Source organism: Tympanuchus pallidicinctus, unplaced genomic scaffold, assembly GCF_026119805.1.
Source record: "Tympanuchus pallidicinctus isolate F22 unplaced genomic scaffold, pur_lepc_1.0 scaffold9, whole genome shotgun sequence".
Taxonomy (NCBI): Eukaryota; Metazoa; Chordata; class Aves; order Galliformes; family Phasianidae; genus Tympanuchus; species Tympanuchus pallidicinctus.
The window spans coordinates 12,678,662-12,739,609 of NW_026294813.1; the positions used below are offsets into that span (position 1 = coordinate 12,678,662).

A 60,948-nucleotide genomic window follows, 5' to 3' on the forward strand; every position below is an offset into this window, starting at 1 on the left:
GGATATGTTAAGGGCATTCCCTATAATCATGGCCCCAGAAAAAGAGCCACAGTGGGAGGCTATATCGTATAGTATCCTGCGAGCTGTACAGTGTGCAGTCGCAGACCATGGCATCAGCACCCTGTATACTGTCAATTTGATTCAATACGTATGTGATAGCATGATTTTAAAATGATGTGTCGTCTTATCATGACTTGCATGGCAGTGCTCTCAATCAGACGGTCTTTTGCTACTTGGATGGTCTTATTTTTTGCCTGGTGTTATTGACACAGATTACACTGGGGAAATTAAGATAATACTGTAGACACCAACCCTCCCTTGCACTGTTCCTGCGGGAAGTCACATAGCACAACTGATTTACTTTCAGCCTAATCTGCCCCAACAAATCAACATCTCACATGGTGATAGCAGTTTCAGATCAACCAGTGAACCCCAGGTTTGCTTGGCCTCAGAAGGTGTCACAGGGGAGACCAAATCTGACTTACGTGCTGCGACAAGGAGAACAAGAGCTCAAAGTGGCAGGTATGATTGACAGCAGTTACAGTCATCCCTGTGACGCTCTGGCCACAGCAGTGGCTGCTTACAAATCCCCGTGTGGCACTAACAGGCACAGGGGGGCACACTGTGCCAAAACAAAGCACGACAGTTACATTGCCAATGTTCTTTGAAAATGAGAATGTTGAAGCTTTTTATGCAGAAATAAGCAGTTAACGTGATGTTTTTTTATCATTATCATACTGCATGGCTGCCTATATTATTACAACAACGTTGTAAGTATTACGGTCTCCTGTGAGTGTAACAAGGACTTCAGATCCTTCCTTAGTACAAAATGAGATAAAGAGAGTAAAGGTTAAATTTTAATCCACATACTAATATTTTAAATATATATGTTATAGACTTTTTTAATCTGTATCACAGACATCCTCTCCGTTTATTTCTCCACTACAGAAACCTTTGTGAAAACACTGTTTGCAAGTGCAAGTATAATTCTCAGGCCTCTTACAGTCGTGTCCCTGTTTTCGTAGCTCTAAAGACAGATTGTAGAATCATGGAATGACTTGGGTTGGAATTAACCTCAAAGATCATCTTGATCCAACCCCCTGATGTGGACAGGTTTGCCAACTTTAAATCCAGCACAAGATCACCTAGACTACATTTAGGAGTGACAAGGACTCAGAACCCGCTATGTTCTGAGCGGGTGTATGCTCAGCATGGTATGCAGGTAGGGCAGTGATCAGGACATAAGAAATGTGCAAATTAGATCAGGTTAGGTAAAGCTGGTGTAGTTTTACATTTTAGTAGCTTTTGCAAACAACATTAAATAACTCCTGATTTGCAGCTGTGAACTCAGTAAGTTGAGTATTTATTTAGCTGCTGTAATGGCTGTACTACTATTTGGTATGTGTTGAATTCACCAGTGTCCCTGAATAAAATAATAGCTGGCAACTTGTGACCTCACCAGTTAGGAAGACAAGCAATTATCTAATCAGTTCAAATATCTATTGCTCTTTGCTGCCTAGCTGTTCTCAGTCATATATTCCTGCACACTTCTGACTATGGAAGGATTTTTTTGTCAACACAATCAGACACACCTGTGTGAATTAAAGTTAACTGTCTCCACATACAATATTTGTCTTACTTGACAGAATTACTACCTTCACATAAAAAGGCACTCGTGTTACGTGATTTTACATGATTCTGATTACACTTTAGGACATCTGTTGTAAAATGAGATTAACAACCAGAATTATTTTCGTAAAATTTGTTTTATGAAAAACTGTCTTGTACGTTACAGAATTACATCTGAAAATGGAGATCTTAGCATTTTGGAGTGTCAGATCCTTCAGCATAGCGTCATTGCAATGAAATACAATTTTTCCTTTGTATGAAGGTGATCCTCCTCATTTCCTAGCTTTAATATATGACAGCTGCTCCAAACGTAATGCCTCCTATTTTATTATGTTGTATATGGCCCATTATGCCACAGGCAGATATCAAGATATGGCATAGGGGTTGAACCTTTCTGCCGATATTCTGTTACATTTTGCTGTCAAATGGCAATTTTTGGCAGGCAATTTTGACAAAACTGCATCTGACATGGAAGTGCATATGAAACAAACTTGTATCACTGAATTCTTCTATGTGAAAAAAATGGTACCTACTGACATTCATCAATGCTTGATGAATGTTTATGGTGACCAACGAGTGGATATTGTCCACTGTCCAACCTGTCCAGAGAAGGGCAATGAAACTGTTGAGGGGTCTGGAGGACAAGTCTTATGAGGAGCGGCTGAGGGAGCTGGAATTGTTTAGTCTGGGGAAGAGGAGGCTCAGGGGAGACCTCATTGCACTCTGCAACTTCCTGAAGGGAGGCTGTGATGAGGAGGGGTTTGGCCTCTTCTCCTAGGCAACAAACAGGACCTGAAGAAATAGCCACAAGTTGTACCAGAAGAGGTTTAGGTTAGACATGAGGAAGAACTTTTTCTCTCAGAGTGGTCAGGTACTGCAATGGCTGCTCAGGGAGGTGGTGGAGTCGCCGTCCCTGGCAGTGCTCAAGAGGTGTCTGGATGAGGAGCTATGAGATGTGGTTTAGTTTGTGGTAGCAATGGTAATGGGAGGATGGTTGGACTAGATGATCTTGCAGGTCATTTCCAACCTTGCAATTCTGTGATTCTATGATTTGCTTTTGTGTCTCTCATTTGAAAAAACAAAATGTTACTAAATGAAAACATGGTGTTAGAATTACCTGGGCCCCCTCTCTATGCAGTAAAGGAACCATAAAATTAATCCAGTAGCATCTAGAAAGTGAACTGAGACTACAGATTCCTGGTTCTTAGCAACAGAAAAGTAGTAAAAAGAATTTTATTTTAAAAGATTGTTTTTCAGTTAAATATATAGAGATATCGTGTACCCAAAGTTATGCAATAATCACCTGCTTATTGTGAAACAGTGGATCATCCTGAATTCAGAGAATACTTAAAAGAAGCAGAAGAAAGTAAGTCTGGTATCAATTACCCTCTGTCAGACAGGCATTTATATTTAAAAAATGAGCAGTAGCACAGAAGGAAACAGAGAAATATTGAAGAACATGTTGTGATTCTCTGTATGACTGGAATTTTTTTGATATTCAAAAGGAATGAAAAAACTGATTTAATTAGTTCATGTGTATTATTCACATTTATAAAGAACTCCAGAAATGAATTCTATTTCACTGGAAAAGCATGATAAATTTCTGATAAATTCACGTTTGACATAGAGGCTGTACATTCAGAGAAGGAGATGGGGGAGAGGAATTTTACCTTGTCAACTTTTGTCAAGATAAAATAACTGTTAGGTTAAATGAAAACACAGACTACACATAGGCTTAATGCAGAGGGGAATATGTGATCCTATAACACATAGTAGTTATCAGTAAGTGTATACCTCACTTGTTCTGCGGTTTCCATTCAGCTTTATTAATTATCCTTTGCGAGAAAATGTAAGGAACTGTTTTCATTACCCTAGAAAGTCCCTTTTTGGCAATGGAAAGCTGTACGAAGAGAAACATTGCCGAAAACTGCTCATATCATTATATAGAAACAAGATCATGATTTCATTCCTCATCCTTGGAGGCAACAAAGCAATAATCTGGGTAGAGTAAGTTTGAAGCAGTACTTGGAAAAGCTATGAAGGAGAAAAAGAGATTAGCTAAATTCTGGCAAGCAAAAATAGTGTGAATGACCAAAAGTATGATTCTACAGTTTCTGATCATCATTTAAACGTCACATTCTGGCAAGTACTCAATCCACAATTCTTGAAACTCTTCTATCCTATTGTAAAAGAACTGGGATATCTTTGGCTACGTTTAAACTGATTTTCAGACCACTTCCAAGGACTGTCCCAGGAGATGAATCCTCTTCAAATTGCCTTAGTCACACAAACAAAACACACTACCTTTAATGTTCCTGTGGGCCCTTATTTCACCCAAAAGTTATTGCAGCATCTCAGAAAGGCTCTTGCAGTGCTTATCTTGATCCTACTTCATGTGTACCATTTGAAAGGTGATCCACCTTGTCATCATATCTAGAGCATGATGCCTCACTCTGTGAGATTGATAGAGCACTAAAGCAGAAGGTTGGGCTCATCTAAGAAACCAGTCTTCAACGTTCTGCTGCCAATCTTATCTGTCCTGGCAGTCTAAGTAGGGTAGGGCACAGCACCAGGAGAAAAAATGTGTGTCTCTTAAGAATGCAGATCTTGATAGTAAGACCCAAAAAGTGTCACTGTCCTTAACGGAGAAAGGAAGCCATCAGAGTCTGAAAGCAAGACAAAGCCAGGCCAAGTCAGAGCCCAGAGACTTGTAAAACATGATTATGAGTGTGCATAGTTCTTTTATACTCCACTAATTCCACCAATATATTTATATTATATTATTTATGTAAATAGAAAAGTGTCTGAAAAGCCTTTTCAGATTTAGAGGGTATATAACACATGCAGCTCTGGATCACTGAGGTCTTTTTTTTTTTTTTTTTTTAGAACTGTATCCTACAGACATAACATATTAGCTGGATTTTTTGTTTGTTTGTTTCATGCACTTATCAGTCTGTTGTCCAGATAAAAAAAATCCTTCACAAATTTCTGAAGCCTCTGTCTAATTTAACTCATCTTTTATCGTTTTTTGAGGTAAACTCCCAGTAAAAATCTGCTTGATGTGCAGCAGAAGTTCATATTGTTTACTTAGGTAATTGATTTAGATTTAGGATTGAGACGTCAAGAAATGTCTTTTAGATTTGATTTTATGAAGCTTAAATGGAAATAAACAACTCTCTGCAGAGTTTGAGAAGATAGAAGAGTAGCAATGGCTACAAAAACTCAAGAGATCTTTCCTCTTATACATGACTGGGACAAGCATAATCTCACTGCCCCTTCCTGAAAGTGAAGTACAAGCCAAATATAAAGCAAGTTATTTTAAGACCAAGTAAGTGCGTCTGAATTCAATACAGAGGAACTCCTGAGAAGAATAAAACTCATGAGTACACCATGTCAAGTACTAGTATGTATCTTTTCCTCTTAAACCTATGTTAGGCTTCCTGTAACAGCCCACTATAAACAACAAACTCAGAAAGAGATGTATTAGTCAAATGTTTCTGCAAAGAGCAGTTCTAATCAGTGTCTCAGAATGCGAGACAGGGATTTCAAAGGAGCCCAGCAGATAGTAAAAACAAACAAACAAAGTAAAACACAAAAATCAAATAAATCCTTCCTGGCTTTTCAGCAGCAAAGCCAAAAGGGAATGTAATTACAAGAAAAAAAAATTCACAATTTTTTTTTCTCTGCTTATCAAAGCTCTTAAACTGAGGCAGTGGCCCCTAATAACTGGATTTTCATCATTGCCCTGGATCTGGCTTCTTTTCTCATAAACCTCTTTTTTTCATTATTTTTTCATGTCCTGTTTTGTTTCTTTCTTCATCCAAATTTTTTTTTCACCACTTTCTTTTCTTCTTTCCTTATGGGTGAATCACTTTTTAGGATGTTTGTGTAAATGGTTTTGTCAGTTGTTTTGTCTCCCCCACTTATTCCCAATCTTCCTTATTATTTTGTCCTTAGACTCAAGTATTTTCAGAGTGTGCTCAGGTTTTCAGTTAGTTACAGGATAAATAAAATCAGAAACTAAACCAATAGTAGAATCAGAGAATAATAGAATTCATGCTTTGCTAGAAGATAGGAATGGTTTATGAGGAAAGATGTGTGACTAACATATTTCAGTTCTTAAAAGCCTGTTGAGAAAATCGTGTAGTATTACAAATAAAAATAAATTCAAAGTTTCATAAAATGTTTACATAAGTCAAAGTACGGAACTTTAAAGAAAATACATTTTAATTGAAGGCTGTTATTTTTAAACAAATACGAGATTAGTGCTTTGTTACTCTTATCCATGGAATTAGCTTGAGTGAATTTCAGAGGAAGGTGTAGTCTCACAACATCACAGGGGCAAGTTTCTTCCCATCTCTCTATGGGCAGTGTATGCATTGGGTCAGGAGAATTTATTCCTTAACTCTTTCGTCAACCTATATAGTTTGTCTCTCCTATATTCCCTTCTTTTTAAAAATCTTCAAGTTTTCTTTCTAGGACTATATTTTGTGCATTGAATTTGTTCATTACCTAAAGAATTATTTTTCTGTTTAAAGATTTTTCTTGTGCATTCTCAGAATGAGCAGCTATTACCAGTGCTGTGGCCTGGTGCAGGATCATTCAGCTCTCTATTACGTATTATGATAGCTTTCTGCTTGACTTAGAAGATCTTCTCACTTGGTTAAGTAGTCTTGCGGTTGATTGAACTGCTTTAATGCAGGTGCACAATAGGCTATAACACTGGCTAGATCTCATTCATGAACAGTTTTACAAAAGCAGGTTATCTTAATCATTGTTTTCAATTAAGTTATGTACTGAAGCAGAGACACACCATGACTCGTGCTTTGACACTATGAGAATAGGTTTAATTTTATGTGCCATACACAAAAGGTAGATGTGTGACATCACATTTCCTGCCTGGCAGAAAAAGAACAAACATTTATGTATTTAATAATGTTGTTTTTTACATTTGCTCTTAACCCTCATTAACTCTGCTTTTACTCATTTGTGCTTTCCTGGAAACTGGTTGTACTGAGGAGTTCGGTGACAATCAATAATTAATTCAGCATTTCTAGAAACCTGTCATTTTCTACTTTAATGGCTATGCCCTCCAAGAAAACAGGAAGTTGATGAAGCATTTGTGATTAGCAGAGACAAAAATACTTGTCTGTCTATGCCCAAATTATTCTGCCTCATTTCCTTTCAAAAGAACATAAATGCTTCTCTTTTTCTTACTCATTTCCTTCTATGTGCTAGTGCCTTGCACAAAATCCCCAACTGTGTCTTACTCTTGTGTTTGCCATCAATCCCAGTCACTCACTTTACGCTTTCTGAATTTATTTTTATTATAACCTTGAACCATAGTTTTTGTTTCAAGCTCTTGCTTGGTATACTAGGATGGATGGCCTTCTGATTTTCCTTGAGTCAAGGGTAATAAATACCCATTGTAACTTGTTTTGTATTTTCTGTAAGAAAAAATCAATTAATAATTTTCACTACAGCAATGTTAATGATGGTAATTTGAATACACTGTATGACTAGCTATCACAAAAGAATGTAAGCATGCAAAGCTACATCTTTTATTGGCCTTGTTATAAAATACTGAAACTGGCAATTGTGGATAGTTAACTACTTGTTAAACTGTGTAATAGTACAAAAGAAGATAAAGCAAAATGAAGACATTAACACTAATCAAACTCAATTACTCATTGACTAGGAGATTCTGTGGAGCTTGAAGAAGCTTCTCTGTCAGAACAAAAACCCGAACTATTTATCGTAAGGAAGCCCAGAGCAGCAAAACGAGGCTTTGAGATGTGTCTGTGTCAGAAGGCCCATCAGTCACTCTCGGCAGTGGAAATGACCTGCTTCCTCTTCTCTGCATTGGACATCAGAAGACATTCACAGATAGGTAAAGGAGATGGGCCTAAACTTGCCAGGCCTGCAGCATGCATCATGCACTTGCCTAATGGGGACCATAACGGAAGCAAGTCTTCTCAATGTTTGTTGCCTGTCAGTGTGGTATGGCAGTGGCTAAAATTTAGACTCCTGCTCTGAAACCTGCTCATTCATTCACTCTATACACACTATCTTAGCATAAAATACATTCTCAAAATCACCTGAAAACAGAAAGCAAACAGAAAGCAAATGGGGAGCAATGTCAGCATTTATCAGAGATGTATGAAATATTACAGTTGCATTGCACAGGGCTTTTTCAGGCTCTTTTTAAGATTAAACTTGATGTAGGCATAAATAGCCCAAGTTTTGCTTTGAATATCAGCTTCAAATCAATTCCAAAGGATTCAGATTCCAAAGGATATGGAAACTTGAATTCAATGTAATTAAATTCAGACCGTAGGACAAGCCTGAGAAATTTACTGCTGTAGGAAGTCATCAAAAAAACAGAGTCTGGATTGTGCATATGTGCTTTGTTTTCAAAGGAATAGATAATTAGAAAGGTAATTCCCTGACTTTACTAGAGCTGATGTGGTTCTGCCTCTCAGATGCCTCTGATCTGAGTCTAAGTCCTATGAAGCATCAGCTGTTGGCCATGGGTAGTTAAGCTGTTTTCATGTGCTATGTTAGTGATAGAGAGATTTCTTTCCCTTGAAAAAATAACTAAGGGAAGACTTATGAAGTGGAAAGTGTTTTCTCTCCCCCCTAGAGAAATACTGTTTCTTTTACAGCCCACAGTATAATACATTTGTCAGAGATGTACAAGAAGCATGGAGATATGGCACTGAGAGGTGTAGGTTAGTGGCCTTCATAGTGATGAGTTGACAATTAGACTTGATGATCTTAGAGATTTTTTCCAACCTTAATGAATCTATGATTCTATGAATTAAAGTTTTTACTATACCCAGCTTTTGAAATGTAACATCAGGTTTGGTCAAGGGTACTGCTTATTGTTGGTTTTATTGTATCTAAGTTTGACTTAATTACATGAGTAGAATGGGATTTTATGTCTTGTTCCTACTCCTGCATATGAGAAAATGAGGACTAAGTTGAAAGATGCTGCCTTGCCACCAGAAGAACAAAACTCCTTACATCATATTCAAGTAGCTGAAGTTCTAGGGAAAGAAATAAGTAATTCTGCTCCGAATGTTTCCAGAAGTGAAATGGAATTTTTCTGCATGTGCTAAAATCTAAGAAGTTCTGACAGACGGAACGGTTTTGCTATTCATTTATGTACTGATAAATAGGTTATATTGCTAAAAGGGATCTTTCTGACCATTTCATGTCTTCCTACATAGTGAAGGCAGTTATTTCTGCCCCGTGATCCAGGAAGTTACTTTGTACTTGCAAAGAACCATAAGAGAGTGTGTGAAAATGCAGTTCCACAGCACCAAGGAACACTGAATAATTCTCATACTTCAGTCATTCAATCTGCAAATGTTAGAAAAATTAACCAGTTGATGATAAAACCTAGTTTTGCCTAAAGTCTGAAATAATCATCAAAAGCCTCTGTTCTAGTGGGTGATAAATTGCTGAAGGCTCTTGGTAGCAGAGCTGACAATGGAAACCCTTCCACGTACACAGACCACAGACGGTTCTTGCCTTTCTTGCTTCAGAAAATATGAAGGCTGTAATTGTCTCTCAATTAGTGGGTGTGGTTCTCTTGGGAAGTTTCTCCACTAACATAAACAAATGATGAAATAAAAAACATATTTTCTATCAGTTCATCCATTTGTTCTTGTCCTAACACAAAGATGAGGTAGTAGAGCTCCTACTTGGTGCATTCAAGCCTCAATGCCTCAATTTTCAAGCTATTATGATAGTAACACCATATCAATATCTGCTGTTAGTCAGCAGTAGTTTGAAGATAAACTAAATCTTTTTGTCTCATAGTATTTACTGAAACAGGCAAAAAGAGTTCTAAGACACTGATAGAAGATAGTCAGACATCCAGATGCCTTTCAGCAATCAGCTGAATTCTTAATATAATCTCTAGAAGTGTTGCATTTTTCTAGAGTTAAGAGATATAAATAGCAATACAACCATTCAGTGAAGCTTTAAGGAAACATCTTACATTATTGTGATGTGTACAATAATACCCAAAGTAGCTTTAACCAATCTATGCAGAAGTATGTACATGTTCTTGCAATTTGTAAGATTTTCCAACACCTCAACTATTAATAAGTATTTCTGTTGTTTTGCACTGTACTAAAGCATTCAATACATGGAATACTCATCCTCAGTATCAAAATTTCTGCAGTACAGAGGATCTCACTGTGCTCCAGACGTAGTAAACCTTAGTATATGTACTGCATTTTATTCAAATAGGAAACAGAACATTAATACTGGTTATTAGAAGCCGTAGTTATTAGACAGGAATTAACAGTGAAATTCTCCAAGTGCGGAAAAAGGTGGAACTAACATTCTTCTTTGAAGAGCACAGTTTCTTGAGAAGCTGAATGATAATGATAGATATGTTTGATTTTGCGTGCTCATTTTCAAGTGTCAGTATCTCATTACCGCTGTCATCCATGCATCAGTTCGTCAAACTGCCATTGTAGGCACACACAGACAGGAAGTGTCTGATGGAATCTTGATGGGATGTGGGAACTGCAAGGCAGTGGTACATTCCTTTGGTGATCCAGGGCTGTTTGCGGAGACAAAACCTTGTAGAGCAGAAACATTTCTGATCAAAGACAAAAGTTGCAGAGTTTAAATTACAAATTCAGGAAGTGACAACATTATGTTTCTAATAACAAGACCCCTGCAAATGAACTGAACTTAATATTCCTATTTCCTTGATTAAGTTCATAGATTAGTATTTTGGCATATCTTATTTAATAAATGCCTCCAAAAAACTAATAACCACCAGTTTCACTTACTGATCAAATACAGAAGTTGATATTTTTCTGACATGAACTGTGCAAAATTAAGGCTATGATAAGACAACTTCTACATTTAATATCAACACAATTTTGAAAGAAAAAGCTGCTTAGGGAAAAGTGTTTGAAACTATGGGGTTAATAATAACAATACTTAAGAACTTCAAATCATGTAGGACAGTGTCTAGCATATTAAGTGCAGTGCAGCAGAAGCTATAGGAGTTTTCACTCTGAAGTAGTTTTACAGATTTTCTCAGCTAGAATAAAGGGACAGAAGTGATTTATTTTTCATAGGGCAAAATTCCTTTTACATAAAATAATTATTTTTTTAAAAAGCATAGCTTTTCCAAAGACTTCAGAGTTCCTCTCTTGGCCTTCAGTATTTTTTTATTTGTAAATCTTCTGCAAGAGCCTCCAAAATTATTATTTAGACAAAAGGAGAAGACACAAACCTACTGTAACATTATGTGGCTTCACATTTGGACACATTATTCATAATATTCACTATTACACAGAAGATGTGTAATAAATCTGTGAATGGCCTCAAAAAGCAACTTTACACAGAGCTTTCTAGAGATCTCAAAAATTATGCATAGTACATAAATAAGACTTACATGTGGGTCTCATTGCTTGTTGTGCTGCTGTATTTAATTAGAGGTCTGATGGTAATGAGCCTATTTCCTATCCCAGATGGAGAGAGAATGAAAGCTGAGTAAAAGAAATGAGCGTTATGTAGAGTCTCAGATATCAACAGAGAGAACTGAGCTGTTAGCAGCACGGTGAAATAACAGAGAGCACAGTCTTCTTATAATCAACTCAAAAACTTCACCTCCTGTTCATTTCTAGTCTTAAGACTTGTTCATTAATTTCTGTTTTTATAAATGTTTAGTTTTTCATTGCTTTTCATTCTTTTAGTCCTATCTCTGGACTACTCCAGAAATCATTGTAGTGTCTGTTAATATAGTCTAAGTCAGATAATGGAGCAGGTAGAGGACCTTTTCAAATCTTCTCTTGATTAGACATACTGTGCTCTGTTCAATTCTTACTGAGCACAGCAGATTTTTCTCTTGCATTCCTCCTTCAATTCTCTTTCAATAACTACCGGAGGCAGGTTAATTAAAACCAAGCCTGTTGTACATAGCATTAAGTAGTGTAACATTGTTCTAGAATATCTATTACAGAACCAGTGGAAGGTTGCCAAGGAATTGAATGTAGCTAATATTGTCATGTGCCCTAGAACAAAATGTACAGTATTGTGGTAGTGGCCAGACACCATGCTGTCAGGCAGTGTGATGTTACACTTTGTAATGTCATCATGATGTTAATAGTTTGTAAAATAAATCAGTTAAACTAGACAGATAAGAAGAATGGAACAGATAAAAAGAATAACATGAAACGAATCTTCATATTTCTGCATATGATGTTTCAGTTTAAGTAACAAGCAGTAACAAATACTTTAGTTCAAGTAACTAATGAAGACTTCAAAGAATGTCTACCCCTTGTAATTTATCTCATATTAAGAAGTGTTGCTCTGCATTTCTGAGCACATAAAAAGTAGGTAGATATGATTCTACAAATACATAAAACTCTTGGATTTTCATTTATTTATGTTTATACATAAACTAAAGCAAAAAGTTGTGCAGACTTCAGAGGGAGATTTCCTCAGTGTGATCAACTAATGATAGCAGTGATTTCTGGGATTTATTTAGTTTACTTAATATCTGCAAAGAGGACAAGACAATATTTACAGAGAAAGTCATCCTGTTAGATACAGAACTATTTTAAAAGAAACCTGATGCACACATTCGAGTTGCATGAGTAATAAAACAATTTCCCAAGTGAGCAGATTGGTTTTGTGACTCAATGATGGAATGTGACATAACAATGAAACTTTCTGAAGTTTTGATGTTGTTGTTTTGAAGAAGTTTGGCCTGAGTTTCAGTAAGTGGCAATACTGATGGTAAACAATTTCATAAACTGGCTTTGAAATATGTTCCACAAAGTGAAACTTCATGCTGAGGGTGGAATGCATTCAACCTAACTGCAGATATGGGGCATTGAAATCTTCAGTTACTGCAGTCAAATTTACAATTACAGAGTATGGGTAATCTGACTTTTTTCAAATCTCTGTCACTAAACCACCATACATATGGAGTCTTTTTTCCTTATTTTTGAAGTGAGAAATACAAATTTGCATCTTCTTTGAGTCTTATTTTTAGGACTTAAGATTGTTACTGATTCTGCAGGATACTTGTGTCTTCACTCATTACAATTCAGTCTGGGATTAAATTGTCACCATCATAGCCTAACCTATATGTTGGCATGCAAGTACACATTGCCTTTTGCTACAGGACAGTAAACTGCTGTGTGAATAACTGTAGCAAAACCCAAAACAAGATAAATTCTTTTTTAAAAAAATATATAAGTCAAAGTGCTAGCTAGCAAACCAACTACCAGCACAATAATGTCCACTTCTACAAAAAGTGACACTTTCTTTATCTCTATTGTTCTTATGTACAAGAAGAAAAAGTCTTCTTCCATAAGCCATGCAAATACTCTGCAGTCAACACGTTAAATTTGACTCACAGGAAAGATGCTCCCACGAGAGTTCTCACAGAAGGTTTGTTAGAGAAAAGGAGAGGAAAGAGGAGGAAAAATAGCAAAGCTTCCCTTTTCCTACTTTGCAGGCTATGTCTACTGGTTTGCGTTCAGCTCAGCTTCATCTTACATTCTATCTTCTTACATATCACAGAATCACAGAATCACTGGAGTTAGAAGGGACCTCAAGAGATCACTGAGTTCAAACCCCCTGCTAAAGCAGTACTCTACTTGTCTCGTAGGCATCCAAAGGGTCTTGAATATTCCATAGGAGACTCCACAACCTCCCTGGGCAGCCTGTTTCAGTGCTCCACCACCCTTACTGTAAAAAAGTCTTTCACACGTTTGGAAGTTCTACAGAACTTTGTATGTACAAGTTTTATAACATTACTCCCTAGACTATCACTACACACCACTCAGAAGAGCCTGGCCTCATCCATTTGCCTTCTGCCTCCCTGTAAATATTTATAAACATTTATCAGATTCCTTCTCAGATCTATTTTCCCCAGGTTGAACAGGCCCAGGTCACTCAGCCTTTCCACATACAGGAGATGCTCCAGGCCTTCTATCATCTTTGTAGCCTTCTATCATCTTTGTGGCCCTCTGCTGGACAACTTCTAAGAGATACCTGTCTTTTTTGAACAGGGGAGCCCAGAACTGAACACAGTATTCTAAATGTGGCCTTATCAAGGCAGAGTAGAGAGTGAGGATCACCCCCCTTGACCTGCTGGTCACACTTTTTTTAAAGCATCCCTGGGTACCATTGGCCTTCTTGGACATCATGGCGTGCTGCTGGCTCATGGACAACCTGATGTGACTTCACTTATTTCACTTTGCAGATCTAAAGAGGGTGTCTAAAGTTAGGAGCCCTAAGAGTTTAAACTCCCCCTACAGTCCCCAGTTGGTCAAAATCCATCTGGAGGCAGTTCAGATCACAGGAGTAAATTACTCTCTCTGAGTTACAATGGAGAAATAATAAGGAGGCTTTTAATTGGATTAATTATTTAAGGGCCTAAAATTAGAAGGGGGTAACTTTGGGCAATATTGCTATGGGTACAGATAACTTGAGCCCTGTTTTTCTTGAGAAGTTAAAAGGCATTAACAACTCTCACAGTAATTGTTAACAATTTATTCCTGTTTGAAACAGAGATATCAGGAGTTTTGCGCTAAATTATCTACTACATTGAAATGGATACTTTGTAGGGTACTTACTCATGATGTACTCTAAAATGTTAGATCAAAGTAAATATCATCTTGCAAACTGTCATGAGAGATTTAAAATGAATGTCCAAGTATTCAGACTTTAATCATAACATTAGGCCTTAGACTGAAAATGGATTAGCACATCTGTGCTTGGATTAATAATATGACCTAAATATATTTTGAAATAAAGTTTTGCAAGACTTTTGACTTAGTACTGCATAATGTACTGATTAAAAAGATGTACTCTACAGTATAAATAGTAGTACATGTAGAATGTATTAAAAATTGGCTGGTGTTGCTCAAAAAGTAGGTGTCTTTGGGGAATGACCAGGGAACATGTGTGGGTGTTTCCAGAGGCTGGAAGTCTGCAGCTGTTCCACATTTACATCAACAGTAGTAGCACAATTGTTTTGGAGGGGTAGTGTGTATATATGGCCTTGTAACTTAGGCTAGTTCAAGGAATGTTTAATACGACAAAGTACAATGCTAAATGAAGAATGCATGCATATGAACAGTGAGAATATATTTCGTGGACAGCCCCAACTCTAGAAAGACCAGAGAACATACATGGTGCATTTGTAATTTGGTGGTCAAGTAGTTCTGCTCCCTGACCCTGCATGTTCAGAGGATGTGCTGGAATGAGCTAGAGGTCTGCATCTGCTGAGATTTCTACTGAAAGTAGAGCCTACTGGGGAGTAGGGAGTGGGAAGACTTAAGGGAGGAAAAAAATGGAAAATTGTGCTTTTCCAGGTTATAACAGAATGGTTATGAATAGCCAATGTGGGTGATGATCCCCTTTTACTCAGCACCTGTTGGGCAGCACACAGAATACTGCGTTCAGCTCAGGACCAACCTGTCTAAGAAGGACTGACAAACTGAAGCAAATTCTGCACAGAACCATAAAAGTGGCCAGGGTTCTACTTCACATGCCTTGGAGGGAGGGGCTGAGGGAGCTGTGTTGGCTGATCCTGGAGAGACAGTTCCAGAAGTATCATGCAGAGCCTTCCAAAACATGGGAGCAGACCAAGCCAGACTTCACTGCAGTGCACAGCAGAAGCACAAGACAGAGCAGTCATAAAATCAAATAGAGGATCTCAATGAATATTAAAGCATATTAAAACAGAAACAAATCGGATTATTCAGAGAGGTCACGAAATCTCTTCAAGGAGGTTTTCAGAGTTTGGCTGGAGCAATCTAATCAGATTTTAGTGCCCACTCCGCTCTGAGCAGGGTGTTGAACTACATGATCTCCTGAGGTCCCATCTAAATGGAACCACTCTGCTACTTCATGTTCATGATAAATAATTTTTGCATGTAAAAACAGGAAAAAAAATCCCAGCCAGTAATTTAAAAACTGAAAAAAAATAGTTATTTTCATATATGTAGAGTTCCAGTTCTTCAGTACAAAATATGTACTATAAATAGTGTATACAATTCTTGCTGTCACAAATAAATACATGGGAAGCACTGAATATGCACATTCACACAGACAGACGTCTGGAAAATTTGTTCTCCAAATGAAGGTGCATTCCTCCAAATCTTAAATGAGACTACTAGTAAAAATACATTGCATTTTTATAAAGTCTTTCATATTTTGGACTTCAAATTATTTAGAGGATGAGATAACAAGCATAGCGTTAATTCTGAACTGGATTGTGTATTTTAGTCTCAAATGAGTTTCATTTGGCAACTATGGGATGAAAAAAAAGGAACGCATAGATACTGAATGAATAGCATGCCTGGGAAGCAGTGAAAATCACAAGGATTCAGTCAGTTTCAGTTTGTTTTCCTGAGGTTTTGGTTAGGCAGAACACCACATGGCCCCAAACTGTAAAAAAATACTCTGGTTTTGCTTTAGATGCTTATTCTGGAATACCACAAAGGAAATTAAAACAGCAGATTACTGCCAAACACATCCCTCTTTGGTTTCAACAGTATTCACCGAGTTTTCTATCTCCCCCTAATCCTTTGTGAGGCAGCTGTGCTAGGTGACCCAGCAGGGCTTAGAGCCACTTCTTCTTCTGACTCTGCCTCATTTAGGAGATAGATCTCATTTACCAGCCCTGAAGCTGTCGTAAGCATCTAGTCAGTAACTATCTCCATCTGCGTAAGCAGTAACTAGAGATGGCAGCAACATGTGTTTTCTCACCTCTTTTATGCCTGCTTCCCATTCAAAGGCTGTGTGTTGCAACTCTAGGTCTGGCTGTCCCTGTCTGCCATGCAGGCAAAAAGAGAACACATTGAGAGGGTTCCCAGCAGAACAGTCACATATTCTGTTACCTCACTGAGCTCCCCTCCGCTCAGTTGCTTAATCACACAGCTGAACAGCCAGGCAGGGCTGAAATTCTAGTATGCAGACACATCTCTTTCAAATACAGCCTTGGAATGGGTCTGAGAAAAGATATATGGGAGGAGGTTAATAATCAATAAAATGTGCCACTGCACTACATCAAACTGAAAAGAATGTATAATCTGTATCACAAAAAGTCATTAAATGATCAGAGCACTAAGAAAAGTGTTTAAAAGCACGTATTCCTGGAAAACTATATAATGGCTCATTATGAGGCTCCGTCTCATATCCATCCTTTTGTTGTTGTGGTGTGGATAACAGAAATGTTGCTGTAGCTGCAGGGTAGTACTACAGACTGTACTTGTTCAGGAAGGTGGGGAGGAAGGTGACAGATACTGTGATAGGAGTGGTGTTCCCTGCTCAAATTTAAAAAATTGAGGAGTAGTTAAGAGCATGTGATAGGTGCCTTTTGATTGAGTGATGAATATATCTGAAAAGTAAAATGAATGTCTTGAGCTAGCTCTATCCTTGTTAAAAATAATAATAAAAATCAGACGTTATTTTTGGAAAATAGAATTCATGTGAGTACATCATGCTGACACACACAGTATCAGAGCTTTCCTGAGAGGTTTTGTTTAATGGGAGAAACAGATCTGCAGGGCAGAATGCCAGCCATGCCTATGACCACAAAACACATACAGGCATTTCTGGATTTTGTTTGAACTCCAATTGCAAACACTTGATTTTGTTTGTCATACCTGAACGTTCACAAAACTGCTAGATTTGATTACAGTCTCTTTGGTCCGTTGTTCATAGTTACTTTGTAACAAATTCGGAAGCTGTAGAATTAATGACTTCAGCTGATGACATAGCTAGGAATACAGCCCAGCTATGCTTCCTCATAGAATCACAGAATGAGATGGCTTGGAAGGGACAGTAAAACTCAGTTCCAATCCCCTGCAGCTGGCAATGTCCCCCTTCCCTCCCCTCCTCTCTCCAGCTCAGGCTGCCCAGGTCCCCATCCAACCCAGCCTTGAGTACCTCCAGGGATGGGGCACCACAGCTCTGTGGGCAGCAGTGTCAGCACCTCACCGCTTTCTGACTAAAGAATTTCCTCCTAACATCTAATCTAAACCTCTCTTCTTTTAGTTTAAAGCCCTTATCCTATCACTATCAGACCACATGAGAAGTTGGTCTTTCTCCTTGTTATAAGTTCCTCTCAAGTACTGGAAGGTCGCAACAAGGTCTCCCCAGTACCTTCCTTTCTCCAAGCTGTGCTTGCCCAATTCCCTCAACTTCTCTTTATAAGAGGTGTTCCAGATCTCTGATCATCTTCTTACTTTTATTTCTCTTCCAAGTAGTTCATCTCAACTGTTACATATATTGCATTTCCACTCTAGAGGATCACTGACGATACTCTCCCTTCTTTTCCTCTCAGCATAATAGTGGTTTATACAAAATAACATATCACTTTTGTAAAGGCCCACAGCATTTCCCTTTGAGTGCTACATAAGGCTGCAGAAACAAAATGAACTATGCACAACTACATTTTGCACAGCGGATATTCAGGTTGGATTTTAGGAAAACTTTCTTCTTCAAAAGAGTGGTCAAAAATTGGAACAAGCTGCCAAGGGAAGTGGTGGAGTCACAATCCCTGGAGGTTCACAAGAGATGTGTAGATGTGGTGCTTGAGGTTAAACACAAAGGACAACTTACTTACAAAGTGTGTCATTCTCTTGTTAAACTCCCATTTTATATAGAGTAGAACATACTCAGTCTATTGATGAGATGACATTGTTAATTCAAATTGGATTTAATGTTAATTTCTAATTAATACAAAATGAATTTCTTAATAATTGATGAAAAATATATAGGGATTGTATAATCAATGGATATTAAGATGTTACAAACACAAATAAACAAGAGAGTTAGATGAAGTAGACTATGATAACAAAAGAGAATAAATGGAAGGCTTACTCTTATGCTGGGCTCACCCACAAAACACCAAAAGGAAGGATCTCCAGAAGAGATCCTTCCCCTCTGGTAGCCAGCTCTTCAATAGGTCTAGGAGGGGTGCAGCCAGGCTCCATCCCTTCCAGCAGCACAGGTGAATTGCCTTCAGCTGTGCTCCTCTGGCTGACTCATGGCTCGCCTCAGTGATCAATCAGAGGTTCAGACTGTGACTCAGCAGTTCCCATGCAGGGATACATTAATTCACATTTTGATAAATGAAATGTCAGTAGCACAGGATATGTGCACTTCTTGATTTCCAGTTTATTTTACTTTTTCTAGCAGTTTCAGATGATGTCCAACACTCACCTATCTTGTAATTTATTAAAAATTTTATTATTTGAAGGAATTCTACAGTGAAAATGAAAACGTGATTAACTTAGGGATGCAGTAATGGTGATTCAAGTGTGAATCAAAGTATCCTGTCTTCAGCAGTGGCCTGCAATGAATGCCAAGGCTCAGAACAGAACAAGCTGGTATGGTGCTTCCCCAGAATACCTTCTCTTTCTCTAGCAGTTTTCAGTTAGGAACATTCAATTATCTCAAAAGTATTCTATAAAATCTATTGTGCGGAATCATAGAAATTTTGAATATCTTTGTCTATTGACTGATGTTTTGCCAGAGGGACTAATTTCAGATGACTTTCTATTTCTGTCAGAGCTGGCGTTTTGTGCATGCTGACTCAGGACATTTGATAATTATGTGACTGAAGTGGCCATTCTTCTTATGTTTTCCTTCAGTAATGTCTGCACATTAGTACTTCCATGCACAAAAGAGTAGTGTGCAGTGTTTATAACCTACAGTGTTCACCATTAAAAATCAAGTGTTCTTTGTAACCATTCAGTCCACCGGTGCTGGAGGCATTCCTGTCACTGATCCAAACCAGAATCCATGTTTGTCCAACAGCAGTGCTAGTTATGTGCAACTGGGATGGCAGTGGGCAGGGCCGGAGGGAAGTGCAGGCATCCCGCAGAGTCCGCGCTGCCATGTCCCACTGTGATGGGAAGTAGCACCTGTCCCCGTACTCTGTATGCTTTACTCTTCTTCCTTACTCTGCTTCCACTACATCCCTTGGCAGGAAGGACTCGGGCCCTTAACATTTTTTTTCTGAATGTTTAATTTTACTGGCACAAACAAGACTTCTGTAAATAAAGCACTCTTCTACTAAAGTGGACTTGGACAGAGACTGAAACATAGATAACTTGCATTTGAAACAAAATGTGCTTATAAGGCAAGGCCAAATCAAGCATTACTGAGTTAAAAAGAAAAACGGCAGAGTTAAGGAGACATTAATTACAACTATTCACACTGTGGGAAGCACCCAGGTGTAATTCATGTTAAGCCAATGGAAACATGAAAAGCAAATGAAGTTGAAATATTCAGGGCTTGGTTTTGGAGGATTTGGAGTATTTCTTGTCATGTAGGCACTTATAATTTTATGGTTGCGTGTTTGAATTTACTGTGGTTCTTAGGAATAAACTTAAACACTAAATTTTCTTTTTAAATACTCTGTAAATTGTTTTATTTTACATTATGAAATATCCTGATGTATTTGAGTTCACTGCCTCAAAATACACTAACAAATGTACTGACAATTAAATGTGAGACCATGAAAAGCTACTTCTGCAGTTTTACTACATTTTAATGTAATTTGAGTTTAATCAAAACAGAACTTGTAATCATTTTGAACAAGTATGGGCCAAAAATTAAGCTAGCCTTGAGCAACGCACAATTTCTAAATTAAATTAGTAAAGTGGAAGTCAGGAAAATCTAAGTGAAATTTGGGTATTGAATTGATTTGATTTTTCAGATCTAAATAGAAAAATGTAGCTATAAGCAAGAGGTCCAGAGTGGATCATCTATGAGGAAAACACCCTGACTACGGGGACAGTCTGGTCTTCAAAGTTCAGCCATGATCTGCCTGTTGGTCCACGTTTTCTGAACAGTCAGGCTTATTAGGGCTTTAACCAAACTCATGTTTAATAGAAACACATTTCATTTCACACACCTCTAAACTCAAACTGTCATTTTACTTAGCCACACTTGGTGTAAAATATATTTATTTAATACAGTATTTATTTAAGTGTCTTAAATGAGTTTCACAGTAATATGTTGCCACAGGGAAGGCTGATTACACATAGATCAGAAGAGAATCCCAAATGATACCCCACAGGGAGCCACTGGATCAGTCTCAGTACAGTATTAGACAACAGTAAGTTGCTGGTGACTTCCATCACTTTTATGGATCTTTTAAAAGAGATATCAATCTCCTCATCTTAAGAATGAGAACTTTTTATATAATTTTTTAAAATAATACTAATTTTGATATCTAAATACAGTGCCCTAATTTTCAATTTTATTGACTTACTGGAACTCAAAGAGAATTCCAAAGAATTGGAATTCTTGCTCTTGCTCAAAAATAAAATATGGTAACAGACCTTTGCACAGTATGATGATGAGTCTGGAACTCTTTGACGTGATACATCTGAGTCAAGGATTCGGCAAAGTTTAGGCAGAAACTGGTCAACTAATTTGAGTTCACCCAATCACATAGTACTAACAGTTAAGGTTGAGGTCAACATGATGCAGGTTGACAGCAAGCTGAGCATGAGTCGACAGCATGCATAGGTAGCCAGGATGGCCAACCATGTTCTGGAGTGCATCCAGCATATCATCTCATCCACTGAGGAAAGCGATTGTCCCATGCTGCACTGTGTGTGCAACCTCATCTTGGGCACTGTGTGCAGCACTGTGCACAGCAGTACAAAAAGGTATAAAGCTATCAGAGAGTGTCCAAAAGAGGGCTACAAAGATGGTGGAGAGTCCACAGGGGATGATGTGTGGGGTGTGGCTCAGGGCACTTGGTTGGTTCAGCCCAGAGCAAAGGAGGTGAGGGGAGGCCTGATGGCGGCTGCAGCTCCTCACAGAGAGAAGAGAGCAGCACTGATCTCTGCTCTGTGTGACAGCCGTGGGGATGGAGGGAACTGCTTGGAGCTGTGCCAGGGGAGGGCCGGGGGATGGGGAAAGGCTCTGCTCCTGAGGGTGGTGGGCATGGAAGAGCCTGCCCAGGGCAATGGGCATGGCACTGAGCTGCTGGAGCTCACAGAGCCTTGGGACGCTGGTCATTGGGTTTGGTTATGAGTGGTGCTGTGTGGATCTGGGAGTTGGGTCAGCAATCCTTGCAGGTCCCATCCAGATAATGATATTTTGTGATTCCATCAGGAGGAGTAAGGTGGCACACTATGAGATTTATGCCAGCATCAACTGAGGTTATGGTGAAGACAAATGATGAAGACAAATGATGAAGAGCTGCCTGCTCTTGGACAATGGGCATTTTTGCATGCTCTTCTGTGAAGCATTAGATAGGGCTGTGCTGAGAAGAAAGCCTAGAAGGACAGTTCTGTTAAACTTTTAAGTAAATTCCTACCTTCTTAGATCATAGGCAGCATAACACTAGGCGTGCTGCCTAGCAGCCTGAGATTGCTACCGCTTGAGCAGAAGAATCTGGGGCTGTTAGCACTGAAGTGACCAACGTGAGCTGCACGTCTAGGCTTTATCAACGAGCTGCAGAGCGTGAGGTGGAAACCGTAACCCCTTTTCTGTTGACACTGCGCTCGGTTTGCGTTAACACGGCAGCGGCGGCAGTACGGTGCGCGGGCTGCAGCGCCGCCGGCCCCAGCCCCTTCGGGCCACGCCTGAACAAGCCGCGCTCCGGCCACCTCCCCGCCCGATTATGTTAATCCGCAGGGCTTTACATATCCCCTCCCAAAGGCCCACCCCCGCTATGAGCTGCCTCGAGCTGCCGGCGCCGCGCCGACCGCCCGCACTGCCCGCCGGCATCCGGAGCCGGCGCTGCATGCAGTGAGGCGGTGCCTCCTGGAGGGCGGCTGTTTGGTGCTGGGGAGACAATCGCCTAGGGCGGTTAATGCGGCTAAATTCGGAGACACAGCTGAGGCTTATAGATATGTAAACATATATATGTGATTACACGTCTATTTATAAAGGTGCTTTTGAGGCCGTCATAATGAGAAACCAAGAAATTTCAGCTTGCCTAGGGAATGTTTCTTACACAGATGTACAGCACTGTGCGGGCTGTGATGCTGCAACCAGATCCCAGTGCTTTGGGAAGATTAAACGTGGTCTCCCCAGAATCAGAGATCCCCAGGCTGTGCCCCCAGCTGCAGGCCTGCAGGCACAGACAATGCACAGCACTGCGGAGGAGCACTGTACAGGTACGTCTCGTTGGCTAATATTGGTGTGTTTGCTGTGTGCCCACAGCGCGGGGATTGCTGGGGAATGGGGCAGTGACAGCACAGTGTGCCTGTCTGATGGCTGTGGGATTGGTGATGCAAAGCAGAGCTTGGCTGGCAGTAGTTTATTTACTGCAAGTTTGCAGTGTGACAGAAATCTTCAAGTTGCATTGAATTTGAGAAAAAGATGGTGTATGACTAGGGTTTTGCCTCTGTAGCACCCCAAAGTGGTTCCTCTGTGTTTCTAGGTGTGCCGGTTCAACTCTAGCTTTCCAAAGTGGTAGGCCTGACAGCAGGGGGAACAGCACTCATGTCCCGAGCCCTGCACTGATGCATTGTGCCTTGAGAGCTGTGGTCCTGCCTGACTCCTCTGGGAGCTGCGTGGCCTTGGGGATGAACAGCAAAACCCTGTGTCATCTGGGTAGTGAGGAGGACAGAGAATCAAAAGTGATTCAGGTGGTACTGTAGTAACAATATTTGTGAAGATCATGCTTTTAGAAACAAGTACTAGCGTTTAGCATGCTTTGCAGGAGATGCAAAAGGGGGATGCTACCAATCGTTTTTAACTGTGCAGATTAATGAATGAGCAAAGTCAGCAGGAAGAAGTGTGTTCCTTCAAGGTCTCAACATGGTGCTGCAATTGATTTACTTCATCATGCTTGGGATAATTAAGCAGTGAACTGTCCCTTCTAGTCTGTGCTTAGATTTGAGCACATATTCTGCCATTTATTTATATGCCTAAAATGAAGGACTGTGTCACAGCCATACTCTATGCAATTCAATTTCTGCAACAACTTCTATGCTACTTCATAAGGATTTGTGAAAATTCATAATGGTGTAGTGCCTTGAAAGTGGTAAAGCTTTATTTGGCAATCGATTTCATTACCCTTGCAGTTACCATTTTAGAGGCTTTTATAATATGTTAAAAATGTTGAGCACCGGGCTGTTGGAAATGTTTAACAAACAGTTTTTGGTTATATGCCTTGGCACAGTTCAGGTATTGCAGTACTGCAAGAATTATGTGGAAGTGATAAGGCTCCCAAAATATTTCCTTCACTCAGATGTTTGAAATAAAGCTGTTTTCATTTTTCATAGAAATTATATTAAATACTCTTGGGGGAAGGTATTTCTAATTTGTGTGCTTGGAGTTGTTTAAATGCCTGTTTATGTTTTCCCTGTACAGAAATGGATATGTGCTACGTACACTGTGTTTATAAAAGCTTTTGCAGGCTGTCAGCTGAGTTTCTATGACACAAGCAAAATCTTTTATTTTTCAAATCTTATACTGTATGCTGCAAACCCATGCTGAAGCTAGGAGTCATAAGTGGAATTGTTTGGGTAAAGGAATCCTTTCCACACTAATCAAGAAAATTGTACTTAAGATTCTGCAACATTTGGAAAAGTGACTGAAGAGAAGTTGGAAAAGCCTTCAAGTGTTAGGGCCCAATTCTGTACAGCTTTGCCTAGATGAAGCATTCTCGCTTCCATAATTGCTCTCACTGACACTGAAATTATTTATGGGAATTATAAACTGTTAGTATGAAAATGAATGTGCAAGAGTCTTAGCAATATAGTAGACTGGATTGTCCTTCCACTTCTCTCCCAGAAGTTTTATTGTGCAATGGTCAGTTAGGTGAAGATTTCCTTTCCCCTTTCTGAGTGTGAGAAAAACAGAAAGCACTTCTTTGACAATGTACATGCTGCTGATCCAAACAGGAATGTGTGAGGTTGTTTATCTGTTCCCAAGCTGTATGTACAGGAGTCTATCTGAGCCCAAGATAAGCAACACACGTACACTTTATATTTAAAACAAGGTGTTTGAATAGCGTGCAGGGCTGTCTTCAGTGATCTCCTCATTTGCCACTGAAAGGCAGTCATGTCTGTAGCACAGGCAGACAAATGTCTGTCATATACAAAAAAGAAATCTAATTCTCAAATGTTAGTTTTCAAAAAACAAAAGTATTTATCCAAAATTTCTTCTCCATGCATTTGAACTACTTTATTTCAGTAATGCTGAAACTATTTATTCCAATATGTCACTTTGGTATGGTTTTGGACCAGACATTGGGAATATTTTCTATTAAAATTTTTACAAAATGAGAAGCTTGTTGCAAATTTGTTGATTTATTGTCTTTCTTCAGTAGGAGAGTATTCTGATAGAAAAAGTTCATTTAGCTTACAGGTTGGAAGTGTTACAAAGATCTTAAGCATGAAAGCTTGTTGCCTCTACAGTAATAAAAGGGTAAGTATATATTACAAGGTCTCTTCTACCTCTACATTTGCAAAATTCTTCTGATTAATACTGGAGATTTGGCTGGATTAGACTTACTTGATTTATAACCTTATTCTATTTTCTGAAGTTGTTTCTAGCAGTTCCTGATTTGAACAAACATGAAGAACACAACAATCAGCATATAGCTGTAATAGATTTAGATGTAAATAAGTTAATCAATCTTGTCTCAAAATGTTGTAGCAAAAAAAAGAAAAATCAATGTATTTATTTTTAAAATCCTGTGGTCTTGGCATTACAGCTGATTTTATTAACTATGGAAAGAAATGATCTTAATTTTTAAGCGAGTTGTTCTAGAAAGCAATGAGTATACTTTACAAACAGAACCAGAATTGTGGAGGATAGTAAGGGGGAATCTAAAAGTAGATTTCCTGGTCCATATTTACATCTTTGAAGAAGTGACCCAGTTTTTCCGGAGGTGCAGAACAACCATGGCTGTGCATTCCATGGGAGCTCTCAGCTGCTTAGCAGTTACATAGACTGACATTCAGAGTCAGTGAAGGAAATTTGTAGAAGCTTTTTCTGTATGTGTTAAGGTAGGTGAAATGTCAGCCTATAGCACTGTTCTAGGACATCACTGTTTTGCCTCGTGTCATCTTCCTTACTTGATTTTTGGCACAGGGAAGCTTTTTATACAGTGAGGTCACTGAGAGACCTGAGGTTTTGGCTGCCAGCCTCGTTGCACTCTCGCTTGGCTGTGAAGTGTATTCCGTTTTATCTTGCAAAGCTCAGGGAGTATTTGTAAAACAGAAACCACGGTTCTGTAGCAGCTTTGGCAAATCCTTCTTAGTCAGAAAGTTTTACTATTTTTTTAACTCCTCTTAGATGAAATCATCCATCTCTGGAAGAAGACATCTTCTTCTATCAGAAATAGTTTAATAATAGTAAGTATACTTAAACATGAGTTTGAGCATGGATCACAAAGACTATTTTCTTAATTTATTCTACTGCATATTTTCTCTATATGTATTTATTGTCTTCTTGACACTGCATATGTATTATCTAAAGTATAGGTCATTTTCGGTGCTTTTAGAGATTATTATCATATCAGTATACAGTGTAAATTTGATGTTCCATGAGGTAGTATGGTATTGGACAGATCATCAGTGGGTATAGTAAAATATTTCTGTTTTCTTGACTGGAACTATGCTAATTTCTCAATCCACATCTTCTACTTATAAGCGAGGTCACTGTTAGGCTTCTTCTTTTTGTTCATGTTGCTACAAAATACCAGAAAAAATATTTTAATTTTGTGTTTATTTCAAGTAAACGATCTGAACAATCTTGTGTTTGTAAATGGCAGAGGTCTTGGTGGTTTTTTTTCTTAGTATTTCGGTAATGTGAAATTACATCTGGCAATAAAAAACTCAAAACACATTAAACCTACTTTTCCTCTAAACTTCTTCCCCAGTTACATGTTCCTGCTTAAGTTGTAGTGAAACAAGAAAAATAGTAATGCTGGGAACAACGTACATGGAAGAATATGCTGTTTGTGTTCTGTTTCTTTGAAGCCAGCAATCTATGATGTAGCATCGAAATGAAGGAAGATTTCCACTTTTAAATTTGCAAGTTACAGTAATAATAAATAGCACTAAGGTTATTAATGATATGGTGTATCAGAGTGGAGAGACTTGCTCGTGGTGTGCTGTAACCTTATCTCCCAGTACGATAGCATGCTAGTCTGATAAGAGATTTGAATGCAGTGGTTCTTGTGTGCTGCATAACACTTAGTAAGTTGTGAGCAGAAGCTGGACAAAGTTAAAGATTTTGTCCATCAGGTACTGGAAGTGACATTACTCAGATATAATTTGAGAAAATGATCTTTAATTAAGAATTTCTTTTTTTTTTTCTTTTTTTCTTTTAACTGGATAAAGTAGAATTGTAGTTTCTGTTTTAGAATAAAAGTTTTCCAATGGAGTCCAAATGGAATTGTTACAAAACCAAAAGAGGTACACGTTGTTATTTTCACTTAAAATACAAGGAGATAATAGAATTTTTTAGGATTTAGTTTTTGTCATCAATGTTACACCTGTGTTGGGAGTTATGAGCTACTCTGTTTTTCAGGCTTTGCATTCAACAAATTCAGTTCTGTAGTTAAGCTACCCTGAAATACCTGCAGGATTGGTTACTTTTTATGCTATGAAAATAATATATAAAGTTCAGGGAATAGTAAAAGCTCAGGATAAGTCTAGTGGATTGATATTAGGCATTTAAAGAAATTCTTGGTATGAAAAGCTTGAAAGAAACAATAAAGACCAGAGAATCCTGCCACCTAACTGATCAAATGGCATTAAAAAAAACAAAACAAAACAAAACCTCTTAAAAAAGCCAGAAATAAGAATTTTCTATTGAGAGCACAAATGTATTTTTATTCTCTTAGGTGTTTGTTTGTTTGTTTGTTTTTCTATTTGCTCTGAGAGGGATAAAGCCACAGCACTGACAGCTACTTCTGACACAGGAGTTCAGGATTTTCCTTGCCTGAAAATTGGGAAGAGTAGCGTTTGGATCCTCTCCATAGTGTCTGTAGATCTCAGAGGTGACACATCGTTTTTGTGTTCTCTGTGCAACATGAAACGACAATAATAATAACACTAAAATTGCCAAAGCTGTCAGAGTCCTGCTTTTTGTGCATGTGAAGCTTCTACGCCTTTAAGAGGACAAAAGTGAAAGCAATAGAAGTGAGGAGTGTAGTCGCAGTAAAGGCTGAAAGACTCCTACAAGTGAATAATGCTGGCTCATGGTATGCACACAAAGTTGGTGAAAGCATTTGTAATGCTATTTCTGGCATGCCATACTGACTAGTGCTTCCTAGACTTAGACAGCAGCCAATGTTCATCTTTCCCAAAATGCGTCCTTGCATTTTCATGCAAACCCAACTTTAGAAGTGCAGTTTTCATCAGAGCTTATGAGCTAGTGTGATTTACGGATCACCTGCAGGTCTGTGCTAAGGCACAGCACTGAGCAGAAACACTAGGCAGGGACTACAGCACTGGGTGCAGGGCAGGCACCAGCCCTGAGAGCTGCATGCCTTGTGCGTAGGGGCTCAGGTCAAAGCATGTTTTCTTTTTGTGAGGCACAAGCTCCCGGAGCCAGGTAAAATCTTAAATACGGGGCCTGGGCATTTCTAATGCATCTTCCAGGCATGGGGCATATTTTGTACTTCAGATGCAGAAAACATTAGGCCAAGGCTTTTCTAATTCAGCTATCGTAGGGGAACTGTAGTGACGAGAAGAGAGCCCAGTGTGATTATTCGTAGGCAGGCTGGCATGTCCTGTGTCTGGACTCTTGGCTGAGACTGGTGGCTTATTCCAGTCCCAGCAGCCAAGGGCAGCCCATTTGGCATTTTTTTCTGGTAACTTTTTCAGCAGCCCAAGAAGTACCGAGAATTACCAAGCCACTGAGGACTGGAGCAACCCAGTGTTAACCAGGTAGTAGCCAGCCTGGTCTGACCGTGTCCTGTTGATTAGGAGGAGGAATGGTTGCTTCAGACCACCTCATTTTCCCTCCCCGTGTCTGCCTGCATGGAGTCTTGGCTGCCATTGCCTTATCCTGAGACAGGGCCAGGCCCTGCCTGGCTGGGTGCCCCCAACCACTGCCTGGAGAGGAAGCTGCAAAAGGGCTTCTCCTTCTCCCAGCACACTGCTGCCAGCCCTGGGAGCAGCAGCCTTAACATAGAAAAGCAAGAAGAAAAACACAGAGTTGCTTGCCAATGTTAAAATTAGCATGGTGACATAATTGCTGTAACTCTTTGATTCTGTTGTGTATTAGATCCACAAGTAATTCTGCATTGACTTGTCACTGCAGATCAGCTGTGGATATTTTGTATTTAGCTAACTGAGGTTAAAATGCAATGGGAAACTGATGTAAAGTAAAAACTGATGTAAATGGCCTGATTGAGGATCTAACTAATGAACTATATGGAAGCTTTTCTGGAATTACAAAAAGATTTTCTTGGTGGATGCAGATCGGAACCCTAACTATGGTAACTGTACCAGCATCAGCAACCTCTTACTAAATATACTCTGACCAAGAAAGCTTTCCCTTTGTCTCCAAAATACTTGATGGGAAGTACCTTTTATATTTACTACTGTGTCAAAATATGCGTATTTTTCTTTAGGAGGTACTGTTATATTCTGGCTACACATTTCTGTGTTGGTAATGAAGCAGTTGTGAATTTTTCTTCAGTAACTTCTGTGTTTTAAACTGTTACTGGAATTTTGATGTTGTTTAAATTGGAGTGAACTTTCCCAATTCCTGTGAAGAGACTTTTAGTTCCAACAAAAATTAACTGAGGAAGAAGGTCACTTCTTTTTTCACAGCAGTTTACTCTTTCCTAGTTCCATGCTTTGGAGAAGCAAATGTACTTTTATAAATATTACTAATTTCGAGATGAATGTGAAGAATAGGAAGATTCTCTAATCATGCTTGATTTCTTTTTTGTTTTTCCTTCATTCGAAAGGAGTACAGGTTTTTTTTTTCTTTTTTTCTTTTTTTTTTCTTTCTTTTTTTTCCCCCTTTCCATTGAAACACTATTGTTTATGTGAGCCACTCCCTTCTAGTGAATAGAAGTGGAATTGCTCCATCTCATGTCCTGCCATGGACCACCAGCTGCAAGTGAATTATGGAAATTTTCTTTAACTTCTGGTGACAGAGAATTATCATTTTGGGAGTTGAACAATGTGGTTTTTTTTTTTTCTGCTTTCCCTAAAAAGGACAAATCAGACCACAAAGCCTACCACGTTTGCTAAATTCAGTCATTTGCATGAACATAACTGCAAAATTAACTTCAGTAGCAACAAAAGTATTAGGTGTTACTGCTGTACCTATAGATCACTGGCTATCAGTAAAGTGTCATGCTGTTTGCCCCAGATTACATGCAGCATTTGTTTTAACAATGTTTACCTTTTTTGTAATTTTTGTCAGTATTTGAAAATATAATTATTTAGTGATATTAACTCTTCTGTGTTTACAGTTGTTAACAGTTTAGTAATCCTTTAAAAAACTGATATCAAGATAGTGTGTTTTGTTCACAGTTAGGTTTGTGAGCCTAAAAACATACAGTTATGCATGAGAGTAACATTTGGACTCTAAGAATGTGTATGTTTCTATGTCGGAACCCACAATACAGGAAAGATATGGAGCTGTTAGAGAGGGTCTGGAGATCCCTCTCTAACAATCTAAACAATCTAAAGATGACCAGAGGTCTGGAGCATCTCCCCTACAAAGACAGGCTGAGGAAACTGGGCTTCTTCATCCATTCAGAAGAGAAAGCTGTGAGGAGAAATTATTGCAGCCTTCCAGTATTTAAAAGGGGATTATAAATAGGGGAGGAATCAACTTTTTACATGGGTAAACAACGATAGAACAGGGGGGAATGGTTTTAAGCTCAAGGAGGGAAGTTTAGATTGGGTATTGAGGGAAGTTTTTCACAGGGAACAGGCTGCCTGGAGAGGCTGTGATTCTCCATCACTGGAGTTGTTCAAGCCCAGGTAGGATGGAGCCCTGGGCAACCTGTTCTAGTACAAAGTCTGGAGGTTGGTTAGTCCTGCCTATGGCAGGGGGTTGGAACTTGACGATCATTGGTGTCCCTTCCCATGCATGCCATTCTGTTATTCTATAATTCTGTGTTGTACTCATGTATTAAAACTAACACGAGACATCCTCTTCCCTAATGCATAAAGAGTAGGCAGGGTGAACCTGTTTCCTTGCTCTCCTTCTCGGATCATTTTCATCTCAGATTCCTGCATTTTCCTGAGAACCAGAAATGCAGTTCTTCCTTCTTCTTTAAGCACAGGTCAGGAATGTATGCCTCTTCTCCCTGCTGCACATTTGTCACAGTAAGAAGTATCACAGTTATAATCTGGAAAATAATATGAAGACCAGGATGGAAATTATGAAAGAAATGGAGAGGGAGCTCAACAAACAACCATACCAAACCACAGCATGCAATGTATTCTGAGTCATTCTTAGTATCAGCATTATGAATTGGACAAAAATGATGTGTCTCAAAATTACGAATACAATCAAACACTGAGTGTATGCATTTTTCAAACCTTCTAGTACAGTGATATTTTAGTTCAGTCTCTGCATGCTCATTGTGATCTGAGTATGGTCCCCTTTCTGCTATGTTACTCTGTTTTTGTGCTGATTGCTGAACATAGTTTCTTTATATGTATATATACTGAATTAAGGGAGCATCATGCATAAATGTATACATAAGCATTTGATGGCTCAACATGCTGGATTTTGTGTTGTTTCAGAAGCAGATGTGTTTCCTGTATTCTATTTGATAAACACATAGAATCATAGAGTGGTTCGGGTTGGAAGGGACTTTTAAGATCATCTAGTTTCAGCTCCCTGCTATAGGCAGGAACGCCTCCCTGGCATTGAATGCTTCCAGTGTAGGGGTATCCACAACCTGTTCCTGTACCCCCGGAGTAAAGAATTTCTTCCTAATTTCTAGTCTAAATCTACTCCCTCTTCCAGTTTAAAGGGTTTTCCCCTCATCCTGTTGCAGTCTGTCCTTATTAAAAGTCCCTCCCCAGCTCTCCTGTAGGCTTCTTTCAGGTACCGGAAAGCCACTCTAAGATCCCCTTGGAGCCTTCTCTTCTCCAGATCGAAGAGCCCCAACTCTCTCAACCTGTCTTCATTAGGGAGGTGCTCCAGCCCTCTGATCATCTTTGTGACTCTCCTCTGGACCCCATCCAACAGCTCCATGTCCTTCTTGTGCTGGGGACCCCAGAACTGGATGCAATACTCCAGGTGGGGTCTCAGGAGAGTGGAGTAGGGTGGCAGAATCACCTTCCTCAACCTGCTGGTCACACTTCTCTTGATTGAACCCCGGATACAGTTGGCCTTGTGGGCTGCAAGCACACATTGCCAGCTCATGCTGAATCTTCCATTAACCGACACTCCCAAATCCTTCTCCTCAGGGCTTCCCTCAAGCCATTCTCTGCCCAGCCTGTATATGTGCTTGGGATTGTCCCCACCCAAATGCAGGACCTTGTTCTTGTTGAACTTCATGAGGTTGGTATGGGTCCACCTCTCAAGCCTGTCCAGATCCCTCTGCATAGCATCCCTTCCCTCTAGTGTGTCAACCACACCACTCAGCTTGGTGTCATCTGCAAGCTTGCTGAGGGTGCACTCAATCCCACAGTTTCCTGTGAGGATGTTGAATAGCACTGGTCCCAGCACCAGTTATTGAGGAACGCCTCTCATCATGACCAGTGTCCACTTGGAGACTGAGCCATCCACTGCAACCCTCTGAGTGCCACCACCCAGATAATTTGTTATCCAGTGAGTGATCCATGGATTCATAGGAGAGGATAAAAGTGGATTGAGACTTTAAAGATACCTCTGAATGCTTTGAAGAAGGAACACATTGTTTCCCAGTCCACAGAGAACATGCTTAAATGCAGGAAGAAGGTCAGACTTGACATTAGGGAAAATTTCTGTTGATAGTTCTGACATGAATCATTTTCCATGTCCAGTGTGTATAACTGAACATTGACTGGGAAGGCTGTAAAGTCTCCTTTATGGCAGGGTTTCAGGAACAGGTTAGGTGTTAGGCATTCAGTTGTCAGAATGACACAGGTGTAGATGATGTACCAGAGAAACTGGATGTCTCTCCTGAGGACCATTTCTGTTCTGTGATTTCAAAATAGATACTCGGATATCATAAGAAACAAATATGAGAAAGCAATTTGGAAGAGAGGAAAGATGCTTTCTAATTCTTGTTCTAAGGAACAAGAAAAGAGTCACGCAGCATGAATGGGAGTAAGTGAATATTACTCTGAAGAGGAGCAGAAGTTGTTAGGCTCTTTGTACACAGACCCAGTATTAAAATGATAGGAGAGATGGTCCAAATTTACATCCATCAAAAATCAAGGGAGCATGCTTTTTAACTTCATAGGGGCATAAGCACGAACTTTGCACAGGACATGAGGGGAAGAGAACATGTAATTTCCAATCTTACTACTCAGTGAGATCTGAAAACCAATATGTCATTACTATTATGTAGTCCCCTAAAACTTACTGGTATCCAGATGGAATTTAAAGTTTGCTTACACTACAAAATCAGACATGTTGTTTGTAAAGGCTAAAGGCAAGTCCTTCTTCTTAACTAAAAGAGGCATAAAAATATCAAAGCCAAATCCTGTGGCCTTCAGTTAGGTAAAACTCATCCTGGGATTTGAGGGACTAACTCTTTTATTTTTAGCTATGGACATTGCTTACATCATTGTGGCTTTTATTCATCTCTAACAAAGAGATAGTCTTGCTCATTACTGCATAGCACTTTAAGAACTTTGGTTGATAAGATGAATCTCTGTTATGAGATTGTTATTTAAAAATGTCTCCTTTCCAGAGAGATCAGTGCTTGCCCAGCCAACATTTGTGTTTGGAAAGAAGGACCACCCTTTGAAGGTAAAAACTTTAACTTCTGTTTTGCATCACTGATAAAAGAATATTGGAAATGAGGATTGTATAGACAATGATTCTAGTAGTAATAAAAGATTTTAGCCCAGCATAAGGCTTGCAGTAACTGAGAGTAAAACAGAACAAGGAAAAGGGAAAAGTAGAAATGAGATTGGTTTTAATACACATATGTTGGACTGATATACTTTGTGACCTGCTCTAGAAAATGGCTGCTCTATTCTCCTTGACCCTTCCTCACTTATATTTTTTTTTTCCAGCGGCCTGCTGAAGATCCAGTTTGCAAAGCTGAAAATGGTAATAACCACATCACTGAAATGGTATAATAATACACTGATATATTCATAGGATCTGACTGGAAAGACAGTTTGGAATTGAAAAGTGTGTATGGAACTTTATTTTGTATGAGCTGGGACAAATGCCTGTTAATAGTCTAAGATTACGTGGGATGTTGAGCCACCTTCTATATCCCAATATGTATGTCCCTGTCTTACCTCAAGAATTCCTCTTGGCATCTTACCTCTCATGTTCATCAGAAAGTCAGACTAAAAGAAGCCCTGAAGAGAGTCCAAGTATATTCATATGCTATATTTGCTCTGAACTGCCCTTTTCTATTTCTTGAAGCTATAATATAAAGCAGCTTATCATTTTTAGTGCCTTCCAAGCCTGTGGGCCATGATCTGATTGCAATGACTTAATTTTAGGTCCCCTGAAATTAGCAGAAAACTCCCTAGGGCTTCCTGCCAAGTCCTGACAGAGATGCCAAGACCCTGTTTTGCTTTTCTATATTGTTTTAAGACTGTTCTGTAAATCATTCCTAGAATTTATTGTGTTCAGGTCTTGATTCTTTATCATAACACTGTGCTGAAATCACCTGCCAATCAATCCCTGCAGGAAATTATATTTGCTTTTCTCTAGATTTCATCTATTGTTCCAAAAAACGTGCAAGATCATCATCTTGTGTTTTCCAGAAGTCTGGCTCAGAATCTAACATAGGTATGCCATTGGAGTCCTGTCATGTTGTAATAACTGTAGTTTTGTACTCTTGTCTGCTAAAGAAGTGAAGGAGTTTTTCTGTCCAAGAATTGTTTTCGCATGGTAGAAACATGCTAACATTTATGTTAGCTTTCATGGTAATTTTTAGTAAGTGCTTCTCAAAGTGAAAATACATTATTTTGCTGTATTAACATAATATTACATAAACACTTAAAAATGTATATATTTCATAAGTTTCCTTGATGAGATCAGTCAGTCAGTAGAAAAAGAGGGCTAGACAGGAATGAGATGCCATGATTGTGGAAGAGATTTTTGTTCCTTGGGCAGTTCCTGAAAATATGAAGTAATTTTCAGAAGGACTTCTCTTTTCATCTAACTACAGATGACCTCAAATTTCCTTTGAGGAATGTGTTTTTCATCTATGATGTCCAGAAGAAGTGCACACAAGTCACTGTGTTAAGCAGTAGGACTGGTCACTTTTTTATAGTATTTATTTAACCTGGGAGTGTGACCGGGAGATTGCTTTAGTATTTATAAATTACTGTGCATGAATGATATTTTCATTTAGTTCTGTGACAAACCTGAACATAACTAAAAGGATTTAAGATAACCTAAGTTGGGCTCAAACTAAAAATTACACTGAGATCATGTACAAAAAATACATAGGGTAGAAATTTTAGAGTATGTTTGCATCAAAATATGAAGTAGGATGCAAAACCAAGCTTAGTTCTCTTGGTTGTCCAAATACTGACTGATATCTTAATTCCCTACTTCTGTTTTGAACCTCACCAACTGATGTTCTCCGAGACAAAACCACTGTAGAGTAGGCTAGATGTAAGCAGTTGATCTGAACCAGGCTGTGCTACTTGGCCTCAGAGATGTCTTCAGTTCAGCAGTATCAACATAACCTAGTAGTATCCTTCAGAAAGCAGTAGATAGCAGAAAATAATTTATTCTGCTGTCAATTAAGCAGAATAAATTATCTGTCTAACTTTAAATTAATCTTGTTTTGTTCCAAATAATATTAATTTCAGTTTATTATTCTTTCAGATACAACACTTGCTGAGAAAAGAAGAAGATCATCTTCCTTTACCGTTCTTCCTAGGTTCCCTCCCTCCCAGCCAGGTAAGTGAGAAAAAAAAAATGACAACAATATATATTTACACAGCAAAGCATACATTACCTAAAATCAAGAGGTGTACAGAACTGCCTTCCTACAGAACAAGGACAGAGCTGAACATGATTGAGCTAGGCTGTTATTTGGACAGAAGAATGAAATATGTTAGGAGAGTTGGCGGCTCAATAGAATAAATGTTTTTTGCATTTGGTTTTAGGGAATCCCACAATAGGGAGGAATCTTTGAATGAGTTGCCAATAGACATTTTATTGTGTTGGTAGAAATAGTAACTGAAAAACCAAAATGGAGTTAAAGTAATTAAATTATTTAGTTTGCTTGCTTTAATTTAATAGTTGTTGCTCCTGTACAAGCTTCATTTTTTTGTCCCAGGAGCCTGTCTTTGATCTGACTAGTGACATTACGAACATTCTCTCACTCCTTTATACTGGAGAAGACAGAGTGGACTGAAATCCTAGTCTGTCCTGTCAGGAGCAGGTCTTTGACAGACTTTGGCATGAGGGAATTATAAACAGTCTTACAAGGATAGTGTTACAGTAACAAATGACATTCTTCCTGCCATTAAAAAGCAGTGATCATGTGTGGAGTATTTATCACTTGTGTACATTTACAGGATATGATATGTGGTTGCTATTACTGACATGTTTCTGGTTGCTGTTTTTTGTCTTTGTAAAAATGGTGAAAATACCACTAGTACAATGCCATCATTGTAGTAAATTACAAAATCCTTTTTGTAAGAACAAGGGCAGGGTGTATTAATCTCTTCCCATGTTCTCAGGTCTCATTTACTCATCTGAGAAGATCATTAGATGGAACCAGATAGTGTTGCCATTTCAACAGCTTTGCTTACTAGCAGCACCTGGTTTTCAAAGCTGAATATTTTCAGAGATTAATGCATCTGTTAATGTTCAAAAGACTTCAGTCTCTGGCAGAACCAGAAAACCCATGCTACTTGCTGTGCATAAGTCAGTAAGAGTTGTTCAGATGGATAAGTTAGGATATTGCTTAGACACTACCAAAGTGGGGAGGACTTGCACAAATGTTGATTAATCTTTTAAAGTTTATCATTAGTTGTTAATCAAGTTTAAATTCCTTATTCATAGCAAAGAAGAGCAACATATTCATGACCTCAGCTCTTCTTCGACAAAACATTGACATGGGAAGTACAAAAGAAGGTAATTGTCATTGCAATATTCCTTCACTGTAACTCCGAAAATACATTGTTAACAGATTCAGAAAAGATAAAATTGACAGCTGTACTGTAAGCTGAGTGATATGCTAATTGCCTTTATGAAGCTAATGATTTATTTATTTGATGGTGATTTATTTGGTGGTTCTCTGAGCTCTGGTCTGAGATTCTGCTTTGACTAGTTAATTCCTCAATGGAATGAATATAATCTTGAATAGTGAAATTCCACATTTCTAATACATGACTGAATAGGGATAAAACTCCACTCTTTGAGAAGGCAATGAAGTGCCTTCTTGGTGTCTGCATTGGCCAGTGCATGATTAAATATGAAATCCTGGAAGGCAGCATTGATTTGTTTGGACCTAAATGTGTAATATATGTATACGTATAATATATTTAGGTCCAAACGTTTAGGTTTTAAATTTCTTCTGTTTAAATATTTATATACATGTAATGCAATACCCTTCTATCCTGATGGGGTAACGGTGCAGTAACACCTGCAGAGTTGTGTGTTTTAGGGGAATTAAGATTTTTAAGAATATGTACTAAGGAAAGAGTAACAATAGAAGTAATTTAAATAAACTTTGAAGCTTTCGGTTAATGAAACAAAACACATAGGTATTAACTAAACGTGGAGAAAATGTCTCAGTTTAAATATTTTGTCTTTGTATTTTGCAAGGATCCTTGTCAGAAAGTCAGCTGTGGAATGTTATTAGGCCTGCCATTTTACAACCTCCACAAGCCCTGACCTGTCCTGAAAATCCTGCAGTATCTCTAGTGACTAAGAAACAAGCACATATTCAGGTAAGGAGAAAAGTAATTTTACTGACAAAAATATGTTTGGAGCTCAGTCAAACGTAAACCAAAACAAAACAAAAGCGTGGAGCTATTCTAAAGCAGTTCAGTATTCCACTGCATGATTTTCAAGGAAGTTCCTCTATCAGTTTTAAGGGAATCAGTGGAAACTGCTAAACCAGTGCTGTTTTAAAAAAACATGTCTTTTTTGCAGTCTAATGCAACTTGCAATATTGGAGTGGGCAAATGGAGTTTGGGATTTTCTGTATCTTTTGGTGCTGACTGAGTGTACAGCAGGAAGAAGCCTTTACCAATTTCCACATACATCAACCTCAGTGACTCTGGATTTCTTGCAAACATGTTTATAACAGAAAATAAGCTTGGATTGATTAATTCATCCAGTTTTATTATTTTATTTCTAGTTATCTGAAGACAACTCTTATTCCTCATCTGAGAATTCAGCAGGCTCTAAAGCAGCAGTGAAGTCATCTATTACTGTGAATATTTCTAGCTCTAAAACAGCACGGTAAGTTTGATTATTATATTTGTACACCATTTGGTTACTTAGTGTATGGCCTGCCCTTTTGTCCTGCATGTCTAAACCTATGCTGTCCAAATCCACAATGTACACGCTGGTATTTGTGTGTGGTGCCAGGATTTGTGGATGCTGACATGAGTTCCGTATGCCGTAGGGAATGGAATCCTGCCAGGAAACAGTTCATTTCTCATTAGCAAAACCAGAAACTATTTTGGTTCAGTATCATGCAGCTTTGTCAGTTCAAACTGTATCTTGGTTTTGAATGTTTACAGTCATGTTTGTGTTTCTTTGGAGAGTTCTGTTGTGATGACATAGCTGCCCCATTTCATAAACTGATGATTTGCCAATATATGTAAGTATATCAGACACAGAACTCATGAAGAAAAGCATGCAGTACCATCACTGAATAAAGCAGCGGATATGCTACATCTGTACACATACAAGAATTTGTGGCCTGAGTAACTAGCTGTGATGACTGCAGTGGAGTAGCATCTTTGTGCAGACATGGATTGTCCAGAATGAACTTCTGAATTTCTGCATGAAGAAGCTGACTTCTTTGGATTGGGATCATCACCTCCCTGGATAACAGAAAAAAATCATATCAGTGTGAAAATGGACCTTTGATTTACTCATCTTTCTCTGAAGTCTGGCTCATGAAAATACTAATGGCCTTTCTGTGATTAACTAGTTCAGTGCAGACAGGTTATTTTGTATTAATAATGCTTGCTAATGGTGTATGACAGTTTTTTACTTGGAAGTTGTGAGTATCAGGAATATACCTGAAGTGAGTTACTGATGAAAGAAGAACATTTCAAAATTGTTAGAGTTAGGGTAGTACGGTTAGGTTGTGGTTGGACTTGATGTTCTGGATGGTCTTTTCCAACCTGAGCAATTCTATGATTCTATGATTTAATTGCTAAGGCCACAGCCAGTATATTTTTGATATTGTATCCTTTCTCCCTCCCATACGAACTTGGGACTTCAGAGAAGATGAGGGATTTTATATGCACAGACAACTTAGATTCTTAATCTTTATTGATAAGAAAAGCATTACTAAAGCAGAGATGCACAATGGTGGTTTTGGAAGAGTCAACCTCCCCCTGTCAATCACAGTTAATGCTGTGATGAAACCCTGTGAGGACAAGACGGAGCCACACAACATACTGGATTTTAGGAGATTCAGAATGATAGTAAAAGCTAAAGGAAGACACTGCCACCTTCAGATCAATTGATACCAATATTCCAAATCCACTTACCCTCTGACACCTGCACAGTGTCTAGGAAAGGACAGCTAAGTGGCTGTCTTTTCTGAAATAGATGAATAGAGAAATGCTTTGCCGTGTTTCAGTACTGACCAGTTGCAGGACTTGAAAGTTCTTACAGTGTTAATTTTCCTTTCATTTTTAAAAGGCATTTCTCATCTGCTTGGTGCCTGATTAGTTTAATGCATCAGAACTGTGGTAAAATGTTAAGTTAATTGCCAAGCTGAATATTCATTTAAAAATGGCCAGGTGCTTTCTGTTCTTCCAGCATTACAGAGGGGTACCAGTACCTTTCTTCTGATCTGTGTAAAGTGCTTGTTTCTTTAAAATACTTCATTGGAATCTTTTTCTGGCATAGCTCTTTTCTCACAGATATTCAAACAAACAACTCTATTTAATTCCATATGCATGCTAAAGAGTAACAACCAATGCAGCCAAGGCCTGCAGATTACAAAGTAAAAAATCTTGTCAGTTTAATTATTAATCATGGTGAAGATATCGACATCTGTGTACATTTAAAAAAAAAAAAAAAAAAAAAAAAGGAAGGAGACTCAATCTGAGGATGTCCTGTTCTGTCTTCTGCTTGTTCTCTATGTAATGCTATTCTTTAGAATGATGAATGAAAATGGTTTCTTTGTCCTCCATAGTTGGTGTGGCTGCCCAAGTTCTATTTCCAACAGTTCAGTTTCCTGAACTAGCTGAAGCATAGAGCAGTTTGTTTTCTTGAGTCTGATTATGAAATCAGTAATTACATTAAAATTATTAAAATGATCGTTATTAATATTAATTATGAACACTTAAAACTATTAAAAGAATTAAGGAAAATATTATTAAAAAAGGAAATAATTTCTTAAGTGACAAATACAATGCTGGGAAAATGCAGGCTTCTGATGATGTATTCAGTTTTCATAATGATTTGCTTGAAAACCTGCAGGGGGTCAGAGCCAGCATTAGAACTGTCAACTTTTTGGACATCGAGAAGGATTGGCCGAGTACCTAGATCTGCTTCTATCTCTCCAGGGTCCTCTCCAACTTTCTCCTTCTATTCTTTGTTCGTGGTAATTCCCTGGATTCAGTGCCTCTGTTTTGTATCTCCATGGCAATGTCATTCCTGGCACATTTTCTTGCCCTGCAGCAAAGTGAGGATATTAAGATTTTAACGAGTCCCTCAGGCTGGTATTTCCAATTTAATGATGACAACTAGAAAAATCCTGCACTGATATTTTTTTTCTTAAATTTCTCAAAACACCCAAAATCCATTTCCCATTATTTGTTTGAGACAATACTCTGGCTTCAGTTTTTTTAGCTCTTCTGGAATGCTGTCCTTACTGATTTGCTGGTGCAGCAACCTGGAAATATCAGATGAAATCTTAGGATAGATATTGATTGCAATTCAGTGAAATATACTGGAGAATTTTCTTTACTAAAAGATAAGAAATTCAGCTTAAACACACTTCAGATTCCCCTTTAATGGTGAAAAACATGTATGAAAGATTTTAAGGCTGCAAAAAGTCTGATTTTCTGATTTTTGTTTCTTATTTTTCCTTTGTCTAGCAGCACATCAAATATGAGATAAAAATAGGAATATTTTTTTTCCTAAGTGCTAGATAGACACAGTTTGTACTGAAGAATTCCTTCATCCTACTTGAAGAGATTTCAAGCACACTGCCATTGTAAACACAGAAACTTAGTTGTAAACTCAGATCATAAAATCATAGAATTATCAAGGTTGGAAAAGCCTTCTAAGATCGTCCAGTCCAACCACTCACCTACACCAATATGTCCCCACTAAGCCACGTTCCTTAATACTGCATCCAAACATTTCCTGAGCACCTCTAGGGATGGTGTCTCCACCACCTCCCTGGGCAGCCCATTCCAGTGTCTGACCACTCTTTCAGAGAAGAAATGTTTCCTAACATCCAGTATCCATGCTTCGAGCATGGTGGCCTAGTGGAAGATATCCCTGCCAATAACATGGAGGTTGGAAATAGATGATCTTTAATGGTCCCTTCCAACTCAAACTGTTCTGTGATTCTGTGATTCTACAATACTACTTTTCTGTGAAACCTTTATGTTTTTGCAGTATTTATCTGATTGCTTAAGAGGTCATTTTTTTGTTTGTCTTTAATAATATAAGATGTGGTAGAGTAAACATATGAACTTATTTATATTCTTTACCAAGTAATATGCTTGTTTTATTTAAAGACATTGTGTTCTTTAAATAGTTCTAAATCACATCCTTATTTTGTTCCCACAGAAGTCAGTTGTTAGAAGACAGAAGTGTTCTAAGCAGCAGCAATTCTGGTTTTGTGTTTGGAGAAAATATGGTTGAGAGAGTTGTGGTAAGATCTGTAAATTCTGGCACACTCTTTGTGTGTGTGTGTGTGAATGCATGTTTTTTTCAGAGATTGATTCTTTTTAGCTCCTTCTGTTCTTTTTAAGATATGAGTATACAGATTGCAATGGCTGTTGAAGAGAAAATAATTATTTTCTGTAGGAGGGGTAGGCATCCCTGTTTTTCCATTCAACATAAATACTCTAATTACAAATAACAGTATGCATTTTTCTTTTGCTAAATTTTTGACTTGTAAAACAGTTGCTTAAACATTCCATGCAAAGCACAACAGCAACAATAGCAGAGAAATGAATGTGTTTTTTACCACTCATATAGTTTCTATCCATCCATTAAGAACTGGGAGAAGTTCATTTGAATACTCTTGGACAGAAGACAATATTTAACACTCATTATAGATACTGTCCATGTTAAGATATATTATGCATGCCATCAAACAGCTTAATGAATTAAATCCTGCTGAGGACTATACCACTCAGGGTGGAATTAAAATTCACTTTCTAGTAAGAGTACAGTGAAAAAAATATGCATATCTGCCAGTGAAAAAAACTGAGAACTGAAGGGCTGGTTTGCAGCTTCTGACAAAGATTCATATGTAAGATAGTTTAGTCACAGTATTGTAAGAAGTCATTAGTGTTAATTTAAAACATGGATAAGAAGCTTAATCTGAAAAACTGAAAGATTGAAAGTTTTAATTCCTCTGATATTAAATGTGTGGTATCTGGAAGTTTTGAGCTATTCTGGGGTTTAAGTATGAAATTGGAAATTAGCTGTAACTTAAATCCACTGATAGACTTACGTGTTTAAAGCTTAGTCCTGGATCCTTACAAAGAAGCCATAATTCTTGGCAGGATGATGTACTGATTTTATGACAATAAAATTACTTCCAATGAAGAATAAAATTGTATAATCTATGTTGTTTTACTCATAATGTATTACAATTCCAAATCTTCTCCCTGCCGTTCAGTAAAACATTCAGTGTTCTGTCTGATAAGAAGTAATATAGCCTCTTTATATAACTATGAAATCTTACTTTCCCTTCTTTTTTTTTCTAGAGCCCTGAAAAGCATTCTGTGTCATGCAATGAAGTTGATTCATACAAAAGAGAAATAACATCACTTTACATAGAATCTTTTCATGTAACAAGTAAGCGTACTCAGCAAAAAAGTACAATTAGTCTTCATACTGCATGTTTGAGTGTGTTTGGCGGTGTCAAATGAATTGTGCCAAGTAGTTTTCAAATGTTACTGGCACGTCCAATCTCCAGAATACTATTATGTATTTGCATGTGAAGTCTGTGTTTAGAATCATACAATCATAGAATGGTTTGAGTTGGAAGGGACCATTAAGTTCCAATTCTTGTGCTTTAGACTTTCCCTTCATCTATATATGTGCTTGGGATTGTCCCCACCCAAATGCAGGACCTTGTTCTTGTTGAACTTCATGAGGTTGGTATGGGTCCACCTCTCAAGCCTGTCCAGATCCCTCTGCATAGCATCCCTTCCCTCTAGTGTGTCAACCACACCACTCAGCTTGGTGTCATCTGCAAGCTTGCTGAGGGTGCACTCAATCCCACAGTCTATGTTTCCTGTGAGGATGTTGAATAGCACTGGTCCCAGCACCAGTTATTGAGGAACGCCTCTCATCATGACCAGTGTCCACTTGGAGACTGAGCCATCCACTGCAACCCTCTGAGTGCCACCACCCAGGTAATTTATCCAGCGAGTGATCCATCCAGCAGATCCATTTTTTTTCCAGTTTAGTGACTGAGATGTCATTCCGGACAATGTCAGTCTACAATCCAGGTTGATGATGTCAGTTGCTCTTCCTTTATCCATTGATGCCTGTAATTCCATTATAAAAGGCCACCAAGTTTGTTAGGCATGATTTGCCCTTGGTGAAGCCATGCTTATTACCTCCAATCACCTCATCTTTATTTTCCACGTGCTGTAGTAGGGCCTTCAGGAGAATCTACTCCATGATCTACTCTGCACAGAGGTGAGACTGGCTGGCCTGTAGTTCCCTGGATGTTTTTTTCCTTTGGGGGCTATGTTTCCCCTTTTCCAGTCAGTGGGAGCTCCACCAAACTGCCATGACCTTTCAATTACGATGAAACTGCCAAGCGGCTGTCCACCAGTTCCCTCAGAAGCCATGGATGGATCTCATTAGGGCCCATGGACTTGTGCATCTTCAGTTTCTTTATATTATGTTGAATGTGGCCTTCACTTACAGAGGGCAGATCTTCTTTCTCCATCTTCTTACCTTCCTTTCTGCAACTTGGGCAGCATGGCTAGAGCCCTTGCTGGTGCAGTCATAGAATCATAAAATCAATCAGGTTGGAAAAGACCTTAAAGATCATCAAGTCCAACCACAACCTAACCATACTACCCTAACTAACCACCCTCCTCTAAATCATGTCCCTGAGCACCCCATCCAAACAGTTTTTCAACACATCCAGGGATGGTGACTCAACCACTTCCCTGGGGAGCCTATTCCAGTGCTTAACAACCTTTTCTGTAAAGCAGGTTTTCCTGATATCCAACCTAAACCTCCCCTGGCACAACTTGAGGCCATTTCACCTCACCCTGTCACCTGTCACTAGTGAGAAAAGACCAGCCCCACTCTCACTGTAAGTTCCTTTCATGTATTTGAGAAATAAGGTCTCCCCTCAGCCTCCTTTTTTCCCAGACTGAACACCCCCAGTTCCTTCAGTCTCTCCTCATAGGACACATTCTCCAAGCCCTTCACAAGCCTTGTTGCCCTTGCTGGACCTGGTCCAGCATGTCAATGTCCTTTGTGTACTGACGTTCCCAAAATTGAACACAGTACTTGAGGTGAGGCCTCACCAGTGCCGAGGACAGGGGAAGGATTACTTCCCTAGTCCTGCTCACCACTCCATTCCTTCCAGTCTGAGACAAAGAAGTCAATAAGCACTTCAGCCTTCTCTGTATCCCTTGTAACTAAGTCTCTGGTAAGCCCCCAGAGAGGGCTTACATCTTCCCTAGCCTTCCTTTTATCACTGATATACCTATAGAACAACTTCTTGTTCCCTTTTAAGTCCTTGGCTAGATTAATTCTACTTGCATTTTAGCTTTCTTAACCTATCTTTGGCTGCCTGGACAACTTCTTTGCAGTTCTCCCAGGTATTTTGTTCCTGCCTATACTCCATATAGATTTTCTCTTTGCACCAAAATAAGTCCAGGAGCTACTCGTTTGTCCACAGAGGCCTCCTGGCATTCTTGCCTGCTTTCCTCTTTCTTGGGATGCACTCCTCTGGGCTTGAAGGAGAAGGTCCTTGAATACTGACCAGCTTTCTTGAGCCCTTCTTCCCTCCAGGCCTTTATCCCATGTCACCCTGCCAAGCAGTTTCCTGAAGAGGTCAAAGTCTGCTCTCCTGAAGTCTAGAGCAGCAAGCTTGCTGTGCACCCTCTTTTATACTCTAAGGATCTTTTTAACTCCACTCATGGTCACTACAGCTAAGACTGCTCTTGAGCTTCATGTCATCACCAGCCCTTCTTTGTTGGTGAGGACAAGGACCAGCATGGCACCTTTTCTTGTGGGTTCCTGTACCATTTGGAAGAGAACGTTATCATCAGCACAGCTGGTGCTCTGCTGTGTCATTCTTACAACATACATCAGAGAGGGTAAAATTCCCTGTGAGAGTATCCTGTTTTTTGAATGTAAAGCTTCTCAGTCTTTCTGGATCAGTGGCCTATAGCAGATCTTCACTACATCTCCTTCTCCTGCATTCCCTTTAACTCTAACCTGGGGATGGTTTCTCAAAGCTTCTGTGACTTAAGTAACTGAAGCCTTGTTCATGACACCTCTCCTTTAACCACATATTGTTTTTTTGTTGGTTTTTTTTTTTTTTTTTTTGTTTTAATTTTATCAGTGCTTTCTCTCCCCTAACTGGGAGGACTGATAAGAAAACTACCTGTGCTCCTAAGTCCTTCACTCCTGCTCCCAGCTTCTTTAGTCCTTCTTGATATTCATGCTGCTCATAGCTGTACCATTTGTCCCTGTGTGAAACAGCAACAGCAGGTAGTAGTCAGTGGGATGTACAAGGTGTGGCAACCTCTCTTCCCCCAACTCTCTTCTGGCAGCTGCTCTTTCCTCCTTGATGTGAGCAATAAGCAGCAGACCTCTCTCAGTAATGGATCAGGATGACAAATGAATGCTGCAGCAGAAAGCAGCTGCAGTTTGGTATATAAGATCTGAACTAGACTGACTTCAAAATGAATTATCTAAGTTACACAGGAAAAGGTAAAGTTTAACTGCTGTTTGATACTTGAAAAAGTGCAGTGAGCTTAGTGAGTAACTTTCAGAATGCGTTTCTGAACTATGGTTTTAAACTATCTGCTGTTCGTATTCATTTGTAACTGAATACTTCTGTATTTGTAACTGAAACTTCTGTAAAGACAGATTTCAGGGGTTATTTGTGACTTTTTTGGGCAGCTTTTCTGCTAGGCAAGACACAGAAACCTTAGCTGTAAGGGAATCCCAAAAGGGTCCCCATTTAGCCATCTTTGCACTCTTCTCTACTAATGGTAGGATTATAGGATCTTCTTTTGCAGATACATTCTTTCAAATCAAAAGGAAAAAAAAAACAAACAACATAGAGAACATGTATAATACCTGCATCAATTGGGACATATGCCTTTCATTATATGTTAATCTCCTGAGCATTATTAGAAACCACTTTTATCTAGAAAATCAATTTCTAATTGTTCAGGGCTTGTTTCTGCAACTCGTCCCTTGGGGCAGATCACTGCATCTTCAAGAGAGCCCCATTCAATTCACAGTGGTCATGAATATCTGAGACATTTTGCAGTATTCCAACTTTTTTTCCTTCTAGTTGGACAAAAGTGGAATAACACTAAATGACATTGGATGCCACAGGGAGTACTGAATTCACAGGCCACCATGCATGCTAAAAATACTCATTCAACAGAAATAAAGATTTCCTTCTTTCTTTCCCTACAGAAACAGCTCTGTTGAGGAATGCAACACAGACTGAGTCAGCAGCTGCTCATATTTCCACGCCAGGGGAGAAAATTCTGTTAGATAAAGTTGAAGTTATAACTGGAGAAGAAGAAGAACACAATGTATTACAGGTATGTATTTCATAACACCCTGATTGTCAGCAGTTTTGTTGATGAAAAGAACGTCTAAATCCGAATTTACTAAATTTTACTATATTTATAGAATTTACTTCTGAAGCAATCATAACATCACTATATGTTTTAAATTTTAAGTTTTTTTAAGATACACTTCTGCTTTTTTTTTCCCTGTCTTAAATTTTCTTTTTCATATTATATCCATATGCTATTGTAACTGAAACATCAAAATTAGAAGTAATTTGAGTAAAGCTTTTTTTAATGACAAAACATTTTTGGGGAAAGAATGTGTCATTTAATAATCGCCTTTATAAACAAGTACATAACTTTTTCAGTGAATGAGGGAATATGCTATTAGAGCACTTGCAATGCATTAACCTGTCAGTGGATATCACAGATGAAGAATTAATGAAGATTAAATAATTGTAAAAGTAAACTAGAATTCATAGAATCACAGAATCACAAGGTTGGAAACAACCTACAAGATCATCTAGTCCAACCATCCTCCCATTACCATGCTACCACAAACTGAACCATATCTCACAGCTCCTCGTCCAGACGCCTCTTGAACACTGCCAGGGACGGAGACTCCACCACTTCCCTGGGCAGCCATTGCAGTGCCTGACCACTCTCGGAGAGAAACAGTTTTTCCTTATGTCTGATCTTAAACCTCCTCTTACAAATTTGTGGCCATCTTCTTGGGTCCTGTTTGTTGCCTGGGAGAAGAGACCAAACCCCTCCTCATCACAACCTGCCTTCAGGAAGTTGTAGAGTGCAATGAGGTCTCCCCTGAGCCTCCTCTTGTCCAGACTGAACAATCCCAGCTCCCTCAGCCACTCCTCATAAGACTTGTGCTCCAGACCCCTCCTAGCTTCATTGCCCTTCTCTGGACACGTTCCAGGGCCTCAATGGTTTTTTTTTTTTGTAGTGAAGGGCCCAAAACTGAGCAAAGTACTTGAGGTGTGGCCTCACCAGTGCTGAGTATAGAGGGATGATTACTGCCCTGCTCCTGCTGGCCACAAATTCATGTTGATTGTTTTCAAAGAATAACTTAAAGTTTAGCACAAATTAGGATGTCCTTTCCTTATGTAAAAATGTCAGTGTACCTATTTATCTATCCTGTATCCATGCGTACATATGTATTCAAAGCCACATCAGAAAATTTAAAAGCATAAAGTTTTAAAACCAATAAAGTTAACAGTGGATCACAATTTCCAACATGTGTTTCTTTTTCAGATTAACTGCAAGCTCTTCCTATTTAATAAACTTTCTTTAACTTGGATTGAAAAAGGCAGAGGATCCCTGAGGCTTAATGACACTTCCAGCAATAAATGTGGCATGTTGCAATCGAGGCTGAGTAAGAATTAAATAACAAAGTAACACATACACAAAAGACTGATTAACTTGTACTGTTCCTGACTAGAATCAGTTTCTCTCTAATCGTTTAAAACTGAGTAGCTAATTTTATTTAAATCAAGCTGCTGTGAATCTTTATATCCTTACCTGATGGAGTTGGCTTTGTTACAAACTGAGGCACTTCCTTGCCTCTGGGTGTTTCATATGGCTTGTGTATGCCCACATACTCATGTTGTGAGGTTCTGTGTCTTTTTGCTGGAAAGTATATCTCCAAATTTGCTACCAGTCTGACAGTTTGTGCATCAGCACTGTTTCAAGACACTTCTGGAATGCTGTTTTTCCTGTGCTGTCATTTTTGTAATGCGTTATAGTTTCAGTAGATTATTTTCAGATTTATTAAAGAAATTAATGTATTTTGAAAATATTAGTTGCATGGAAGTGCTGGGAGAAACTGCTAATAAAAAGGAAGACAGTTCCAATCACTTATGTATGAACCTTCTTATTTTAGTTATGCGAAATCAAGGCAGCTTGAGACTGATTCTCAACACCAGACTCTGGGGTCAAATGGTGTTACAAAGAGCAAACAGTAAAAGCCTGTGTTTCACAGCAACAGATCAAGAGGACCACTCTGTTCAAGTATTTCTAATTCAGGTAATCAAGAGAGAAAATCCCACCCAAATCCCCACCTCATCTAGATTTCTGAAAACTTGCTGGGGCTATGGTTATAGCAAATAGCGTTCTATGTCTTGTTAAGCTATGATTAGCTTAGGCTTTGTATGGCTTTTGTTATGAAATGAGTTAGCAGTGTTATCCCATCATTCAAAAAAGGTATGAAGATGTGATATTGCCTCAGGAGAGACACTTCTTGATTCTGGTTCACATACCACTGAATCGGTGTTGTTCCATAGTATGGCATGCATCACTTACTGTTTCTTAGAGAGGCAACATAGTAAGAATTTCTACACAGGTAGTCACGCATTCATAAGTCACCTAGGAACAAGGCAGCAGCTTTCTGCTGTGATTCTGGACACAGTGCTTGCACACTTCTCATGCTTGACCAACAGACTTCTCTAATTATATGACCAGCCTGATAGATGAAGGGAGAGCAGTGGATATTGTGTTCCTGCACTTCAATAAAGCCTCTGCCTTTAATAATGTCCTTTGTAAGATCTTCACAGGTGAGCTACTTAAGCACGGGCTGGAGGAGCAGACAGTGAGGATGGCTGAAGACTGACTAAATGGCTGGGCCTGAATGGTAGTTGTTTAGTGGTCTATCTAGGTGTAGGCCAGTAACCCCAGGATTCAGTACTGGGTCCAGCTCTGTATCACATCTTCATTAATGACTTGAACAATGGGATAGAGTTCACTCTTTGTAAATTCATAAATATCACAAAACTGGGGAAGTGGCTGACTCACCAGAGGGTCGTGCAGCCATCCAGAGGGATCTGAACAGACTGCAGAGCTCAGCTGAGTCTAATGAAGTACAGAGTCCTGCAACTGAGGAGGAACAGTCTAACATATCAGTATGAGCTGGGGGCTCTTCATCTGGAAAGCAGCTTTGCAGAAAAAGACCTAAGTGTTCCAGTGTTCCAGTGGACTAAAGACAAGAGTCAGCAATATGCCCTTTCTTATCAGAAGGCTAAATGTATTCTTGGTTGGTGTTAGGCGCAGTATCACCAGGTCAAGAGAGGTGATCCTCTCTGTCCTCCTGTAATCACTGCTGGTGAGGCTGTAGCTGGAGTCCTGTGTTCAGTACAGCGTCCCCAGTACTCAGAGACATGGAGCTATAAAGTCTACAGTAGTGCCACTAATATGACAAGAGGACTGCAGCATGTCTCCTGTGAGGAGAGGCTGAGAGAGCTGGGACTGCTCAGCCTGGTGATCAGGAGATTTATGGGTATCACATCAATGTCTATGATAACTCTAGGAGGAATACAAAGAAGATGGAACCAGTCTTTTTTCAGTATCACCCAGTTCCAGGGCAAGAAGCAATTGGCACAAACTAGAACAAAAGAGGCTCCTTCTGAACATCCACAAACACTTCTGTACTGTGTGGGCAATGGAGCATTGGCACAGGTTTCCCAAAGAGACAGTGGATTCTTATTTTTGGAGATGTTCAATGCCCATGTAGACACAGTCCTAGGCTACCTACTGCATGTCCCTGCTTGAGTTTGGTTTTGGACCATGTGGCTTCCAGAGATCCCTTCCAACCTCAACCATTCTGTGATTCTGTGATGATCCATCTGGTCTAGAACCTCTATTTCAGAGTTGAGAAAGAACACAGATTTTGTAATGTGGCTTTACGTAAGACAGCAGTCTTGGGAATACTGGTTTTCTCTGGCTGGAGCTGGTAAGTGGAGCATGGAAATGTGGTGGACTTATTTGCAAGTAATTACCACATAAAGGTATGATGTTCCCTACTAGATCCTTTCTGGTTCAACCACTTGGGCAAGAAAACTGCTGCTTACAGGAGGTGTCCCATTTAACACACATGCAAAATACATGCATGCAGTGTTTATGAAAGCACTGTAAGCCTATCACTTTCTAACAGTGATTGACTAACTCTGACTGTGCTGTGCAGCCAGTCTGCATGTGCACATTAGAAATGTCCTAGATTTCCAGATGTGATGCAGTTTTCTAGTGTATAGACATGTTAACATTAATAAGATTTGTCCTGACAGTTCTAAACAATAAAAACAGACGTGTATTGAGAAGCCAAGGTACAGTTGTATGAGTGTGGCAAAACGTGTAGGAAGCTGCCTGTACAGTTATCAATGAAACAGCTAGTGTCCTGTAGCTGATTTCTCATCAAACTAAACCCTCAGTGTCACATCTACAATTGAACCCCTTCAGGACTGGTTACTCCACCACTTCCCTGGCCAGCCAGTTCCAACGCCTTTATCATTCTGAGTATCCTTCTCTGTACCATCTTTAATTCTGTGCTTGAGATATGATAACCAGAGTAGAACATAGTAGTCAGGACATGGCTGCTCTAAAGTTTTATGTACTGGCAAAATGTCTGTCTGGTTTTCACATCCTTTCTTGATTTAAAAATTGCAGTTCATTATATTTTTAAGGTTAATAAATGTAATTTATATTTTTTTGTGGTTAGGCTTTAAAATTTTTATTTCTTTTGTAAATCCAAATGCAAACACGTATATTACTATTCAAATGCTTTATTTGTTCCAGAAATATATTTAGGAATTGTCTGGAGTATGATATATTCAGTACAGCCATTCTTCAGGGCAGATAATTTTAAGGGTTTTTTTTTTCATGTAATTATAGATAAAATAATCAATATATTTTAAATTTTCAACCACTGAAGGGAATCTGACATCCTTTGTGTTTAAATCTATTCTCAGAAATAAATTACTGTGAATCTTATATACATTATTTTGATTTAAAAAAAAAAAACAAAACAAAAACAAAACAAACACAATCAAAATAAAGTTATTTTATTGCTTTTGAAAACTTCTCAGCCTCTCTGTAAAAATAAAGTTTCTTAGTTAATTTTGACTCTAAATCTTATTTTCTGCAGGCAAGATCTAAAGATGCTGGATATTTGTATGCAGCAATACATCACCGCCTTGTGGCATTGCGAAGCTGTGCTGAGCAAGAATCAGATGCTAATCAAATAGACACAGAGTCAGAGACAGCTTTTCATCTGTTAAACTGTGACAGTGATGAAGATGATGAAAAAATAACTCAAGTGAGCAGCAGTGGATCCGGTAAGCAGAATTTTTCCCAAGGTGCTGTAATTCTTACAAGGTTTTTTTTCCTTCTAAGGAATAAAATTGTACTTTTTTTCATGTTGACTGTAACTTTACTCAAAATTTATGTTATAGATACTCTTTGCTAAGTAGGTGAGAGTAACTCCTTCCAGCTGACTGCTATTATGATGCTAGATTTTACTAGATAAGTGGTAGATAGAATAGTTTGGTTAGAATGGGTCTACAAAGATCACCAAGCCCAGTTGTGCGACCTCTTCGGGGCTAGTTAAAGCACATAACTGAGGGCATTATCTAAACAATTCTTAGACACTGACAGGAGTGGGGATTGCTAGGAAGTCTGTTCTTCAGGAAGCCATTTTTCTTCATGTCCAATGCCCTGGTGCAGCGTTGTGCCATTCCCATCCTGTCATCAGTTTCCAGGAGCAGAGCCCAGCATCTCTCTCTGCTTCCCCTTCTCAGGGAGCTATAGAGAGCAATGAGGTTGCCGCATGACCTCCTCTTCTCCAGATAGGACAATCTAAATGTCCTTACCCACTCCTCGTGGGATTTGTTCTCTACCCTTGTTGACCTTCTCTGGACTCTTTCAAGCACTTTAACATTCCTTTTGCATTGTGGTGCCCAGAACAGCACACAATATTCAAGGTGAGGCTGCTCCAACAAAAGAATAGTTGGAAAATGACAACTTTTTATTGGCTAGCTGTGCTGTGTTCACAGCACCCCACAGGGCAGTTTGCTCTCTTGGCTGCCCAGTCACACTGCTGGCTCATGCTGAGCTGCTGTCCCCAGAATCTCTAAGTTCCTTCCTGCTGAGCTGCTCTCCAGCCATTTGTCTCCCATCCCTGCCCGTGTCTTGCACTGCTTGTTCCCAAGTGCAGTACCCAGAATTTTCCTGTTAAACTCCATGGTGTCACTGACTGCCCAGTGCTATCTAGATCCTTCCAGAAGGCCTCATCCCTCCAGGCAGCCAGCAGCACCTCTCAGTTTTTGTGCATTGACAAATGCGCTGGGCATGCATTCCAGTCTTGCATCATCAGTGTTGAACAGGAGTGGCTCTTGAAATGAGCCCTGGAGAACATCACTAGTGATCAGTGCTAATGCCTGTTTGCTTTATAGCAGTGGAATATTTTTTTGAAAAAAAAAAGCTGAGAGTTAAGGAATTTTAATATTGTCAACCTTTATCTGAAATCTTTAGTACATTTCAGTAGATATGACTGGAGGCACTGAGATACTTCTTACGTGAATGAGTAGAAGTTGAGTCCATATGCATCATCAAGTAGCTAGTTATTAATGCCTTCAAGCACTGTGTGTTTATTAAAACAATATTTACTTTGTTCTAGTTAACTTTGTTTAAAGCACTGATTTTTGATTGGTTCTAATAAGTACTTCTCTAAGAGACTCCTGGTTCAAGATTTACATGCCAGCCATGCCAGCTGTTTTGGCAGGTTTTTTTTTTTAACATAATAAGAATGTAGGCTCTTCAAAGTAAGGAATGTAGCTAAAACAGGACGTAAGGGACAAACTGACTTAATGCTGCTCTAGAAAATGAAAGGCCTAAAAGCTCTTCTGTCTTGGCAGAAAAACAAGACACATTTCTGGAGGAAATTTACTCACTTGTGCCAAACTGCCGCTATGAATACAGAAGCTACCAATTGAACTCTCTTTTCGTAGGACTAAAGCAGGAAGGTCTGAGTTGTTGCTCCTAGAATTTGCTTCCCTCTTTAAGTAACATACTGTCCTTATACTCACTTCTTTTTAACAAGTATTCAACAGAAATAAGTCATGTACAACCAACAGCTATGAGTAACTGTTTGCTTAAGGAAAACATGCAAGCCTTTTTTCCCCGTTTGACAGATCGCAGCTTATAGTCTTGTTCCCATGATCAGTTGTTATTGAAATACACTTTAGTAGCATTCAGTGCCCTAAACAATGTATGATGCTCTCACACAAAATTTTCTCACAAATACCTTCATTCTGTTTAGGAAATGGAATTTTTTTTTCCTTTGAAAACTCCTGTACTGCTTCCAGCTAATCAAACATTCCCTCATTAATTCCTAAATAATCTCTATTGACTTTACAAAGATTCAGGTAACTTGAAAACTGTGGATGGAGTTTGATTCCTTTCCAAGGATTACTGTGATAAGAACTCTTTGTTGTTTTAGGGGAAAAAAAAAAAAGAAGAAGAAGAAAGAAAAGAAAGAGGTGAAAGGGAATATAAAAGCAGTTTGGGAGCACAGATTTACTAGTTAAATATTTACTTTGATTTGCAGAGATTTGTGATACAAATATTCGAATGGCATCCAGCAAACAGATTCTGAAATACGACTGTCAGGTGTTCGTGAGTGTCAAGCCCTTTAGTTTAAGCTTCTGTCTTTTATTTGTGTTCAAACAATTCCTGTCAGCAGTTTTAGCAATCCCTTTCAAATGCTTTTTGGATGACTTCTATCATTCCCTGCTTATCTCTTCTATTATTCTCAAAGCCACAAGGTTTTAATTTTGCATAAATTTCAGTCAGTGGTATCCAAGCCCCACTTTCTGTGCAGACATTCACATCTTACATGTGTCTGTCCTTAGAACTTTCTTTTCCAAAACAGGAGATTGTAGTCATAGCTTTTTAAATAAGGTGAGGTCAATTTTAAATTCTAAAGTAGAAATGTGTATTTGGATGCAAGAAATCAGATCCTGCATATTTAAGAACACTTGATAAAGAGCCTACATTTTCATTTTCATTTAAGTATGAATGATGTTTCATTCATTTCCAGGGATTGTCTCTCCTTTAGAATTGTAGAATCGCTAAGGTTGGAAAGAATCTCTAAGATCACCCAGTCCAACCATCCACCTACTTCCAATATTGCCCACCAAATCATGTCCTTAGATATCAGATCTGCCATTTCCTTAAGTGCCTCCAGGGACAGTAACTCCACCACTTCTCTGGGCAGCTTGTTCCAATGCATGACCAGTTCTTCTGAGGAGAAAGATTTTTAATATCCAATCTTTAGATTAGGCTACTATGAGACGCATAGCTTCTCAGTGACTGCTTCATTACAGGAAATCAGATTAAAAAATATGCTTAGATTTTATTTTTATTTTATTTAATTATGTTCTACCTGCTTTGTCTCAAAAAAAAAGCAATGACAGTTCTCTCTTTTCTTAATACAGTTTTTTTTCTTAATACAGTTCTCTCTTTTCTTAACTTCTGTGTTAAACTGAAGTTACATTGTTCCCTAGATTATAATATATATTTCATGACAGTGTAAAAGACATGGAAAAAAATAATCAAAGTTATTTTTGATGTAAAAGATTGAATAAAAGCAAATAGAATTTATATTAGTGAAGTGTTCGTGAACAGCAAGGTGATGCTATATGCTTGCAATAAATTTTCCTACATGCAGTTCTTCACTGTACTGTCCTCAGAACATTAACCCTTTATAAGGACTCTGTAAAAGGTAGGAGAGGTATTTCTATTATTCAGTATAGACAATTGTTTTGAATTGTGTCACTTTCAAGTAAAGATATTGTTTTCATAAGATCCATAAATAGTAAGCTGATTTTTCTGATATTTTTATTACCTTATATTTCACTAATTACAACTCAGATACTTTCAGCAACAAAATGATGTTTAAATTTGAATGGAGAGAAACAGAACAATTCATCCAACTTCAATCAATTTTTGAGAGTGGTTGGCATTAATCACTCTCTTAGAAGTGTCTATTTTTCCCACTAACTACAAAGTGAGCTGAGGAGATGAATTTAGAATAGATGGCAAACTTCTAGACTGACAAAAGTTAGGCAAATTTCTCCTTCCCTTTATATAACTTGCCTGCTCAATATTTCACTACATTTGCCTCAAATTGTCTTTGTAATATCTAGCTGAGAAGAGATCAGCAGAATTCTTTATGGTAATGGGAAAAATGTTCTCACTAAATGATTTAACAAATAAAATGATGAGAAAAGCTGGTAGGATAATATGCAAATAATTAGAATTAGATTGTTCCTTTCTGAGGGGAATAGCATTGCTATCAATTGTATGACTCTCCTTTCTTGTTTTTCTTATCTTGGCATTTGTAAACTTCATATTCTCTGCTGTATGATGTATCTGCTTCTACAGACAGAATGGAGAATGTTCCTTACCCAAGTGTACAGAATAGCTGGGTAAGGGAGATGGGTCATTGTAGGCAAGAAGGACCCAAACCCTGTGGATAAGGAGGAACTAGTATCCAATATGTGTGCTGCAATGAGTAAAGTAATGTGCAAACCATTGCCATTTCCTCCTCTGCCTTGGCTTATAGATCTCAAACATCTGCTTGTGATTTTCCTATATGCTGGCAGACCTATGTCAGGTATCTGTGCAGATTCAGTCTGCGCAGATTGTGAACAGCTGTTTTTTAAGTCCTTTGGCTGTCACAATTTCAGCACTTGGGAGTAATGAATTCCTCTACTAATACACATAAGTTCCACATATAGTTTTGGAATAGGTGGTTCTGTAATTTAGGCTCTGAATCTTTTGCAAGATGCTTTCATCTTTCCACTCGTTAAAAACAAAAGAGGTATCTATGTCAGGCTCACAAAGTCAACCAGCAAGAATATGGATCTGTTATTTAGAACCACAATACCTAAGCTTACCATTAGCAAAACATGATCAGAAGTCATTGCTTAGGCTCCTAAATAAATAAGATGTTCCTGAGAATATTTTTGCTTCTGATCATTTTAAAAGGTTTTACGACCTTTAAGGAGATTTCTGTCCTTTCTTCAAAGGAATAATGTTTTGTTTACATCTCTAAATATCAGAAATACTAGAAGGTCTGTAAAATGAGAAACTTCCATATTTCCTTGTGGAAAAAAAAAAAAAAAAAAAAAAAAGTTTTATACCTCTCAAATAATGGCAGTTTTTTCTAAATCCAAAATGCTATTATAACACTTCAGGATTGTGAGGGACAAAGGTGACAGTTATCAGTAGGCAAATGAATGCTTTATGAGTTATGTCTCACCATTAACTCTTTCACGTTTGCTTCAAAGTTCATTCTGATTGAGGGATCCTCTAGTTTTATTGAAGTGCATTTTCTTACCTGGTATGGAATTTTCTTTTAGAAGTTATTAGAGTGAATTCAAAGTTGTCGATGTACAGGACTATGTAGGTCCCAAGAATTCTACCCATACATAACCATAAGCCTTAAGAGAAAAATAAATTGGAGACATAATGTGTCCTGTGTGGATCCACCAAGAATCCATCACAGATTTTGGAGACTAGTGATGCTGAGAACAGAACAGTATCATGTTATGGAAATGCTTTAGGTTTTGTTTTATGACAGAGAAATTTTCTAGTCCACTGTACACATATCTCCTGTATTGGCCTCATTAGAACTCTGTCATTTCCTGTTGTTTATCAAGACGTAAGATCTCTGTTATGAGAGTGTTGTTGCTGTTGCAGTTGCTTTTTAAAGTAAATTTCTTAAAAAAGCTTTTTAAAGAAACTAATATTGAGCAACACTGTAGGAACTCCTGCTATCTTTGACATTTCTTGTCAATTCAAATTCTTATCCAGTGTTAAAGATTCAAGCACAATCACACACACACACATTTGTTAGTGATTTCAAAAAATACAAGAATTAAGTCTGATTTTTTTTTTTTTTGGGGGGGGGAGGGGGTTGGAAGTTCAAGTTTCTTTATTCTTTGCAATGAAAATCAGTAATGCCTCAAAGAAAAATTAAAAAAGAGAGAGAGAGATAGACATCTGTCTGATTGGCTTTAAAAGCTGATGTATCACGAAAAGTTTTGGAGGGATGAGAGGGGACGGAAGAGGAAGATTCAGATTTCATATTCTGACAAATACAAGGCTTTTTCCGTTCACCTTTAAAAGGTTTAAAAATTTTAGTAACTCTTTAGAGGTGGCCAGGTGATAGCAGAAATTTTTCAGCAGATCCTGAGGGAATGATGTTACCCATCAACTGTATACACTTTTGGAGGTTTTGCATTCTAGATTACTCACCAGAACCACCCTTGGATATTTTATCATGACCATAAAGTTACTTGAAGATATGTTGTATTTCTCGCAGTTTACTGACATCTACTGTTAAGTATTAACATCAAATTACTTAAGTCAGTAGAAGACAAGTTGTTTTGCATCCCAGAAACAGTGTCCTGTCTGGACACCTTATATCCTTAAGTGCTCATGTGCTCATCTTTATTGACATGGGGAGTCACAGGCTTCATTCACTATTCACATGCTCAAATATTTGTGAATAATCCTGTGTTATCTGGTTAGATATTTATCTAAACCAGGAACTGATTGTATCCAAACTTTAACCTACTGCTTTGGTATTATGAAATGCCAGTTTGCTTCAAAATGTGAATACATTCAAATTTAAAGAAATATTTTTTTTTAAATCTGTTTCAGATCATTCTAGATGGAACCGCAGGCAGCCTGTAGTCTGCTCATGAAATGTACCACAGTTTACAGCAGACTACTGAAGACTCAACTTCTCAACATGCTGGAGATGCATCAGGACCTGGAAGAAGGAAATCAGAAGAATTTTGTTTTATGACTTCTAAGCAAAGATTAATTTTATAAACAGTTTATGCTCAATACATTGGGAAGAAACTTGAGACTCAAGTTGAGGGTTCCAGTCAGCTTGCTTTGCACTGAGATGAGAATAACATGATGGATTCCAGTGTTCAAGAACTGTTAAAAGAGATTCAGATTTTAAAATTAAATATACTTAGATGCTTTATTAAAGTAACGACTTTTATAGGGAATCCTGTTTGTAAGTACATGCAAGCAGAATGGTCAGTGGCAGTTCAACATGACAAAGGCCTACAGAAATCGAATTTTGTTGTTGTTCTTTGTTTCTAATATGTGGAGTAGTCACCAGAAGGTTTTGTTAAAGGGCAAAGAACTAGGTTCTGCTCTTACATCTATACAACTACAACATGAAGAACTGTAAGCAGAAGTTCCAAGGGATGCCTGAGCATTGCAATCTAAAAGTGAATCTGTTTGCACTTACAAACATTTTCTTGCTTGCACAGAACAAGCACTTGCACTCTTAACTGTCTGTTAGATACATAAAAATAAATAGACATAGACATTATAAGTAGAGATCTGCATATAATCTATCTTACATTTTTGAGATTGTCTAAGATTGTTTCTGCTTTCCTACTAGCCACAGTTATCCCTGAACAGCATGAGATTAATACATTAGTCAAATATGTGCAATAATCCAAACAGCACTAACAACTCAAACACTCCTTGTAGAAGTGATTCCACAACTAGCTCACTACCTAGCCAATCTCATGGTAAACTGGAAGGTCAGTTCTCCAAATGCACCTGTGAATTAAGACTTTCCAGACCCTTCACAAGCCCATGCACTGCACAGGCACCATTTAATGCTCTGTGCTTTCTATTCTTTCTGTTTACAGGTACAGAAAGTGTATGTCTATGGTCACTCTGCTACAGACTTCTTTTGCCTTGTATATTGTTGGCTACAAAACATGAATTCCTGATCATTCTCAGAGGTGGAAAAAAAAAAAAGAAAAAGAAAAAAAAAAAAGGTCTGAAGTATCTTAAGTCCTTTTAATTAAGAAAGTTGTTAATGTTTATCAGCCTTAAAAGCTGCATCATACCTGAAGAGTCAAGTTACAATTTAGTCTCCCATCTGAACATATGTATGAAGTTGGAAGAATTCCAGCTTCTTTCTAAATTCTCAAGATTAGAGCCCAGGTGAAGCTGAACTAGCATCTGGATTACTTGAATCTTACACAGCCTGCCAAAATTAGCACTTCTCTGACTTCTGGATGAGAGCAAGTTTAAATGGAACTGGATTTTTGCCTTTGCAATGGAGCATCTGTTTCTAGAAGAACTGGAATGGTTTTTCACCCTTCAGTTTGCTGATAACGAAAATTTCTTTCTAGAACAGCTGTACACTGCGTCCTTCTGTGACAGCCTTGCTCCTGAGCACTACAGCATTTCCATTACTGACCTTCATATTTCATTGCTGTAACTCAGGAACAAAGCTCCATGTTACAAAAACTTCTCCAGTTGTTAAAAAACAGCAATCTTATGTATTTAGCAACAGGTCATGGGGAGAACTTTGCCCTGAAGCTCAACTGGTTGTGCACTGAATGTAGAGTTTGATTTCAAAGTCTGCCCCGGTAATCAAAGCCATCCATATAACTGATTTTAAGCATCAGAGTGTCATCATAAAGTCCCACAACTTCTAAATTCTACCGCAGTATATGCACCAGAATTTTTACAGAGGACTTCAAAACTTTGTAATGTACTGCCATAGTGAAAGTTGCAAAGCTTATGATCATTCACAAATAATAAAAAAAAACCTCTCTGAGCTGCCTTTTCCCAAGACTGTATTATACATTCACACACCAGTATACACACATTTGCTCAAACACACACACACACTTAAAAATGAAGCTACACTTCCTACAAGCTGTGGAGGTAAAGAGATGTTTGAATACTCTGAGGAATGTGGAGAGTGTGGTAGTAGAAGACATATAAATACATATATGTGCAGACATGTATGAGGTAAGAAGTTTCACTCTTGCGATCCTAATCCATTATTTATTTTATTTAGTCTCATTGCACTAAATTTTTGTGTCTCTTAAGACTAAAGGTGTGCTGGTATGTAATGTATTAACTTGGTTTTGAAAATGTAACATTTGTCATTTTATGACAGCAGCAGTAACCATTTCTATGTCCAAACAATAAACAGATTTTCTTAAGCTTTTATTTCTATCCATTTGTCTTACTGCGTGTGAAAGTGCTTCCTACAAACTGTTCCTTCCATGGCACTTCCAGCCTGTTTTCCTAAGAAAAAAAAAGATTCAAATAATCATGTACCTCATCCATCTCTCTGTCAGAACCACTTCGAGCCAAATGTTGAATTTGGAAGAATTGGTTGAGAGGTGTGATATCTGTTTTTCATGAAAATTTGCGTTTGTTGGGTGACAAA

The 60,948-nt window shown here is 38.5% G+C and overlaps 1 protein-coding gene across 2 annotated transcripts; it reads left to right on the forward strand.

The window, feature by feature from the left end:
• Positions 1-22,355: 22,355 nt before the first annotated feature.
• Positions 22,356-60,718, forward strand: RANBP3L (RAN binding protein 3 like). Of its 2 annotated transcripts, XM_052670505.1 has the most exons (16): positions 22,356-22,512; positions 22,620-22,778; positions 33,452-33,510; positions 33,780-33,816; positions 34,438-34,515; positions 35,566-35,640; positions 36,754-36,825; positions 37,519-37,643; positions 38,057-38,160; positions 41,692-41,776; positions 42,843-42,933; positions 46,771-46,901; positions 48,141-48,261; positions 48,769-48,911; positions 51,799-51,988; positions 58,383-60,718. In XM_052670505.1, the coding sequence occupies exons 2-16, from the start codon at positions 22,748-22,750 to the stop codon at positions 58,424-58,426; spliced, it is 1,386 nt and encodes a 461-aa protein (XP_052526465.1). In that variant the 5' UTR covers positions 22,356-22,512; positions 22,620-22,747; the 3' UTR covers positions 58,427-60,718. The 2 variants fall into 2 exon arrangements, with proteins under 2 accessions (XP_052526465.1, XP_052526464.1); XM_052670504.1 differs by having other exon boundaries at positions 22,356-22,778.
• Positions 60,719-60,948: the final 230 nt, after the last annotated feature.

Coding starts and splice junctions, on each gene's coding strand:
- RANBP3L (XM_052670504.1), top strand. CDS start 22,571: ATGAGAAACCAAGAAATTTCAGCTTGCCTAGGGAATGTTTCTTACACA. Junction 35,641..36,753: donor GTTCCCTCCCTCCCAGCCAG/GTAAGTGAGAAA, acceptor CCTTATTCATAG/CAAAGAAGAGCAACATATTC. Junction 42,934..46,770: donor AGAATCTTTTCATGTAACAA/GTAAGCGTACTC, acceptor CTTTCCCTACAG/AAACAGCTCTGTTGAGGAAT.